This window comes from Anabrus simplex, chromosome 4 (genome assembly GCF_040414725.1).
Source record: "Anabrus simplex isolate iqAnaSimp1 chromosome 4, ASM4041472v1, whole genome shotgun sequence".
Classification (NCBI taxonomy): domain Eukaryota; kingdom Metazoa; phylum Arthropoda; class Insecta; order Orthoptera; family Tettigoniidae; genus Anabrus; species Anabrus simplex.
This window is the reverse complement of record NC_090268.1, coordinates 457605803-457677019: the sequence shown is the minus strand read 5'-3', so window position 1 is coordinate 457677019 and position 71217 is coordinate 457605803. Positions and strand designations below refer to the sequence as shown.

General features: G+C 47.4%; 6 non-coding genes across 6 annotated transcripts; all 6 read right to left on the bottom strand.

The window, feature by feature from the left end:
• Nucleotides 1-2005: 2005 nt before the first annotated feature.
• LOC137500680 (5S ribosomal RNA) lies at nucleotides 2006-2124 on the bottom strand. The gene has a single exon (XR_011018189.1). It is a non-coding gene; the product is annotated as a 5S ribosomal RNA (ribosomal RNA).
• Nucleotides 2125-13562: 11438 nt separating this feature from the next.
• On the bottom strand, nucleotides 13563-13681 carry LOC137500679 (5S ribosomal RNA). Its single transcript, XR_011018188.1, has one exon. It is a non-coding gene; the product is annotated as a 5S ribosomal RNA (ribosomal RNA).
• A 14234-nt stretch (nucleotides 13682-27915) lies between these two features.
• On the bottom strand, nucleotides 27916-28034 carry LOC137500677 (5S ribosomal RNA). Its single transcript, XR_011018186.1, has one exon. It is a non-coding gene; the product is annotated as a 5S ribosomal RNA (ribosomal RNA).
• A 14216-nt stretch (nucleotides 28035-42250) lies between these two features.
• Nucleotides 42251-42369, bottom strand: LOC137500676 (5S ribosomal RNA). The gene has a single exon (XR_011018185.1). It is a non-coding gene; the product is annotated as a 5S ribosomal RNA (ribosomal RNA).
• A 12363-nt stretch (nucleotides 42370-54732) lies between these two features.
• On the bottom strand, nucleotides 54733-54851 carry LOC137500675 (5S ribosomal RNA). The gene has a single exon (XR_011018184.1). It is a non-coding gene; the product is annotated as a 5S ribosomal RNA (ribosomal RNA).
• A 9309-nt stretch (nucleotides 54852-64160) lies between these two features.
• Nucleotides 64161-64279, bottom strand: LOC137500674 (5S ribosomal RNA). Its single transcript, XR_011018183.1, has one exon. It is a non-coding gene; the product is annotated as a 5S ribosomal RNA (ribosomal RNA).
• Between the last annotated feature and the right edge of the window lie 6938 nt (nucleotides 64280-71217).

The following is a 71217-nucleotide window of genomic DNA, read 5'->3' as shown; positions in this document are numbered from 1 at the left end:
CCTGCCCAAGCAGTATTCGAGCATCGGGCTGGGTGATGTGGTCGCCTTAGAAGTTTGTGCTAGACAATACCCCAAAGAAAGCAGTTGGTTTAAGACAGGCAATAAAGTTTTAAGTTTTACTCCTCTTCCCTCAAATATGAAGAGAGGTACACCATAATGAGGGGTACTAAGCCATTTAAATTCATGACAGAGACCTGATGATTCTTAGCCCTGCTGATCTAGGGTGACACTTGATATAACCAGGCCAGACCCAGTACCTGAATATTTTTAGGTTATCCAAGCCAAACCTGGGTTATATATTGCCCAAAATATGTAGCATCTACCCTGTAATTAGAAGATGCAGCTGTGACTTCACGACTGGTGATGATATAACGGTGCACAATTGAGCATGTTAGGTATTAGTAGATCCACGATCAGCCCTAGCCGTGTCTGATGCAGAAATCCTAACCTGACTTGGGAAGAACGGTAACTTATTTCTTTCTTTCTTTCTTTCTTTCTTTCTTTCTTTCTTTCTTTCTTTCTTTCTTTCTTTCCTTGAACGCTAGCCTGTAGTAGTAAGGCAAGAGGCAGTGATCAGGTGGTCAGCAAATGGACACATTATTGCTTGAGTTCGAAATTGTCCACTGCCTTAAGTAATAGTCGTATTAGTAGCAGTAATGGTGGTGGTGGTACTACTAGTAAGGTTATGTTCACTATTATCTTACGCCTTTCGTAGATGCCGAGGTGCCGGAAGTTTGTCCCGCAGGAGTTCTTTTTATGCGCCCATATCTACAGACCATCGAAATATCACGCGAGTGAGCCGGTGTCGAACCTGTCAAGTAGGGCTCAGAATGGTCTAATTTTAATTCTAGGACGGTAACAGTAACTATCCGGAGTTCCGATTCGTTCTACTCAATTTATCACTTGCCAAAAGATCGGTCAGCTGACGTACAAACAACAAAAACGAGTGCTTTCCTCCCTTCACCTAACCTAAAACGTCACGACTCTTTGAACTAACCCTTGTCGTCAAAAGGTTACCTTCTCAGTCTTATTTGAAGGGCGTCTCGTCTTTGATAGAAATGAAAGAGTTTTACAAGTTCCTAGGCTTCAAAACTACGTTACATCGCAACACACGCACTTCGAAGATAGCGGGCTGTGTGTAGGCCACTGTACTGCACTGGTGCCCTACCGTTCGTAAGGAAGCCCGGGAGAGACACGAGCGTACTACAAACTTGTAACTTATTGCCGAACCGTGTCGTAATTTGAATAGCTACTTACCTGGAAGAACATAAAAGGAAATTGTTCGACTCTTTGAGGGGCTGCTAAATGCCGCGGTCGGTTGCTAGGACATGGCTTTCATTGTAATCACGACAGTGTCGATGACGTTGCATGGAAACCACCTTCCTCGCGATTTTCAAGGTGGGCGGGGAGTTTGGAAGCCTCGTTCCGCCCTTTAATAATCTTAATATTGGGAGAAATAGGACGTAGAATGATGTTATGTGCCATAAGAGGCCTGCAGGATAAGCTACACTAACCTAAAAGAATAAGAACAGCAAGTTTAGACATAGGGACGTACGATAGGAGGTACGAAAGTTAAAATCCTGGCACGAGTAATTGGAAGCGGTGCTAGGCTCAGCAAGGGTCCCCTAGGTCGACACACACACACACACACACACACACACACACACACACACACACAGAGAGAGAGAGAGAGAGAGAGAGAGAGAGAGAGACACGAATAATAATAATAATAATAATAATAATAATAATAATAATAATAATAATAATAATAATAATAATAATAATGATGTCGCCGCCGCCAGGTTAGGCCGGTCACCTAGGAGGAAATGCAATACTACGCTAAGCTTCGTTCCTGTATAGCCACACGGGGTCGAAGAGCAGCAAAAGGTCTAGCTAGTTTCAGACGTAACAAAAAACGTGATTTAAGCAATTTCTGCTGGCCTGAGGCAAAAGTTGAAAGTAAGTTGTCGTACTGGGACTGGGAAACTTGGTAAAAAGGGAATTGAGCCAACGGCACGTGGTGTTCCCAAGCGGTCACCCATCCAAGTACTGACCACGCCCAATGTTGCTTAACTGCGGTGATCGGACGAGAACCGGTGTATTCAACATGGTATGGCCGTTGGCGAGAGAACGGAGCTTGAAACGTCCATACGAACCGCAAAGCGAGTTTCCTGGAGGTCTTTGTGGCGCGGGGGCGTTGGCAATGGTGCAGGGGTGTGCTCGGAGGTCGCCGTCGCGGAGCGGGCGCGGGTGGTTGTCGCGCTCCGCGGCGAAACGTAACCTAACTCGACTTAACCCCACTTCTCGTAACCTAACCCCAAAAAAACGCGCGCGCTGGCGCGCGCGCGCACACACACACGGGAAGTGTCTAGGGTTGTAATAATAATAATAATAATAATAATAATAATAATAATAATAATAATAATAATAATAATAATAATAATAATTACTGAAGGTGGTTGTGAAGGGGCCGGCGCTGTAGCGCAGGGGCAGCGTGCCTGCCTCGTAGCTGGGGGGCCCGGGTTCAATTCCCGGCCAGGCAAAGGAATTTTACCTCGTTCTAATGGCTGCTTTGAGGTCCACTCAGCCTGCTTGCTTAGGGGCTGTAGTGCCATGGGGGTTGGTCTGGTTTTCATTGTAAAGGACAAAGCAGGAGGATTTTTAGCAATAAGGTAATGCAGTAGTAGTAGTAGTAGTAGTAGTAGTTCTTCCCTCGTTAGCTTATGATTTGAATGTTTTGCACTGTCTTTCGATGTATATGAAGTAGGACAGATAGATAAAATCAGAGTGGAGTTGATAACAAGGCTAACAGATGCTGCTCTTTTTTTTAAAGGTGTGGTGGCCCTGAAAAGGGCCGTTTGTTAAGAATGCAGCAAGGCAGAAAACCTGGCACCTTACTTGGAGCTGGTGTATTTGGTAACTGCCTTGGTACCCTCACTGACGGCGTGCTTGGCCAGCTCACCGGGCAACAGGAGGCGGACGGCAGTCTGGATCTCCCGACTGGTGATGGTGGAGCGCTTGTTGTAGTGGGCCAGACGGGAAGCCTCAGCGGCGATGCGCTCGAAGATGTCGTTGACAAAGCTGTTCATGATGCTCATCGCCTTGCTGGAGATGCCAGTATCAGGATGTACCTGTTTAAGCACCTTGTAGATGTAGATGGCATAGCTTTCCTTCCTCTTGCGCTTCTTCTTCTTGTCTCCCTTGGAGATGTTCTTCTGGGCCTTGCCGGCTTTCTTGGCTGCCTTTCCGCTTGTCTTGGGTGGCATGGTTGTCTCGGATGTCTCCTAGAAAGTAAATTTTGCGGGCCCCTTGCAATTCTTTTTAAGACCGAGAGGGCTGCATGCGACTAGCCAATGAGCGCAAGCTTACTGCAGCCTTATTGGTTGGCTCGTAACGTTGAGCAACCTTGCAGGCTACAAAACTGGTGCGCAGAGTGATTCGGTATCATTTTCGAAGTAGAGCAGCAGAGCATCATGTCAGGACGAGGAAAGGGAGGAAAAGTTAAGGGCAAGTCCAAGAGTCGCTCCAGCCGTGCAGGCCTGCAGTTCCCTGTCGGCCGTATCCACCGTCTCCTCCGCAAGGGAAACTACGCTGAGCGAGTGGGTGCTGGGGCTCCTGTGTACCTGGCCGCAGTCATGGAATACCTGGCAGCTGAAGTTCTTGAGTTGGCGGGCAATGCAGCCCGTGACAACAAGAAGACCAGGATCATCCCTCGTCACTTACAGTTGGCCATCCGTAACGACGAGGAGTTGAACAAGTTGCTGTCCGGAGTGACCATTGCCCAGGGTGGTGTTCTGCCCAACATCCAGGCAGTGCTCCTGCCTAAGAAGACTGAGAAGAAGGCTTAAGTTCCTGTTCTCGGTCAGGGCGTTGGCTCACCGGAAAAATATAAATAAACGGCCCTTTTCAGGGCCACCAACACCTTAAGATAAGAGCTGTTTGTCTATCATGCTGGTATAGCTATCTTACAGAAGTATGGAAAAATCCTGAAGTGATAGAGCAGTTCAGACAACTCTCCTAATAATAATGATAATAATAACAATAATGAGACACTGCAAATATGAGGGCATCTGTAACATTAGCCAGGAGAGCACAAGAATAGCCTTACCTTTGAGGTTATTTATTTAAGGGGGAAATGAGTGAAGTAGCTCCAGGCCCCTCTTAATATTTAATTTTCAGAAGGGAAGGAAGAAGGAAGTACATTATAGATTTCATTTCATTAATGCTGTATAATTCTGTTCTTGACTGCTGGATACTACCGACCTATGCATGTAAGAACACACACTTAACTAGAGAGGAAAGGATACTTAAAGTAGTATATTTACAATACTTTGTGTATCAGATGTGCACGGCAAGGAAGATAATGTTTGTTTTCTCTTGTTAGCATTAAAATGTAGACATCATAACTGATAATGAGGGCTTTTTTTTCCGTGCAGGTTTCGGGGAGATGACTGTTTTGAGAGGGAGAATAGCGCAAGCTACGTTAGAGGAGTACTGTAAGTGGGACTCTGTGCTCTTTTGAGAGGTAAGTGGTGGCCCTGAAAAGGGCCGTTTTTTAAATACTGCATGCTCACAAACGGGAGCACGCTCGGAGGAGACTTAACCACCGAAACCGTACAGGGTGCGTCCCTGCCTCTTGAGAGCATAGACGACATCCATGGCGGTCACAGTCTTCCTCTTGGCGTGCTCGGTGTAGGTGACGGCATCCCGGATAACGTTCTCCAGGAATACCTTGAGCACGCCACGGGTCTCCTCGTAGATAAGTCCCGAAATACGCTTGACTCCACCTCTGCGAGCGAGACGTCTGATGGCAGGCTTAGTGATGCCCTGGATGTTGTCTCGGAGCACCTTCCTGTGACGCTTGGCGCCTCCTTTGCCGAGTCCCTTGCCTCCCTTGCCTCGTCCGGTCATGATAGATCAGTAGAGCTGCGAGTTCAGAGCTAGAATGCGGCTGGCACTCGCGACCCCTCGCTTTTGTTGAAAGTGCCTGGCCCCGGTGACGTCAGCACCGCCCGGCCAATGGGAGTGCAGCTGCTACCGAGGGTGGGGGAAGCGAAGCAATAAAACAGCCGGGCAGCAAGCCCCCGCACCATTCTTCCTGGGACGAGTCGACAGTGAGCACGTGATGGCCCGTACTAAGCAGACTGCACGTAAATCTACCGGAGGCAAGGCCCCGCGCAAGCAACTGGCCACCAAGGCTGCCCGTAAGAGCGCGCCTGCCACCGGAGGAGTGAAGAAGCCTCATCGTTACAGGCCCGGCACCGTGGCCCTGCGTGAGATCAGGCGCTACCAGAAGAGCACTGAGCTTCTGATCCGCAAGCTGCCCTTCCAGCGGCTGGTGAGAGAGATAGCTCAGGACTTCAAGACCGACCTGCGCTTCCAGAGCTCGGCTGTCATGGCCTTGCAGGAGGCCAGTGAGGCCTACCTGGTGGGTCTTTTTGAAGACACCAACTTGTGTGCCATCCACGCCAAGCGTGTCACCATCATGCCTAAGGACATCCAGCTCGCCCGCCGCATCCGTGGCGAACGTGCCTAAGTCCGGTGCTTGTCTTATGGCTGGAGCTTTACCAAACGGCCCTTTTCAGGGCCACCAAAATTTCCTAGAAGAGTAGTTATTGTCTCTCTGGTCTAGGATAGAAGGAAAACGAAAAGAAAAAAAAAAAGCTAGTGGTTCCTCTAGGTTCAAGGAAAAATCTAAGAGTAACAGAAAATAATAATAATAATAATAATAATAATAATAATAATAATAATAATAATAATCTTGAGTACTGAGTACAATAATTCATTAATTAATATCTAGGAGGTGATAGTTATAATAATAATAATAATAATAATAATAATAATAATAATAATAATAACAACAACAACAGCAACAGCAAAAGTGCAGTAAGTAAGGATAAAGAAAAATGTAGTCAAGTACAATAATAATGAAATTCGAAGAGTGAGTCGCCCCGCAATGAGACAAACTAGCCTGTTTAGGAGGCAGAGATAGGAGAGGCCAGGGTTCCAGCCTTGGACAGTGACTGACATAATATGCTCTCTTGGGGAATAAAATTGATGGCCCTGATAAGGGCCGTTTTTCCTCTGCTCTTACGAGAGCAAGAGGTGCGTGTAGAAGGAAGCAAGAACACGAAATGTCCTCACTTCCTTTTTGCTGGAGCCTTTTTAGGCGAGGCCTTGGGCTTAGCGGCCTTTTTAGGCTTAGGTGCCTTAGGCTTCTTAGTGGGCACCTTGGCGGCCTTCTTAGCCTTGGAAGGAGCCTTCTGCTTGGGTTTGGGAGCAGGAGCGGCCTTCTTCTTCTCAGCAGGCTTTTTGGAAATGGCTTTCTTGGCTGCAGCCTTGGCTCCACCAGCCTTCTTCGCCTTGGGGATGCGCTTCTCCTTGGGGGCAGCGGACCGCTTGACAGGGGCTGCGCTGGCCTTCTCCGGCTTGGCAGCCGAAGCGAGCTTGAAGGAACCTGAAGCTCCCTTCCCCTTGGTCTGGACCAGCTCTCCGGAAGCCACGGCAGATTTCAGGTACTTCTTGATGAAAGGGGCCAGCTTCTCAGAGTCCACCTTGTAGTTGGCAGAGATGTACTTCTTGATAGCCTGCAGAGAAGATCCACCTCGTTCCTTTAGGCTCTTGATGGCACTGCCCACCATCTCGGAGGTTTTCGGATGGGCAGGCTTGGTGCGAGGTTTCTTCGATGCAGAAGCCTTGCTCTTCTTGGGCGACGCCTGGGCCGGAGCCGAGGCGGGTGCAGATGCTGCCGATGCTGTTGCTGTGTCAGCCATGGTCACGATCAGAATGTGTTCGCGCTCTCTGAAGAGCAAGACCACGTGACCCCCCGAAGGGGGGTCGCGTGGTTGTGTTATGAATCATTTGTGGGACCGCCGACCTTTCTGGGTCCTTTGTCCCATGCCAACTGGTTGGTGAATTGCTTGTTTCAACTTGCTGTCCTCGTTCTTCCGTTGGTTCTTCTCTGCAGTCGACTATGCCATCTTGTGGCATTGTAATTTCAGCCCTATGTTCCAGTATTTCAGTAGGGTAGGGCAGGTTCGAATTGGGAATTTTATGTCAAATTTGGCTGTCGAAGGGTGGTAGGGCATCGGCTTTGGAGACGATTGAGGTGTGTAGGAGTTCGTAGGCGTGCGACTGGTTTGTATTTTAGGAGCATACAGTATTTACGGGGAAGTGGGTTTGAATTCGGGAGATGGTGGCTTCACGTTGCAGTGGTGAGGAGAGTTAGAAGACATTTAAGAAGCTCTATAGCAGGTTGGTTGAGTTGTGGTGGTAGGTTGTAGGCGGGAGATGGTGAGGTCTTTAGGCTGAGTAGTGAAGGTGGTTGTGGTTGGTTGGCAGGTTGCTGATGACGTAGATGCTTATGTGCGATATGCTGGGCCCTGAGTGCCTTTTTAAGGAAAGGACACCCAGGATAGGATGCGGCGTGGTTGCCCTTGCAGTTGGCGCATATGGCCTTCTTTTTTGGGACTGGGCAGGTGGAGTGATGATGGTGATCTCCGCACCTGTTACAACGGACCTCATTAGTACAGGTGGCAGCAGTGTGATGCAGTTGGAGGCAATTATAGCACATGACTATAGTAGAAGGCTTGGGGCGGGGTGAGATCCTCTTCCGAGCGGGGGTGGTAGAGTTTATGGTTGCAGGAGGGGGTGCCTCCGGTTCTATTGCATGCGTGGTTGGAGTATTTTCAGCGCTTTCCAGGTTAGGCTGTACATGTGTGGTAGCCGAAGAGTGGGAAGTTTCAGAGTCAGTCTGGACTTGTGTGGTAGCTGAAGGGTAAGTGATTGTTGGGTCGGTTTGAAGGCTGATGTCCACTAGAGATGGAGTTGGGTCAGTTTGCACTGCGCAGGCACAGAAACTAGGTTCCTCTTCCTGCAATTCTTCTTCTTCTTCTTCATTGTCTACTTCTTCGTTGTCTTCTTCTTCTGTTTTCGGGTCGTCGGATTTGTGGTCAGGATGAGAATCAAGTGGGTGCAGTACCAGAGGCTTGGGGACATCCTTTAGGGAGAGAAGTATGTCTAAGATGAGGGTGAGATGTTCTGGGAATGGTTTAATCAATAGTATTCCGCTGTCAGTCTCTTCTATTGTGACTATGTGGGTTTCAATGATATGCTTGATTTCGCCAAGGATTGTAGCGCGATTCTGGGGCACATATCCAGAGATGTAAAGGGGAATGATAATTATCTTGGTTTCAGGGGGAGTTCGACCTCCCCTCCTAAAGGAGAAAGAGTTTTCGTAAAAATAGCCTTCCTCATCAAACGTAGGGTCGTAGCTTGTCTGGGGCTCTGGTATGGGAGATAGAGCTGGGGACGGTAGCCTGTAAGAGGGCTGCGAGGCGGGGCTGCGGTTAGGGGTGGAACGGGCGCGGGACGTGTTGCTCCTAGTTTGGTAGTTTCTAGGAGGGTCTGGAACAGGGGTCCAGCTACTCGGTCCACCGGACTTGTTCCTGGATCGTGGCTTGTTAGGCATGGCGGGATTTTTCTTGGCTGGGATTTATTGGTTGAAGGCTGGGAAAGGTAAGGATGAAATACTGGAAAGGTCAAACGCAGTAGCGGACCAGGCTGGGTATTCAACTTGTTGCCTGTGTCGTGTCAGGCTAGTTTTTTGTACGTGGATTACGCCACAGGCAAGACACGCGCACAGGACACCAAGCTGTATAGACAAATAAGCTCTGTGGTCACTAAAGTGACCGTTGACTGCAGTTGTCTTCTTGGCTGGGGCGCAGCTAGCGAGCGCTAGCGGCGAGGCTGGCAACTAGGCAGGCTTCTCCTCGGCTGTACGGGGCTAGCGAGTGCTAGCGGCGATGAGTTCCTCTTGCTGGCTGTGGGCTTGATATCTGGGTAACCAGTACCTGGCCTCGGGGTTAGTCTCTCCGATGTGCTCTCTACCGTGGCTGCACGACGAAGGATGAGTGTTCGCGCTCTCCCCTGGTTATCTGAGTGTATCAGGCTACTCGGACCGCGCAGGAAACAGCAGTGGCTGGCTGTCGGGTGGGTTGCGCGGCGACAAGTTGGGGACGTGCTTCCTAGCTCCTTTCTCGTGCTCCCTGCGTCTTTAAGGGGTGGGTTACAATCAGGGTTCGGTTAGGAAGGGATAGTCAAAGGTTTGACGCTGCTCCTCAGGTGGCAGAAGTACTCGTCACCTTGCTTCGGGCGTCCTGATGGAGGTGCGTTCGATGGGCAGCATTTCACCAGCCGCCTCTCCATGCCGACGTTTAGGGGCGGCCGTCGTCGTCGCGACGCCCCCGGGAGTGACCCCCTCTTACCTGAAGGAAGCCCAATCCTTCCTCTAGCAATGGAGCTGAACGGCCATCCTCAGGCTCTAACCCCTTCCGAGTGAGAGCAAAGGCAAGTCAGCCTTTAGGTAGTTTTCCACAGAGTGAAGCAGACCTGCTGTAATCTGCCTCTTGTAGCTTTGCTTGAAAGGACCTACAGGATAAAGGACATAAGTTAGAAGCTAGCCTCCATGACTCGTTCGACTCCTGCTTTCCTGCAGGTAGCGCCAATCTCGTAAAGTCCTAGCCTTTAGGCCTCTATTTATAAGGCTCTCAACTCTGTACAGTCTCTCACATCCAGCAGCTTTCAGCCCCTGTCGGGGGTCGAAAGCTCAGGTTGGGAAAAGGGACAGCCTGCCCAAGGGAACCTCTAGATGTTTCTTAGGGCATAATTAAATTTCCAGTTCGCTACAGAGCCTGTACCGCCTCAGGAGAGGCTTCACCCCTCGCCTGCTGGATGGAGGCATTGTGAGTCGTATCTTACTGCCTCCAGTGGGCTGCGAAGGCAGGATTGAGAACACCGTGACGGAGGAAGGGGCAGTCAGTCCAGACTCTTCAAAGAACAGATTTCCTGTACCAGGAGATGATAAGTCTGTCAGTTTGATAGACCTGGCAACATCCCTTACCTTCGGTCAAATTTCTTTAGGATGAGAGACCCTTTGAGACAGCAACTCAGCAGATTTATTGGATGGATGGAAGGAAGGAAGGAAGGAAGGAAAGAAGGAAGGAAGGAAGGAAGGAAGGAAGGAAGGAAGGAAGGAAGGACCATGGTTTCCCAACAAACTTCTCTGCAAGACATTGCCACAACTTACAAGGAAAAAATGTAAAGGTTTGAGGTGCTGCAACACTCATACAGCTAACATCTCACTTAAATGGTCCTGAAAGAAAGAAAGAAAGAAAGAAAGAAAGAAAGAAAGAAAGAAAGAAAGAAAGAAAGGAAAATAATAATAATAATAATAATAATAATAATAATAATAATAATAATAATAATAATAATAATAATAATAATAATAATAATAAGAAGAAGAAGAAGAAGAAGAAGAAGAAGAAGAAGAAGAAGAAGAAGAAGTTGTGTTTAATGACCCTTCAATAGGAGTTTATTTTTTGAGAGAAGCTCTTGTTTTTACCTTGAATATGTATACTCTGAACGAGGTGAAGCAGAATTTGAAGCCAACTGATCGCGCCGAGACTCGATCTTGCTACCCACCTTCATCATACAGAGTAGCGTATGATGATGATGATGATGATGATGATGATGATGATGATGATGATGGTAGTAATAACTGTATCCAAAATTCAGGTAACATCAGTTTTTACTCGCAAAATGGTTTCATGATTTCTTTGGCTAAGAGAACCATGCGGTAACCCTAACCTCGAAAATGAATTGTCGCTCTCGATTTATAAGATGCCCTTTCTTTCTTCGGCCTAGTCGCTATCTAGTCGGCAGTCGTTTGAAATCGTGCAGGTTTCTGCATGGTTCGACGTGCGTATCCTACTAGCAGTTGAAGTCAGCGTGAAATTAAGTACAGTACAGTAACTATGTGTAAGATCTCCTTCACTTGGTGAGACAAGTTGTAGGGCCAAATAAAGGTACAGAGAGCAGAGAGAGCATAACATAACATAGAGCTAAATATGCACTGTACTTGGGTTGATGGTGTATTATACTGAACGCCCTCTTCCCCCCCCCCCCCTGCCATTACATCTTTACTGAATGATTCTGCACAACGTTCCCTGCTGTTAATATTAATCCCCTACTGGGTTTTAGCTTAACGGTATCACTCGGTAATCATCATCATCATGACAGCCTCTGTCCTTCATGCTAAAAATCAGCTGCAGAGAAAAGGACCCTTTGTGTTCTTGCCATTATTATTATTATTATTATTATTATTATTATTATTATTATTATTATTATTATCATTATCATTTACCTCAGCGAATGAAAGCCCATGTATGAACATTTTTTTGTACATAAGCAACGATCAGCTGTTTTACCGACACCTTGTAATCTAAGAAAGAAAGAAAGAAAGAAAGAAAGAAAGAAAGAAAGAAAGAAAGTAAGTATAGGGGTACCTAACCACTCCTGAAAACTACTTTCATTGAAGGTTGTACTAGGCCAAACTCTAGAGACCTCTTACTAAATGGTACCATACTACAGGGCAGGTGTAAAAAATAGTTAATGAAACCGTATAATGAAAGGTACAGACTTAAGAGCAAGTGGCGTACTGGCTTATTATCCCTCCCTTCCAGGACCCTTCTTGCAACCACTAACCACCACCTACACCCCTGCCCAAGCAGTATTCGAGCATCGGGCTGGGTGATGTGGTCGCCTTAGAAGTTTGTGCTAGACAATACCCCAAAGAAAGCAGTTGGTTTAAGACAGGCAATAAAGTTTTAAGTTTTACTCCTCTTCCCTCAAATATGAAGAGAGGTACACCATAATGAGGGGTACTAAGCCATTTAAATTCATGACAGAGACCTGATGATTCTTAGCCCTGCTGATCTAGGGTGACACTTGATATAACCAGGCCAGACCCAGTACCTGAATATTTTTAGGTTATCCAAGCCAAACCTGGGTTATATATTGCCCAAAATATGTAGCATCTACCCTGTAATTAGAAGATGCAGCTGTGACTTCACGACTGGTGATGATATAACGGTGCACAATTGAGCATGTTAGGTATTAGTAGATCCACGATCAGCCCTAGCCGTGTCTGATGCAGAAATCCTAACCTGACTTGGGAAGAACGGTAACTTATTTCTTTCTTTCTTTCTTTCTTTCTTTCTTTCTTTCTTTCTTTCTTTCTTTCTTTCCTTGAACGCTAGCCTGTAGTAGTAAGGCAAGAGGCAGTGATCAGGTGGTCAGCAAATGGACACATTATTGCTTGAGTTCGAAATTGTCCACTGCCTTAAGTAATAGTCGTATTAGTAGCAGTAATGGTGGTGGTGGTACTACTAGTAAGGTTATGTTCACTATTATCTTACGCCTTTCGTAGATGCCGAGGTGCCGGAAGTTTGTCCCGCAGGAGTTCTTTTTATGCGCCCATATCTACAGACCATCGAAATATCACGCGAGTGAGCCGGTGTCGAACCTGTCAAGTAGGGCTCAGAATGGTCTAATTTTAATTCTAGGACGGTAACAGTAACTATCCGGAGTTCCGATTCGTTCTACTCAATTTATCACTTGCCAAAAGATCGGTCAGCTGACGTACAAACAACAAAAACGAGTGCTTTCCTCCCTTCACCTAACCTAAAACGTCACGACTCTTTGAACTAACCCTTGTCGTCAAAAGGTTACCTTCTCAGTCTTATTTGAAGGGCGTCTCGTCTTTGATAGAAATGAAAGAGTTTTACAAGTTCCTAGGCTTCAAAACTACGTTACATCGCAACACACGCACTTCGAAGATAGCGGGCTGTGTGTAGGCCACTGTACTGCACTGGTGCCCTACCGTTCGTAAGGAAGCCCGGGAGAGACACGAGCGTACTACAAACTTGTAACTTATTGCCGAACCGTGTCGTAATTTGAATAGCTACTTACCTGGAAGAACATAAAAGGAAATTGTTCGACTCTTTGAGGGGCTGCTAAATGCCGCGGTCGGTTGCTAGGACATGGCTTTCATTGTAATCACGACAGTGTCGATGACGTTGCATGGAAACCACCTTCCTCGCGATTTTCAAGGTGGGCGGGGAGTTTGGAAGCCTCGTTCCGCCCTTTAATAATCTTAATATTGGGAGAAATAGGACGTAGAATGATGTTATGTGCCATAAGAGGCCTGCAGGATAAGCTACACTAACCTAAAAGAATAAGAACAGCAAGTTTAGACATAGGGACGTACGATAGGAGGTACGAAAGTTAAAATCCTGGCACGAGTAATTGGAAGCGGTGCTAGGCTCAGCAAGGGTCCCCTAGGTCGACACACACACACACACACACACACACACACACACACACACACACAGAGAGAGAGAGAGAGAGAGAGAGAGAGAGAGAGAGAGACACGAATAATAATAATAATAATAATAATAATAATAATAATAATAATAATAATAATAATAATAATAATAATAATGATGTCGCCGCCGCCAGGTTAGGCCGGTCACCTAGGAGGAAATGCAATACTACGCTAAGCTTCGTTCCTGTATAGCCACACGGGGTCGAAGAGCAGCAAAAGGTCTAGCTAGTTTCAGACGTAACAAAAAACGTGATTTAAGCAATTTCTGCTGGCCTGAGGCAAAAGTTGAAAGTAAGTTGTCGTACTGGGACTGGGAAACTTGGTAAAAAGGGAATTGAGCCAACGGCACGTGGTGTTCCCAAGCGGTCACCCATCCAAGTACTGACCACGCCCAATGTTGCTTAACTGCGGTGATCGGACGAGAACCGGTGTATTCAACATGGTATGGCCGTTGGCGAGAGAACGGAGCTTGAAACGTCCATACGAACCGCAAAGCGAGTTTCCTGGAGGTCTTTGTGGCGCGGGGGCGTTGGCAATGGTGCAGGGGTGTGCTCGGAGGTCGCCGTCGCGGAGCGGGCGCGGGTGGTTGTCGCGCTCCGCGGCGAAACGTAACCTAACTCGACTTAACCCCACTTCTCGTAACCTAACCCCAAAAAAACGCGCGCGCTGGCGCGCGCGCGCACACACACACGGGAAGTGTCTAGGGTTGTAATAATAATAATAATAATAATAATAATAATAATAATAATAATAATAATAATAATAATAATAATAATAATTACTGAAGGTGGTTGTGAAGGGGCCGGCGCTGTAGCGCAGGGGCAGCGTGCCTGCCTCGTAGCTGGGGGGCCCGGGTTCAATTCCCGGCCAGGCAAAGGAATTTTACCTCGTTCTAATGGCTGCTTTGAGGTCCACTCAGCCTGCTTGCTTAGGGGCTGTAGTGCCATGGGGGTTGGTCTGGTTTTCATTGTAAAGGACAAAGCAGGAGGATTTTTAGCAATAAGGTAATGCAGTAGTAGTAGTAGTAGTAGTAGTAGTTCTTCCCTCGTTAGCTTATGATTTGAATGTTTTGCACTGTCTTTCGATGTATATGAAGTAGGACAGATAGATAAAATCAGAGTGGAGTTGATAACAAGGCTAACAGATGCTGCTCTTTTTTTTAAAGGTGTGGTGGCCCTGAAAAGGGCCGTTTGTTAAGAATGCAGCAAGGCAGAAAACCTGGCACCTTACTTGGAGCTGGTGTATTTGGTAACTGCCTTGGTACCCTCACTGACGGCGTGCTTGGCCAGCTCACCGGGCAACAGGAGGCGGACGGCAGTCTGGATCTCCCGACTGGTGATGGTGGAGCGCTTGTTGTAGTGGGCCAGACGGGAAGCCTCAGCGGCGATGCGCTCGAAGATGTCGTTGACAAAGCTGTTCATGATGCTCATCGCCTTGCTGGAGATGCCAGTATCAGGATGTACCTGTTTAAGCACCTTGTAGATGTAGATGGCATAGCTTTCCTTCCTCTTGCGCTTCTTCTTCTTGTCTCCCTTGGAGATGTTCTTCTGGGCCTTGCCGGCTTTCTTGGCTGCCTTTCCGCTTGTCTTGGGTGGCATGGTTGTCTCGGATGTCTCCTAGAAAGTAAATTTTGCGGTTTTTTTTTTTTTTTTTTGTTGATGGCCAGTGGATGGGAGCCCCGGGGCGAAAATGATGCCCCCCTACTCATCTGTTTCCTAGGTTTGGCCAATGAGGCAGGAAGTCTCTGATCTCACTGCACTGGCGGGGGAAAAACCATCTGTCAGATAGGCCAGAGGTCTATCGTCAGAAAAGAAACCCCCAATTCGCTACTAATTTGTTTTCAAATAAAGGAGTCGGAGTGAAGTATTAAATATAAGAGCCCTTCTTAACAAACAGCCCCTACCAGGGAAAGAATTTTGAGATATTTAGTGAGAGGAATGTGTCAATTTGCAAAAGGCCGAAAGGGTTGGTAGGTTCGAAAAATTAAGGCAGGTCATAGAGGATCCAAGGGCCACGGTACTTCAGGCGAGTACTCGGCTTCTTGGTCCTCATGATCCGTTTTAGTAATAGAATACCAGGGTCCTCTGATAGGTTCGAGAGGATCCTAGCCCTGGTCATCCTCACTACTTTATTTATCTGAGATCTAAGTGTGGGGATACGAAGCTCAGCCCGTATCCTCTTGTTAGATTTCAGATAAGGTGCTCTGGTCATCATTCGTAGTGTCTTATTCTGAAAAGTTTGTAATTTTGACAGTGGAGTCTTTGCAATATAGCCCCAGGCCTCGCAGCCATACAGCAGGATGGGCCTGATACATGCTAGGTAAATATTTCTCTTGATGGTGGTAGAGATATACTTATTGCCTAGCAGAGGTCTCAGCGCTTTCATCCGTGCTGTGGCACGCTGTCTGGCCTGTTCTATATTGCATCTCCAGGACAAAGTTCTGTCCAGAATTAGGCCAAGGTATTTAATTTTGTTAGTCCAAGACACGGGGACTTTATTAATAGTGAGGCGATCAAGGCTAGGCCGGCGCCGGGTGAAAATAATTGCTTGTGTTTTCTCCGCATTTATTTTCACCTTGTTCCGGAGACACCACTCCCGGAAGGAATCGATCCATTGTTGCAGTCGTCGGACGGCATAGTCATTTCGTTTCATGCCGATGTAAATGGCTATGTCATCCGCATACTGCTGGATCTCAACTCCATCTAGTGTGGGAAGATCGTTCACATATAGACCGTAGAGTGTGGGGCTTAGCACTCCACCCTGTGGGACTCCAGCTCTAAGTACCCGAGGGGTGGATTGCTCCCCTTCACAGGAAATATAAAATTTCCTGTTAGTCAAATATGACTGGATAATTTTGACAAGGTAAGAAGGAACTTTATATAGTTCCAGAAGTTTCACTATGAGATTATCGTGCCAGACAGTGTCAAAAGCTTTCTCTACATCGAAAAATACTGCTGGCACGCTACGGCGCATATTGAACGACCTTGTGACATACTGTGTCAGGCGCAGCACCGCAAGGGGGGCACTGCGCCTGGACCTGAACCCAAACTGCTCAGGTCGCAGTATGTTGCGGGTGCTAAGGTATCCGTTAAGGCGTGAGAGAAGAAGTCTCTCGAATATCTTAGAGATATGTGATAACAGGGTTATCGGACGATAATTTTGTGGGAATAATTTATCCTTCCCTGGCTTCGGGAAGACTATCATTTTACCAGTCTTCCAGACGTCAGGGAAGTATCCCAGTTTGATACAGGCCGAAAATATGGTAGCTAGGAAGATTACTGCTCTATATGGCAGTGATTTGATTTCCTTATTAGAAACCCTGTCATCACCGGGAGACTTCTTCTCATTTAAATTTTTAATTACCCTGCGAACCTCGCGGGGCTGGAAGTCAGGTACGTTAAAGTCTGGTGTCCATTGTCTTTCGAAAGCCAAGGCTTTTCTGCGTATCTCACGGGTCCGTCGTTCGTCATCGTCATCGTCATCGTCAGCTAAGTTGTGAGTTACGCACTGGCTTTCAATGGTATCCGCAAAAGCCTCGGCTTTATCATAGGGGGAGAACACCAGGCCGTGCCGTCCATGGATGGCACGCCGGGGTTCCTGGGTTCGAGTCAGACCGCGAGTTACACGCCAAAAGTCGCGCTCTGACTCGTGCTCCGAAAGATGTCGGCAGAATTCCTCCCATCTTTCAATCTTACGTTCCAGCAAGCGATTGCGGACTTCGCGGGCTAGTTCCTGGTATTCCGCCCGGTCAGCTGGGTCCCGGAATCGTTGCCACCTCTTCCTGTATCTATTTTTAATTTGGATCAAATCCTTAAGGAGATCCGGAGTAGTGTCATTCTCAGAACTGGGAGAGTACTGAGAATGATTATTGTTATTATTGTTATTAAATTTAGCAGCTCGAATGATGTATTTCCGGGCGTTGCAGACCTTATTGTTAAGGTGCGCAATCGCGCGGTCAACATCATTCGTGCTAGTAATCGGAAATGTTTTCAGGTTTTTATTGACATGCCACGTGAATTTGTGGTAGTCAAGGTTTAGCTTAGAAGTAGGAAGAGACGGCTCGTCGAGCCTAACCCAGGTAAGATTAAAGATGATAGGCTTGTGGTCAGAATTTAATTCATCAGGGACTAGAAAATCAATAGCCCTGCTGTAATATTTGGTGACTGCGACATCTAGGACATCAGGCGGGCCACCATTATCCGGATAGAAGGTGGGCTCCGTGGGAGCATATACACTGATGTCGGTATCTACCATATGTTGCTGGAGTATTCTCCCCCTAGGATTTATAGTCCTGGAGTTCCAGTCGGTGTGCTTGGAATTCAAGTCGCCTCCGATGATAGAGGGCGTATGGCTAGGATTATTAAGCAAGATATCAAGCTCCGCTGTATGAAGCGGAGCACTGGGGGGGAGATAGGCCGCAAAAATACGATAATGATAATTACTGTGTCTAATCTCGATACCGAGAGACTCAATAGCTCCGAGAGGGAGGGGGTCTATGACGTGATGAGTAAGCTTGGACTTAATCAGCACGGCCACGCCCCCGCCCTCTCTGTCAATTCTATCTTTGCGGTATACCGCAAAGTTTTTAATTTTGAAGGGCATATGAGGTTTCAGCCATGTTTCCCCTAGCAGGAGGATATCGATGTTATGCTCAGAGATAAACGACTCGAGTTCGTATCTCTGAGCAGAAACACCCTTGCAATTCCACGCACAAATTCTGAGGTCCATTGTCAAACAGTGACTGCCTCATTAAGGTTCTGAAAAGTACTGAAAAGCAGCACTTAACAGGACTCCAATTTTGTCAATCACGGTTTCACAAGTCCTCAGTTTAGTTATGGTGTCTTTAATAATGGGCAGTAATTTTGAAAAATTAATCTGCCTCACGAGGTTCAAAATGTCACTCATGCCCGAAAAGTCGGAGATGGGTGACGCTTCCACTGAGGGGGCAGGGTTCGATTCAGGGGCGGGGGCGGCCTGGGCGCCTCCAGCAGCAGCTGCATAGGAAAAGTTGGGATCTACTGCACGGGAGGGGGGGAGAGCCTTTCGCTTCTCGGTTTTCAAGACCTCCCTGACGACCTTCTGTTCCATAATATTGCGGAACAGCTGGCATCCCCTCCAGGAGGCTGGGTGTTCACCCAGGCAGTTAGCACACTTAGCTGGTGCCTCCGGATTTAAGGGGCAGGCGGCAGCTGAGTGGTTTTCACCGCATTTCACACATCTCAGAGGCATTTTACAATAGTTAGCGGTGTGCCCCCACCTCTGACATCGGTGGCACTGAGAGGGGCCCTCACGGCCCCTGAAAGCTTCAATTTTCACAGAGCACCCGCATAAGTGCCTGACGGAGTAAATGGTCTCCGAGAATTTGTCCTTCGGGAGGGTGACGCTCATAACACTTAGAGGTACCACCTTCTTGGACGTGGCATCACGTCGTGTGTACTGGTACACGTCCTGAGGTTGGTATCCAAGTGCTATGAGTTCCTCTCGAACCCAGTCTACGTCCACTGTGGAAACAATATTTCGAATGATAACTTTTAGAAGCCTCTTACTCGCGAGCTGGTGAGTATAGAAGCTCTTTCCATTATCTTCGAAATACTGCTTCAGCAGTAGGTAATCATGCTCGTTTTCTGCATGAAACTTCAGGGCATCCCTGGTATTGATTACCCTGATGTTACCAGTGCAGCGCGATTTTAAGTATTTATAGTGGCGCTGATACTCCGACTTATCAGCTACCACTATGGGGGGAACAGAGACTTTTTTGGGGGCTGATACATCCATGGCCTCGCCCTGGCTTTCTTGCGAGGAGCTCTGCCCTGTCTCTATATTATTTGGGGTCGAACGCGCGACCCCATCAGGCCTAGGAGGCTGAGAGGGGGCAGAGCTGGTGGAGGGGAGGGGGTCAGCTGCGGGAGCTGGCGGTTTAGGCAGGAAGTCAGCTAATGTTAGATTACCGTCAGTAGGCAAGGAAGCCAGGACTCCATATTGGTTGGAAGTGGGGACAGGTTTAGGTTGTAGTGGCCTATTTGCTTGTTTATATCTAGCATATTGCCTACGGAATTTCTTGGCTTGTGGGTGATCACTGCGAAGGAGGAGAGCCAGCTGCGCCGGTATCTCTCCTGTTCTGGAATATTCCACAAGCTTCTCTTTGGTAATGGAGGAGGGCAGTAAATGAATAGCGGAAGCAGCCTTTGTAGCCGGCAAGCCAGAATTAGCACTACCAGAAGGAGATTTAGTAGCAGGCAGAGGAGGAAAGTCCTCTCCACCACCTCCCGGTGGCGGGGATTTAACCATCATGCACTACCAAGCACTGTAAGGTACACCAAGCAAGCAACAACAGCAAGCGATGTAGCACTTACCAGTATAATACAGAGAAGTAGCCAAAAGGATTGCTGTTATCCACTTTAGCGCTTCACTTGTATATACTTATGTATGCCTTGAATATATTAAAATGCACAAGCTCACTCCAAATCAACGTGCGGGAGAATACACAGTAAAGCGTCCGCTGTCACCAGAGGATTGTTCTCGAATAAATTTTGCGGGCCCCTTGCAATTCTTTTTAAGACCGAGAGGGCTGCATGCGACTAGCCAATGAGCGCAAGCTTACTGCAGCCTTATTGGTTGGCTCGTAACGTTGAGCAACCTTGCAGGCTACAAAACTGGTGCGCAGAGTGATTCGGTATCCCTGCACCAATTGAGGCGGTCCTGCGGTATCATTTTCGAAGTAGAGCAGCAGAGCATCATGTCAGGACGAGGAAAGGGAGGAAAAGTTAAGGGCAAGTCCAAGAGTCGCTCCAGCCGTGCAGGCCTGCAGTTCCCTGTCGGCCGTATCCACCGTCTCCTCCGCAAGGGAAACTACGCTGAGCGAGTGGGTGCTGGGGCTCCTGTGTACCTGGCCGCAGTCATGGAATACCTGGCAGCTGAAGTTCTTGAGTTGGCGGGCAATGCAGCCCGTGACAACAAGAAGACCAGGATCATCCCTCGTCACTTACAGTTGGCCATCCGTAACGACGAGGAGTTGAACAAGTTGCTGTCCGGAGTGACCATTGCCCAGGGTGGTGTTCTGCCCAACATCCAGGCAGTGCTCCTGCCTAAGAAGACTGAGAAGAAGGCTTAAGTTCCTGTTCTCGGTCAGGGCGTTGGCTCACCGGAAAAATATAAATAAACGGCCCTTTTCAGGGCCACCAACACCTTAAGATAAGAGCTGTTTGTCTATCATGCTGGTATAGCTATCTTACAGAAGTATGGAAAAATCCTGAAGTGATAGAGCAGTTCAGACAACTCTCCTAATAATAATGATAATAATAACAATAATGAGACACTGCAAATATGAGGGCATCTGTAACATTAGCCAGGAGAGCACAAGAATAGCCTTACCTTTGAGGTTATTTATTTAAGGGGGAAATGAGTGAAGTAGCTCCAGGCCCCTCTTAATATTTAATTTTCAGAAGGGAAGGAAGAAGGAAGTACATTATAGATTTCATTTCATTAATGCTGTATAATTCTGTTCTTGACTGCTGGATACTACCGACCTATGCATGTAAGAACACACACTTAACTAGAGAGGAAAGGATACTTAAAGTAGTATATTTACAATACTTTGTGTATCAGATGTGCACGGCAAGGAAGATAATGTTTGTTTTCTCTTGTTAGCATTAAAATGTAGACATCATAACTGATAATGAGGGCTTTTTTTTCCGTGCAGGTTTCGGGGAGATGACTGTTTTGAGAGGGAGAATAGCGCAAGCTACGTTAGAGGAGTACTGTAAGTGGGACTCTGTGCTCTTTTGAGAGGTAAGTGGTGGCCCTGAAAAGGGCCGTTTTTTAAATACTGCATGCTCACAAACGGGAGCACGCTCGGAGGAGACTTAACCACCGAAACCGTACAGGGTGCGTCCCTGCCTCTTGAGAGCATAGACGACATCCATGGCGGTCACAGTCTTCCTCTTGGCGTGCTCGGTGTAGGTGACGGCATCCCGGATAACGTTCTCCAGGAATACCTTGAGCACGCCACGGGTCTCCTCGTAGATAAGTCCCGAAATACGCTTGACTCCACCTCTGCGAGCGAGACGTCTGATGGCAGGCTTAGTGATGCCCTGGATGTTGTCTCGGAGCACCTTCCTGTGACGCTTGGCGCCTCCTTTGCCGAGTCCCTTGCCTCCCTTGCCTCGTCCGGTCATGATAGATCAGTAGAGCTGCGAGTTCAGAGCTAGAATGCGGCTGGCACTCGCGACCCCTCGCTTTTGTTGAAAGTGCCTGGCCCCGGTGACGTCAGCACCGCCCGGCCAATGGGAGTGCAGCTGCTACCGAGGGTGGGGGAAGCGAAGCAATAAAACAGCCGGGCAGCAAGCCCCCGCACCATTCTTCCTGGGACGAGTCGACAGTGAGCACGTGATGGCCCGTACTAAGCAGACTGCACGTAAATCTACCGGAGGCAAGGCCCCGCGCAAGCAACTGGCCACCAAGGCTGCCCGTAAGAGCGCGCCTGCCACCGGAGGAGTGAAGAAGCCTCATCGTTACAGGCCCGGCACCGTGGCCCTGCGTGAGATCAGGCGCTACCAGAAGAGCACTGAGCTTCTGATCCGCAAGCTGCCCTTCCAGCGGCTGGTGAGAGAGATAGCTCAGGACTTCAAGACCGACCTGCGCTTCCAGAGCTCGGCTGTCATGGCCTTGCAGGAGGCCAGTGAGGCCTACCTGGTGGGTCTTTTTGAAGACACCAACTTGTGTGCCATCCACGCCAAGCGTGTCACCATCATGCCTAAGGACATCCAGCTCGCCCGCCGCATCCGTGGCGAACGTGCCTAAGTCCGGTGCTTGTCTTATGGCTGGAGCTTTACCAAACGGCCCTTTTCAGGGCCACCAAAATTTCCTAGAAGAGTAGTTATTGTCTCTCTGGTCTAGGATAGAAGGAAAACGAAAAGAAAAAAAAAAAGCTAGTGGTTCCTCTAGGTTCAAGGAAAAATCTAAGAGTAACAGAAAATAATAATAATAATAATAATAATAATAATAATAATAATAATAATAATAATAATCTTGAGTACTGAGTACAATAATTCATTAATTAATATCTAGGAGGTGATAGTTATAATAATAATAATAATAATAATAATAATAATAATAATAATAATAACAACAACAACAGCAACAGCAAAAGTGCAGTAAGTAAGGATAAAGAAAAATGTAGTCAAGTACAATAATAATGAAATTCGAAGAGTGAGTCGCCCCGCAATGAGACAAACTAGCCTGTTTAGGAGGCAGAGATAGGAGAGGCCAGGGTTCCAGCCTTGGACAGTGACTGACATAATATGCTCTCTTGGGGAATAAAATTGATGGCCCTGATAAGGGCCGTTTTTCCTCTGCTCTTACGAGAGCAAGAGGTGCGTGTAGAAGGAAGCAAGAACACGAAATGTCCTCACTTCCTTTTTGCTGGAGCCTTTTTAGGCGAGGCCTTGGGCTTAGCGGCCTTTTTAGGCTTAGGTGCCTTAGGCTTCTTAGTGGGCACCTTGGCGGCCTTCTTAGCCTTGGAAGGAGCCTTCTGCTTGGGTTTGGGAGCAGGAGCGGCCTTCTTCTTCTCAGCAGGCTTTTTGGAAATGGCTTTCTTGGCTGCAGCCTTGGCTCCACCAGCCTTCTTCGCCTTGGGGATGCGCTTCTCCTTGGGGGCAGCGGACCGCTTGACAGGGGCTGCGCTGGCCTTCTCCGGCTTGGCAGCCGAAGCGAGCTTGAAGGAACCTGAAGCTCCCTTCCCCTTGGTCTGGACCAGCTCTCCGGAAGCCACGGCAGATTTCAGGTACTTCTTGATGAAAGGGGCCAGCTTCTCAGAGTCCACCTTGTAGTTGGCAGAGATGTACTTCTTGATAGCCTGCAGAGAAGATCCACCTCGTTCCTTTAGGCTCTTGATGGCACTGCCCACCATCTCGGAGGTTTTCGGATGGGCAGGCTTGGTGCGAGGTTTCTTCGATGCAGAAGCCTTGCTCTTCTTGGGCGACGCCTGGGCCGGAGCCGAGGCGGGTGCAGATGCTGCCGATGCTGTTGCTGTGTCAGCCATGGTCACGATCAGAATGTGTTCGCGCTCTCCCCTGGTTATCTGAGTGTATCAGGCTACTCGGACCGCGCAGGAAACAGCAGTGGCTGGCTGTCGGGTGGGTTGCGCGGCGACAAGTTGGGGACGTGCTTCCTAGCTCCTTTCTCGTGCTCCCTGCGTCTTTAAGGGGTGGGTTACAATCAGGGTTCGGTTAGGAAGGGATAGTCAAAGGTTTGACGCTGCTCCTCAGGTGGCAGAAGTACTCGTCACCTTGCTTCGGGCGTCCTGATGGAGGTGCGTTCGATGGGCAGCATTTCACCAGCCGCCTCTCCATGCCGACGTTTAGGGGCGGCCGTCGTCGTCGCGACGCCCCCGGGAGTGACCCCCTCTTACCTGAAGGAAGCCCAATCCTTCCTCTAGCAATGGAGCTGAACGGCCATCCTCAGGCTCTAACCCCTTCCGAGTGAGAGCAAAGGCAAGTCAGCCTTTAGGTAGTTTTCCACAGAGTGAAGCAGACCTGCTGTAATCTGCCTCTTGTAGCTTTGCTTGAAAGGACCTACAGGATAAAGGACATAAGTTAGAAGCTAGCCTCCATGACTCGTTCGACTCCTGCTTTCCTGCAGGTAGCGCCAATCTCGTAAAGTCCTAGCCTTTAGGCCTCTATTTATAAGGCTCTCAACTCTGTACAGTCTCTCACATCCAGCAGCTTTCAGCCCCTGTCGGGGGTCGAAAGCTCAGGTTGGGAAAAGGGACAGCCTGCCCAAGGGAACCTCTAGATGTTTCTTAGGGCATAATTAAATTTCCAGTTCGCTACAGAGCCTGTACCGCCTCAGGAGAGGCTTCACCCCTCGCCTGCTGGATGGAGGCATTGTGAGTCGTATCTTACTGCCTCCAGTGGGCTGCGAAGGCAGGATTGAGAACACCGTGACGGAGGAAGGGGCAGTCAGTCCAGACTCTTCAAAGAACAGATTTCCTGTACCAGGAGATGATAAGTCTGTCAGTTTGATAGACCTGGCAACATCCCTTACCTTCGGTCAAATTTCTTTAGGATGAGAGACCCTTTGAGACAGCAACTCAGCAGATTTATTGGATGGATGGAAGGAAGGAAGGAAGGAAGGAAAGAAGGAAGGAAGGAAGGAAGGAAGGAAGGAAGGAAGGAAGGAAGGACCATGGTTTCCCAACAAACTTCTCTGCAAGACATTGCCACAACTTACAAGGAAAAAATGTAAAGGTTTGAGGTGCTGCAACACTCATACAGCTAACATCTCACTTAAATGGTCCTGAAAGAAAGAAAGAAAGAAAGAAAGAAAGAAAGAAAGAAAGAAAGAAAGGAAAATAATAATAATAATAATAATAATAATAATAATAATAATAATAATAATAATAATAATAATAATAATAATAATAAGAAGAAGAAGAAGAAGAAGAAGAAGAAGAAGAAGAAGAAGAAGAAGAAGAAGAAGAAGTTGTGTTTAATGACCCTTCAATAGGAGTTTATTTTTTGAGAGAAGCTCTTGTTTTTACCTTGAATATGTATACTCTGAACGAGGTGAAGCAGAATTTGAAGCCAACTGATCGCGCCGAGACTCGATCTTGCTACCCACCTTCATCATACAGAGTAGCGTATGATGATGATGATGATGATGATGATGATGATGATGATGATGATGGTAGTAATAACTGTATCCAAAATTCAGGTAACATCAGTTTTTACTCGCAAAATGGTTTCATGATTTCTTTGGCTAAGAGAACCATGCGGTAACCCTAACCTCGAAAATGAATTGTCGCTCTCGATTTATAAGATGCCCTTTCTTTCTTCGGCCTAGTCGCTATCTAGTCGGCAGTCGTTTGAAATCGTGCAGGTTTCTGCATGGTTCGACGTGCGTATCCTACTAGCAGTTGAAGTCAGCGTGAAATTAAGTACAGTACAGTAACTATGTGTAAGATCTCCTTCACTTGGTGAGACAAGTTGTAGGGCCAAATAAAGGTACAGAGAGCAGAGAGAGCATAACATAACATAGAGCTAAATATGCACTGTACTTGGGTTGATGGTGTATTATACTGAACGCCCTCTTCCCCCCCCCCCCTGCCATTACATCTTTACTGAATGATTCTGCACAACGTTCCCTGCTGTTAATATTAATCCCCTACTGGGTTTTAGCTTAACGGTATCACTCGGTAATCATCATCATCATGACAGCCTCTGTCCTTCATGCTAAAAATCAGCTGCAGAGAAAAGGACCCTTTGTGTTCTTGCCATTATTATTATTATTATTATTATTATTATTATTATTATTATTATTATTATTATCATTATCATTTACCTCAGCGAATGAAAGCCCATGTATGAACATTTTTTTGTACATAAGCAACGATCAGCTGTTTTACCGACACCTTGTAATCTAAGAAAGAAAGAAAGAAAGAAAGAAAGAAAGAAAGAAAGAAAGTAAGTATAGGGGTACCTAACCACTCCTGAAAACTACTTTCATTGAAGGTTGTACTAGGCCAAACTCTAGAGACCTCTTACTAAATGGTACCATACTACAGGGCAGGTGTAAAAAATAGTTAATGAAACCGTATAATGAAAGGTACAGACTTAAGAGCAAGTGGCGTACTGGCTTATTATCCCTCCCTTCCAGGACCCTTCTTGCAACCACTAACCACCACCTACACCCCTGCCCAAGCAGTATTCGAGCATCGGGCTGGGTGATGTGGTCGCCTTAGAAGTTTGTGCTAGACAATACCCCAAAGAAAGCAGTTGGTTTAAGACAGGCAATAAAGTTTTAAGTTTTACTCCTCTTCCCTCAAATATGAAGAGAGGTACACCATAATGAGGGGTACTAAGCCATTTAAATTCATGACAGAGACCTGATGATTCTTAGCCCTGCTGATCTAGGGTGACACTTGATATAACCAGGCCAGACCCAGTACCTGAATATTTTTAGGTTATCCAAGCCAAACCTGGGTTATATATTGCCCAAAATATGTAGCATCTACCCTGTAATTAGAAGATGCAGCTGTGACTTCACGACTGGTGATGATATAACGGTGCACAATTGAGCATGTTAGGTATTAGTAGATCCACGATCAGCCCTAGCCGTGTCTGATGCAGAAATCCTAACCTGACTTGGGAAGAACGGTAACTTATTTCTTTCTTTCTTTCTTTCTTTCTTTCTTTCTTTCTTTCTTTCTTTCTTTCTTTCCTTGAACGCTAGCCTGTAGTAGTAAGGCAAGAGGCAGTGATCAGGTGGTCAGCAAATGGACACATTATTGCTTGAGTTCGAAATTGTCCACTGCCTTAAGTAATAGTCGTATTAGTAGCAGTAATGGTGGTGGTGGTACTACTAGTAAGGTTATGTTCACTATTATCTTACGCCTTTCGTAGATGCCGAGGTGCCGGAAGTTTGTCCCGCAGGAGTTCTTTTTATGCGCCCATATCTACAGACCATCGAAATATCACGCGAGTGAGCCGGTGTCGAACCTGTCAAGTAGGGCTCAGAATGGTCTAATTTTAATTCTAGGACGGTAACAGTAACTATCCGGAGTTCCGATTCGTTCTACTCAATTTATCACTTGCCAAAAGATCGGTCAGCTGACGTACAAACAACAAAAACGAGTGCTTTCCTCCCTTCACCTAACCTAAAACGTCACGACTCTTTGAACTAACCCTTGTCGTCAAAAGGTTACCTTCTCAGTCTTATTTGAAGGGCGTCTCGTCTTTGATAGAAATGAAAGAGTTTTACAAGTTCCTAGGCTTCAAAACTACGTTACATCGCAACACACGCACTTCGAAGATAGCGGGCTGTGTGTAGGCCACTGTACTGCACTGGTGCCCTACCGTTCGTAAGGAAGCCCGGGAGAGACACGAGCGTACTACAAACTTGTAACTTATTGCCGAACCGTGTCGTAATTTGAATAGCTACTTACCTGGAAGAACATAAAAGGAAATTGTTCGACTCTTTGAGGGGCTGCTAAATGCCGCGGTCGGTTGCTAGGACATGGCTTTCATTGTAATCACGACAGTGTCGATGACGTTGCATGGAAACCACCTTCCTCGCGATTTTCAAGGTGGGCGGGGAGTTTGGAAGCCTCGTTCCGCCCTTTAATAATCTTAATATTGGGAGAAATAGGACGTAGAATGATGTTATGTGCCATAAGAGGCCTGCAGGATAAGCTACACTAACCTAAAAGAATAAGAACAGCAAGTTTAGACATAGGGACGTACGATAGGAGGTACGAAAGTTAAAATCCTGGCACGAGTAATTGGAAGCGGTGCTAGGCTCAGCAAGGGTCCCCTAGGTCGACACACACACACACACACACACACACACACACACACACACACACAGAGAGAGAGAGAGAGAGAGAGAGAGAGAGAGAGACACGAATAATAATAATAATAATAATAATAATAATAATAATAATAATAATAATAATAATAATAATAATAATAATGATGTCGCCGCCGCCAGGTTAGGCCGGTCACCTAGGAGGAAATGCAATACTACGCTAAGCTTCGTTCCTGTATAGCCACACGGGGTCGAAGAGCAGCAAAAGGTCTAGCTAGTTTCAGACGTAACAAAAAACGTGATTTAAGCAATTTCTGCTGGCCTGAGGCAAAAGTTGAAAGTAAGTTGTCGTACTGGGACTGGGAAACTTGGTAAAAAGGGAATTGAGCCAACGGCACGTGGTGTTCCCAAGCGGTCACCCATCCAAGTACTGACCACGCCCAATGTTGCTTAACTGCGGTGATCGGACGAGAACCGGTGTATTCAACATGGTATGGCCGTTGGCGAGAGAACGGAGCTTGAAACGTCCATACGAACCGCAAAGCGAGTTTCCTGGAGGTCTTTGTGGCGCGGGGGCGTTGGCAATGGTGCAGGGGTGTGCTCGGAGGTCGCCGTCGCGGAGCGGGCGCGGGTGGTTGTCGCGCTCCGCGGCGAAACGTAACCTAACTCGACTTAACCCCACTTCTCGTAACCTAACCCCAAAAAAACGCGCGCGCTGGCGCGCGCGCGCACACACACACGGGAAGTGTCTAGGGTTGTAATAATAATAATAATAATAATAATAATAATAATAATAATAATAATAATAATAATAATAATAATTACTGAAGGTGGTTGTGAAGGGGCCGGCGCTGTAGCGCAGGGGCAGCGTGCCTGCCTCGTAGCTGGGGGGCCCGGGTTCAATTCCCGGCCAGGCAAAGGAATTTTACCTCGTTCTAATGGCTGCTTTGAGGTCCACTCAGCCTGCTTGCTTAGGGGCTGTAGTGCCATGGGGGTTGGTCTGGTTTTCATTGTAAAGGACAAAGCAGGAGGATTTTTAGCAATAAGGTAATGCAGTAGTAGTAGTAGTAGTAGTAGTAGTTCTTCCCTCGTTAGCTTATGATTTGAATGTTTTGCACTGTCTTTCGATGTATATGAAGTAGGACAGATAGATAAAATCAGAGTGGAGTTGATAACAAGGCTAACAGATGCTGCTCTTTTTTTTAAAGGTGTGGTGGCCCTGAAAAGGGCCGTTTGTTAAGAATGCAGCAAGGCAGAAAACCTGGCACCTTACTTGGAGCTGGTGTATTTGGTAACTGCCTTGGTACCCTCACTGACGGCGTGCTTGGCCAGCTCACCGGGCAACAGGAGGCGGACGGCAGTCTGGATCTCCCGACTGGTGATGGTGGAGCGCTTGTTGTAGTGGGCCAGACGGGAAGCCTCAGCGGCGATGCGCTCGAAGATGTCGTTGACAAAGCTGTTCATGATGCTCATCGCCTTGCTGGAGATGCCAGTATCAGGATGTACCTGTTTAAGCACCTTGTAGATGTAGATGGCATAGCTTTCCTTCCTCTTGCGCTTCTTCTTCTTGTCTCCCTTGGAGATGTTCTTCTGGGCCTTGCCGGCTTTCTTGGCTGCCTTTCCGCTTGTCTTGGGTGGCATGGTTGTCTCGGATGTCTCCTAGAAAGTAAATTTTGCGGTTTTTTTTTTTTTTTTTTTTTTTTTTTTTTTGTTGATGGCCAGTGGATGGGAGCCCCGGGGCGAAAATAATGCCCCCCTACTCATCTGTTTCCAAGGTTTGCCGATGAGGCAGGAAGTCTCTGTTCGCGCTACACTGGTGGGGGATAAAGCAATCTGTCAGATAGACCAAGGGCCTATCGTCAGAGAAGAAACCCCCTCATCGCTACTAGTTTGTGCTCAAGAGAGTAATTTACTAGGAAATTGGGTCCTTCTTAACAAACGGCACTTAACAGGGGAAAAATTTTGACGTAATTTAGTGGGTCATTGGTATTAATTTGCAAAAGGCCGAAAGGGTTGGCAGGTTCGAATTTTAAAACAGATCATAAGTGATCCAAGGGCCACGGTACTTCAGGCGAGTCCGCGGCTTCTTGGTCCTCATGATCCGTTTTAATAAAAGAATACCAGGGTCCTCTGATAGGTTCGAGAGGATCCTAGCCCTGGTCATCCTCACTATTTTATTTATCTGAGATCTAAGTGTGGGGATACGAAGCTCAGCCCGTATCCTCTTGTTAGATTTCAGATATGGTGCTCTGGTCATCATTCGTAGTGTCTTATTCTGAAAGGTTTGTAATTTGGAAAGCGGAGTCTTGGCAATATAGCCCCAGGCCTCGCAGCCATACAGCAGGATGGGCCTAATACATGCTAGGTAAATATTTCTCTTGATGGTGGTAGAGATATATTTATTGCCTAGCAGAGGTCTCAGTGCTTTCATCCGTGCCGTGGCACGCTGCCGGGCCTGTTCTATATTGTATCTCCAGGACAAAGTTCTGTCCAATATTAGGCCAAGGTATTTAATTTGGTTAGTCCAAGACACGGGGACGTTATTAATAGTGAGGCGATCAAGGTTAGGCCGGCGCCGGGTGAAAACAATTGCCTGTGTTTTGTCCGCATTTATTTTCACCTTGTTCCGGAGACACCACTCCCAGAAGGAATCGATCCATTGTTGCAGTCGTCGGACGGCATAGTCATTTCGTTTCATGCCGATGTAAATGGCTATGTCATCCGCATACTGCTGGATCTCTACTCCGTCTCGTGTGGGAAGATCGTTCACATATAGGCCGTAGAGAGTGGGGCTCAGCACTCCACCCTGTGGGACTCCAGCTCTGAGTGCCCGAGGGGTAGATTGCTCCCCTTCACAGGAAATATAAAATTTCCTGTTAGTCAAATATGACTGAATAATTTTGACTAGGTATGTAGGAACTTGATATAGTTCCAGAAGTTTCACTATTAAATTATCGTGCCAGACAGTGTCGAAAGCTTTCTCTACGTCGAAAAATACTGCTGGCACGCTACGGCGCATATTGAACGACCTTGTGACATACTGTGTCAGGCGCAGCGCCGCAAGGGGGGCACTGCGCCTGGACCTGAACCCAAACTGCTCAGGTCGCAGTATGTTGCGGGTGCTTAGGTATCCATTGAGGCGTGAGAGAAGAAGTCTCTCGAATATCTTAGAGATATGTGATAACAGGGTTATCGGACGATAATTTTGAGGGAATAATTTATCCTTCCCTGGCTTCGGGAAGACTATCATTTTTCCAGTCTTCCAGACGTCAGGGAAGTATCCCAGTTTTATGCAGGCCGAAAAAATGGTAGCTAAGAAAATTACTGCCCTGTATGGCAGTGACTTAATTTCTTTATTTGTAACCCTGTCATCACCGGGAGACTTCTTCTCGTTTAAATTTTTAATAGCCCTGCGAACCTCGCGAGGCTGGAAGTCAGGTACGTTAAAGTCAGGTGTCCATTGTCTTTCGAAAGCCAAGGCTTTTCTGCGTATCTCACGGGTCCGTCGTTCGTCATCGTCATCGTCATCGTCAGCTAAGTTGTGAGTTACGCACTGGCTTTCAATAGTATCCGCAAAAGCCTCAGCTTTATCATAAGGGGAGAACACCAGGCCGTGCCGGCCGTGGATGGCACGCCGGGGTTCCTGGGTTCGAGTCAGACCGCGAGTGACACGCCAAAAGTCGCGTTCTGACTCATGCTCTGAAAGATGTCGGCAGAACTCCTCCCATCTTTCAATCTTACGCTCCAGCAAGCGATTGCGGACTTCGCGGGCTAATTCCTGGTATTCCGCCCGGTCAGCGGGGTCCCGGAATCGTTGCCATCTCTTCCTGTATCTATTTTTAATTTGGATCAAATCCTTAAGGAGATCCGGTGTGGTATCATCCTCAGAACCAGGACAGTGCTGAGAACGATTATTATTATTATTATTATTATTAATTTTGGCTGCTCGAATGATGTATTTCCGTGCATTGCTGACCTTATTATTAAGGTGCGCAATCGCACGGTCCACATCATTCTCGCTGGTGACCGGAAAGGTTTTCAAATTTTTGTTGACATGCCACGTGAATTTGTGGTAGTCAAGATTTAATTTAGGTACAGGAAGTGACGGCTCTTCAAGCCTAACCCAGGTAAGATTGAAAATGATGGGTTTATGATCCGAATTTAATTCGTCAGGGACTAAGAAATCAATAGCCCTGTTGTAATACTTAGTGACTGCGACATCTAAGACATCAGGTAGGCCACCATTATCCGGATAGAAGGTGGGCTCCGTGGGGGCATATACACTGATGTCAGTATCAAGTGAATGTTGCTGGAGTATTCTCCCCCTAGGATTAATAGTCCTGGAGTTCCAGTCGGTGTGCTTGGAATTCAAGTCGCCTCCAATGATAGAGGGCGTATGGCTTTGATTATTAAGTAAAATATCTAGCTCAGCCGTGTGAAGCGGAGCTTTGGGGGGGAGATAGGCCGCAAAAATTCGATAATGATAGTTATCATGTCTAATCTCGATACCGAGAGACTCAATAGCTCCAAGAGGGAGAGGGTCGATGACGTGATGAGTAAGCTTAGACTTAATCAGCACAGCCACTCCCCCGCCCTCTCTGTCAGCTCTATCTTTGCGGTATACCGCAAAGTTCTTAATTTTGAAAGGCATATGGGGTTTCAGCCATGTTTCCCCTAGAAGGAGGATATCAATGTTGTGCTCAGAGATAAACGACTCGAGTTCGTATCTCTGAGCAGAAACACCCTTGCAATTCCAGGCACAAACCCTAAGGTCCATAGTCAAACAATGACAGCCTCTTTAGGGCTCTGAAAAGTACTGAAAAACAGCACTTAACAGGACTCCAATCTTGTCTATCATTGTTTCACATGACCTTAGTTTGGTCATCGTGTCTTTAATGATAGGTAGCAGTTTAGAAAAATTAATTTGCCTCACAAGGTTCAAAATGTCACTCATGCCCGAAAAGTCGGAGATGGGTGACGCTTCCTCTGAGGGGGCAGGGTTCGATGCAGGGGCGGGGGCCGCCTGGGCACCTCCAGCAGCAGCTGCGTACGAGAAGTTGGGATCAACTTCGCGGGAGGGGGGGAGGACCTTTCGCTTCTCGGTTTTCAAGACCTCCCTAACCATTTTCTGTTCCATAATGTTCCGGAACAGCTGGCATCCCCTCCAGGAGGCGGGGTGTTCGCCCTGGCAGTTGGCGCACTTAGCTGGTGCCTCCGGGTTTAGGGGGCAGGCAGCAGCTGCATGGTTTTCACCACACTTTACGCACCTCCTAGGCATTTTACAGTAATTAGCGGTGTGCCCCCACCGCTGGCATCGATAGCATTGAGATGGGCCTTCACGGCCCCTAAAAGCCTCAATTTTGACCGCACACCCACACAAATATTTGAGTGAGTAAATGGTCTCGGAGAATTTATCCTTCGGGAGTGTTACACTCATAACACTCAAGGGTATCACTTTCTTGGACGTAGCATCACGTCGCGTGTACTGATACACGTCCTGTGGTTGATATCCGAGTGCTATGAGTTCCTCTCGAACCCAGTCCACGTCTACTGTTGAAACAATATTCCGAATGATCACTTTGAGGAGCCTTTTACTCGCGAGCTGGTGCGTGTAAAAGCTCTTGTTGTTCTCCTCGAAATACTGTTTCAACAGTTGGTAATCCTGCTCATTTTCCGCGTGGAATTTCAGAGCATCCCTAGTATTGATGACTCTGATATTTCCAGTGCAGCGGGTCCTCAAGTAATTATAGTGGCGCTGATATTCTGATTTATCATGCACCACTATAGGGGGAACAGAGACTTTTTTCGGGGTCGAAACATCCATGGCCTCGCCCTGGTTTCCTTGAGAGGAGCTCTGCCCTGTCTCATTGTTATTTGGGGTCGAACCCGCGACCCTATCAGGCCTAGGAGGCTGAGAGGGGGCAGCGCTCGTAGAGGGTTGAGGTGCAGGAGCGGGGGCAGGGGGGAGGGGGACTAAATCAGCCGCAGACATATTGCCCTCAGTGGGCAAGGAAGCCAGCACACTAAACGAATTAGAGGTAGGAACAGGCTTGGGACGTAGTTCCCTTCTGGCCTGTTTCTCTCTAGCGTACATGTTTCTAATTTTCTTAGCCACAGAATGATTGCTGCGGAAGGCGGCAGCCAAGTGAGCCGGAAAGTCACCGGTTCTGGAATATTCCTCAAACTTCTCCCTTGTGAGAGAAGTGAGAAGATTAATGGTAGAGCCGGCTCTAGATGCCGACGTAGTGCGATTATCGCACCTAGCGCGCTTTATCGTGTCAGCAAGAGGAGGGAAATCATCTCCACCACCTCCCGGTGGCGGGGAGTTAGCCATCATGCAACTACGAAGTTACCAAGACAGGCACACCAGAGCAAGCAAACAACAGCAAGCGATAGCACTTACCAGTTATATAGCAGGGAATTTGCCAAAAGGATTGGTACTTAATCCACTTTAGCTATTCACTGTATATACTGTAAAGTATTAACGTTTGCACCACCAAGAAAGAGCTCACACCAGTCACACAGCGGGAGAAAGCAGTACGTAGCGTCCGTACAAGTTGCCAGATTGTTCTCGAATGTTAAATTTTGCGGGCCCCTTGCAATTCTTTTTAAGACCGAGAGGGCTGCATGCGACTAGCCAATGAGCGCAAGCTTACTGCAGCCTTATTGGTTGGCTCGTAACGTTGAGCAACCTTGCAGGCTACAAAACTGGTGCGCAGAGTGATTCGGTATCATTTTCGAAGTAGAGCAGCAGAGCATCATGTCAGGACGAGGAAAGGGAGGAAAAGTTAAGGGCAAGTCCAAGAGTCGCTCCAGCCGTGCAGGCCTGCAGTTCCCTGTCGGCCGTATCCACCGTCTCCTCCGCAAGGGAAACTACGCTGAGCGAGTGGGTGCTGGGGCTCCTGTGTACCTGGCCGCAGTCATGGAATACCTGGCAGCTGAAGTTCTTGAGTTGGCGGGCAATGCAGCCCGTGACAACAAGAAGACCAGGATCATCCCTCGTCACTTACAGTTGGCCATCCGTAACGACGAGGAGTTGAACAAGTTGCTGTCCGGAGTGACCATTGCCCAGGGTGGTGTTCTGCCCAACATCCAGGCAGTGCTCCTGCCTAAGAAGACTGAGAAGAAGGCTTAAGTTCCTGTTCTCGGTCAGGGCGTTGGCTCACCGGAAAAATATAAATAAACGGCCCTTTTCAGGGCCACCAACACCTTAAGATAAGAGCTGTTTGTCTATCATGCTGGTATAGCTATCTTACAGAAGTATGGAAAAATCCTGAAGTGATAGAGCAGTTCAGACAACTCTCCTAATAATAATGATAATAATAACAATAATGAGACACTGCAAATATGAGGGCATCTGTAACATTAGCCAGGAGAGCACAAGAATAGCCTTACCTTTGAGGTTATTTATTTAAGGGGGAAATGAGTGAAGTAGCTCCAGGCCCCTCTTAATATTTAATTTTCAGAAGGGAAGGAAGAAGGAAGTACATTATAGATTTCATTTCATTAATGCTGTATAATTCTGTTCTTGACTGCTGGATACTACCGACCTATGCATGTAAGAACACACACTTAACTAGAGAGGAAAGGATACTTAAAGTAGTATATTTACAATACTTTGTGTATCAGATGTGCACGGCAAGGAAGATAATGTTTGTTTTCTCTTGTTAGCATTAAAATGTAGACATCATAACTGATAATGAGGGCTTTTTTTTCCGTGCAGGTTTCGGGGAGATGACTGTTTTGAGAGGGAGAATAGCGCAAGCTACGTTAGAGGAGTACTGTAAGTGGGACTCTGTGCTCTTTTGAGAGGTAAGTGGTGGCCCTGAAAAGGGCCGTTTTTTAAATACTGCATGCTCACAAACGGGAGCACGCTCGGAGGAGACTTAACCACCGAAACCGTACAGGGTGCGTCCCTGCCTCTTGAGAGCATAGACGACATCCATGGCGGTCACAGTCTTCCTCTTGGCGTGCTCGGTGTAGGTGACGGCATCCCGGATAACGTTCTCCAGGAATACCTTGAGCACGCCACGGGTCTCCTCGTAGATAAGTCCCGAAATACGCTTGACTCCACCTCTGCGAGCGAGACGTCTGATGGCAGGCTTAGTGATGCCCTGGATGTTGTCTCGGAGCACCTTCCTGTGACGCTTGGCGCCTCCTTTGCCGAGTCCCTTGCCTCCCTTGCCTCGTCCGGTCATGATAGATCAGTAGAGCTGCGAGTTCAGAGCTAGAATGCGGCTGGCACTCGCGACCCCTCGCTTTTGTTGAAAGTGCCTGGCCCCGGTGACGTCAGCACCGCCCGGCCAATGGGAGTGCAGCTGCTACCGAGGGTGGGGGAAGCGAAGCAATAAAACAGCCGGGCAGCAAGCCCCCGCACCATTCTTCCTGGGACGAGTCGACAGTGAGCACGTGATGGCCCGTACTAAGCAGACTGCACGTAAATCTACCGGAGGCAAGGCCCCGCGCAAGCAACTGGCCACCAAGGCTGCCCGTAAGAGCGCGCCTGCCACCGGAGGAGTGAAGAAGCCTCATCGTTACAGGCCCGGCACCGTGGCCCTGCGTGAGATCAGGCGCTACCAGAAGAGCACTGAGCTTCTGATCCGCAAGCTGCCCTTCCAGCGGCTGGTGAGAGAGATAGCTCAGGACTTCAAGACCGACCTGCGCTTCCAGAGCTCGGCTGTCATGGCCTTGCAGGAGGCCAGTGAGGCCTACCTGGTGGGTCTTTTTGAAGACACCAACTTGTGTGCCATCCACGCCAAGCGTGTCACCATCATGCCTAAGGACATCCAGCTCGCCCGCCGCATCCGTGGCGAACGTGCCTAAGTCCGGTGCTTGTCTTATGGCTGGAGCTTTACCAAACGGCCCTTTTCAGGGCCACCAAAATTTCCTAGAAGAGTAGTTATTGTCTCTCTGGTCTAGGATAGAAGGAAAACGAAAAGAAAAAAAAAAAGCTAGTGGTTCCTCTAGGTTCAAGGAAAAATCTAAGAGTAACAGAAAATAATAATAATAATAATAATAATAATAATAATAATAATAATAATAATAATCTTGAGTACTGAGTACAATAATTCATTAATTAATATCTAGGAGGTGATAGTTATAATAATAATAATAATAATAATAATAATAATAATAATAATAATAATAACAACAACAACAGCAACAGCAAAAGTGCAGTAAGTAAGGATAAAGAAAAATGTAGTCAAGTACAATAATAATGAAATTCGAAGAGTGAGTCGCCCCGCAATGAGACAAACTAGCCTGTTTAGGAGGCAGAGATAGGAGAGGCCAGGGTTCCAGCCTTGGACAGTGACTGACATAATATGCTCTCTTGGGGAATAAAATTGATGGCCCTGATAAGGGCCGTTTTTCCTCTGCTCTTACGAGAGCAAGAGGTGCGTGTAGAAGGAAGCAAGAACACGAAATGTCCTCACTTCCTTTTTGCTGGAGCCTTTTTAGGCGAGGCCTTGGGCTTAGCGGCCTTTTTAGGCTTAGGTGCCTTAGGCTTCTTAGTGGGCACCTTGGCGGCCTTCTTAGCCTTGGAAGGAGCCTTCTGCTTGGGTTTGGGAGCAGGAGCGGCCTTCTTCTTCTCAGCAGGCTTTTTGGAAATGGCTTTCTTGGCTGCAGCCTTGGCTCCACCAGCCTTCTTCGCCTTGGGGATGCGCTTCTCCTTGGGGGCAGCGGACCGCTTGACAGGGGCTGCGCTGGCCTTCTCCGGCTTGGCAGCCGAAGCGAGCTTGAAGGAACCTGAAGCTCCCTTCCCCTTGGTCTGGACCAGCTCTCCGGAAGCCACGGCAGATTTCAGGTACTTCTTGATGAAAGGGGCCAGCTTCTCAGAGTCCACCTTGTAGTTGGCAGAGATGTACTTCTTGATAGCCTGCAGAGAAGATCCACCTCGTTCCTTTAGGCTCTTGATGGCACTGCCCACCATCTCGGAGGTTTTCGGATGGGCAGGCTTGGTGCGAGGTTTCTTCGATGCAGAAGCCTTGCTCTTCTTGGGCGACGCCTGGGCCGGAGCCGAGGCGGGTGCAGATGCTGCCGATGCTGTTGCTGTGTCAGCCATGGTCACGATCAGAATGTGTTCGCGCTCTCCCCTGGTTATCTGAGTGTATCAGGCTACTCGGACCGCGCAGGAAACAGCAGTGGCTGGCTGTCGGGTGGGTTGCGCGGCGACAAGTTGGGGACGTGCTTCCTAGCTCCTTTCTCGTGCTCCCTGCGTCTTTAAGGGGTGGGTTACAATCAGGGTTCGGTTAGGAAGGGATAGTCAAAGGTTTGACGCTGCTCCTCAGGTGGCAGAAGTACTCGTCACCTTGCTTCGGGCGTCCTGATGGAGGTGCGTTCGATGGGCAGCATTTCACCAGCCGCCTCTCCATGCCGACGTTTAGGGGCGGCCGTCGTCGTCGCGACGCCCCCGGGAGTGACCCCCTCTTACCTGAAGGAAGCCCAATCCTTCCTCTAGCAATGGAGCTGAACGGCCATCCTCAGGCTCTAACCCCTTCCGAGTGAGAGCAAAGGCAAGTCAGCCTTTAGGTAGTTTTCCACAGAGTGAAGCAGACCTGCTGTAATCTGCCTCTTGTAGCTTTGCTTGAAAGGACCTACAGGATAAAGGACATAAGTTAGAAGCTAGCCTCCATGACTCGTTCGACTCCTGCTTTCCTGCAGGTAGCGCCAATCTCGTAAAGTCCTAGCCTTTAGGCCTCTATTTATAAGGCTCTCAACTCTGTACAGTCTCTCACATCCAGCAGCTTTCAGCCCCTGTCGGGGGTCGAAAGCTCAGGTTGGGAAAAGGGACAGCCTGCCCAAGGGAACCTCTAGATGTTTCTTAGGGCATAATTAAATTTCCAGTTCGCTACAGAGCCTGTACCGCCTCAGGAGAGGCTTCACCCCTCGCCTGCTGGATGGAGGCATTGTGAGTCGTATCTTACTGCCTCCAGTGGGCTGCGAAGGCAGGATTGAGAACACCGTGACGGAGGAAGGGGCAGTCAGTCCAGACTCTTCAAAGAACAGATTTCCTGTACCAGGAGATGATAAGTCTGTCAGTTTGATAGACCTGGCAACATCCCTTACCTTCGGTCAAATTTCTTTAGGATGAGAGACCCTTTGAGACAGCAACTCAGCAGATTTATTGGATGGATGGAAGGAAGGAAGGAAGGAAGGAAAGAAGGAAGGAAGGAAGGAAGGAAGGAAGGAAGGAAGGAAGGAAGGACCATGGTTTCCCAACAAACTTCTCTGCAAGACATTGCCACAACTTACAAGGAAAAAATGTAAAGGTTTGAGGTGCTGCAACACTCATACAGCTAACATCTCACTTAAATGGTCCTGAAAGAAAGAAAGAAAGAAAGAAAGAAAGAAAGAAAGAAAGAAAGAAAGAAAGGAATAATAATAATAATAATAATAATAATAATAATAATAATAATAATAATAATAATAATAATAATAATAATAATAAGAAGAAGAAGAAGAAGAAGAAGAAGAAGAAGAAGAAGAAGAAGAAGAAGAAGTTGTGTTTAATGACCCTTCAATAGGAGTTTATTTTTTGAGAGAAGCTCTTGTTTTTACCTTGAATATGTATACTCTGAACGAGGTGAAGCAGAATTTGAAGCCAACTGATCGCGCCGAGACTCGATCTTGCTACCCACCTTCATCATACAGAGTAGCGTATGATGATGATGATGATGATGATGATGATGATGATGATGATGATGGTAGTAATAACTGTATCCAAAATTCAGGTAACATCAGTTTTTACTCGCAAAATGGTTTCATGATTTCTTTGGCTAAGAGAACCATGCGGTAACCCTAACCTCGAAAATGAATTGTCGCTCTCGATTTATAAGATGCCCTTTCTTTCTTCGGCCTAGTCGCTATCTAGTCGGCAGTCGTTTGAAATCGTGCAGGTTTCTGCATGGTTCGACTCGACGTGCGTATCCTACTAGCAGTTGAAGTCAGCGTGAAATTAAGTACAGTACAGTAACTATGTGTAAGATCTCCTTCACTTGGTGAGACAAGTTGTAGGGCCAAATAAAGGTACAGAGAGCAGAGAGAGCATAACATAACATAGAGCTAAATATGCACTGTACTTGGGTTGATGGTGTATTATACTGAACGCCCTCTTCCCCCCCCCCCCTGCCATTACATCTTTACTGAATGATTCTGCACAACGTTCCCTGCTGTTAATATTAATCCCCTACTGGGTTTTAGCTTAACGGTATCACTCGGTAATCATCATCATCATGACAGCCTCTGTCCTTCATGCTAAAAATCAGCTGCAGAGAAAAGGACCCTTTGTGTTCTTGCCATTATTATTATTATTATTATTATTATTATTATTATTATTATTATTATTATTATCATTATCATTTACCTCAGCGAATGAAAGCCCATGTATGAACATTTTTTTGTACATAAGCAACGATCAGCTGTTTTACCGACACCTTGTAATCTAAGAAAGAAAGAAAGAAAGAAAGAAAGAAAGAAAGAAAGAAAGTAAGTATAGGGGTACCTAACCACTCCTGAAAACTACTTTCATTGAAGGTTGTACTAGGCCAAACTCTAGAGACCTCTTACTAAATGGTACCATACTACAGGGCAGGTGTAAAAAATAGTTAATGAAACCGTATAATGAAAGGTACAGACTTAAGAGCAAGTGGCGTACTGGCTTATTATCCCTCCCTTCCAGGACCCTTCTTGCAACCACTAACCACCACCTACACCCCTGCCCAAGCAGTATTCGAGCATCGGGCTGGGTGATGTGGTCGCCTTAGAAGTTTGTGCTAGACAATACCCCAAAGAAAGCAGTTGGTTTAAGACAGGCAATAAAGTTTTAAGTTTTACTCCTCTTCCCTCAAATATGAAGAGAGGTACACCATAATGAGGGGTACTAAGCCATTTAAATTCATGACAGAGACCTGATGATTCTTAGCCCTGCTGATCTAGGGTGACACTTGATATAACCAGGCCAGACCCAGTACCTGAATATTTTTAGGTTATCCAAGCCAAACCTGGGTTATATATTGCCCAAAATATGTAGCATCTACCCTGTAATTAGAAGATGCAGCTGTGACTTCACGACTGGTGATGATATAACGGTGCACAATTGAGCATGTTAGGTATTAGTAGATCCACGATCAGCCCTAGCCGTGTCTGATGCAGAAATCCTAACCTGACTTGGGAAGAACGGTAACTTATTTCTTTCTTTCTTTCTTTCTTTCTTTCTTTCTTTCTTTCTTTCTTTCTTTCTTTCTTTCCTTGAACGCTAGCCTGTAGTAGTAAGGCAAGAGGCAGTGATCAGGTGGTCAGCAAATGGACACATTATTGCTTGAGTTCGAAATTGTCCACTGCCTTAAGTAATAGTCGTATTAGTAGCAGTAATGGTGGTGGTGGTACTACTAGTAAGGTTATGTTCACTATTATCTTACGCCTTTCGTAGATGCCGAGGTGCCGGAAGTTTGTCCCGCAGGAGTTCTTTTTATGCGCCCATATCTACAGACCATCGAAATATCACGCGAGTGAGCCGGTGTCGAACCTGTCAAGTAGGGCTCAGAATGGTCTAATTTTAATTCTAGGACGGTAACAGTAACTATCCGGAGTTCCGATTCGTTCTACTCAATTTATCACTTGCCAAAAGATCGGTCAGCTGACGTACAAACAACAAAAACGAGTGCTTTCCTCCCTTCACCTAACCTAAAACGTCACGACTCTTTGAACTAACCCTTGTCGTCAAAAGGTTACCTTCTCAGTCTTATTTGAAGGGCGTCTCGTCTTTGATAGAAATGAAAGAGTTTTACAAGTTCCTAGGCTTCAAAACTACGTTACATCGCAACACACGCACTTCGAAGATAGCGGGCTGTGTGTAGGCCACTGTACTGCACTGGTGCCCTACCGTTCGTAAGGAAGCCCGGGAGAGACACGAGCGTACTACAAACTTGTAACTTATTGCCGAACCGTGTCGTAATTTGAATAGCTACTTACCTGGAAGAACATAAAAGGAAATTGTTCGACTCTTTGAGGGGCTGCTAAATGCCGCGGTCGGTTGCTAGGACATGGCTTTCATTGTAATCACGACAGTGTCGATGACGTTGCATGGAAACCACCTTCCTCGCGATTTTCAAGGTGGGCGGGGAGTTTGGAAGCCTCGTTCCGCCCTTTAATAATCTTAATATTGGGAGAAATAGGACGTAGAATGATGTTATGTGCCATAAGAGGCCTGCAGGATAAGCTACACTAACCTAAAAGAATAAGAACAGCAAGTTTAGACATAGGGACGTACGATAGGAGGTACGAAAGTTAAAATCCTGGCACGAGTAATTGGAAGCGGTGCTAGGCTCAGCAAGGGTCCCCTAGGTCGACACACACACACACACACACACACACACACACACACACACACACAGAGAGAGAGAGAGAGAGAGAGAGAGAGAGAGAGAGACACGAATAATAATAATAATAATAATAATAATAATAATAATAATAATAATAATAATAATAATAATAATAATAATGATGTCGCCGCCGCCAGGTTAGGCCGGTCACCTAGGAGGAAATGCAATACTACGCTAAGCTTCGTTCCTGTATAGCCACACGGGGTCGAAGAGCAGCAAAAGGTCTAGCTAGTTTCAGACGTAACAAAAAACGTGATTTAAGCAATTTCTGCTGGCCTGAGGCAAAAGTTGAAAGTAAGTTGTCGTACTGGGACTGGGAAACTTGGTAAAAAGGGAATTGAGCCAACGGCACGTGGTGTTCCCAAGCGGTCACCCATCCAAGTACTGACCACGCCCAATGTTGCTTAACTGCGGTGATCGGACGAGAACCGGTGTATTCAACATGGTATGGCCGTTGGCGAGAGAACGGAGCTTGAAACGTCCATACGAACCGCAAAGCGAGTTTCCTGGAGGTCTTTGTGGCGCGGGGGCGTTGGCAATGGTGCAGGGGTGTGCTCGGAGGTCGCCGTCGCGGAGCGGGCGCGGGTGGTTGTCGCGCTCCGCGGCGAAACGTAACCTAACTCGACTTAACCCCACTTCTCGTAACCTAACCCCAAAAAAACGCGCGCGCTGGCGCGCGCGCGCACACACACACGGGAAGTGTCTAGGGTTGTAATAATAATAATAATAATAATAATAATAATAATAATAATAATAATAATAATAATAATAATTAATGAAGGTGGTTGTGAAGGGGCCGGCGCTGTAGCGCAGGGGCAGCGTGCCTGCCTCGTAGCTGGGGGGCCCGGGTTCAATTCCCGGCCAGGCAAAGGAATTTTACCTCGTTCTAATGGCTGCTTTGAGGTCCACTCAGCCTGCTTGCTTAGGGGCTGTAGTGCCATGGGGGTTGGTCTGGTTTTCATTGTAAAGGACAAAGCAGGAGGATTTTTAGCAATAAGGTAATGCAGTAGTAGTAGTAGTAGTAGTAGTAGTTCTTCCCTCGTTAGCTTATGATTTGAATGTTTTGCACTGTCTTTCGATGTATATGAAGTAGGACAGATAGATAAAATCAGAGTGGAGTTGATAACAAGGCTAACAGATGCTGCTCTTTTTTTTAAAGGTGTGGTGGCCCTGAAAAGGGCCGTTTGTTAAGAATGCAGCAAGGCAGAAAACCTGGCACCTTACTTGGAGCTGGTGTATTTGGTAACTGCCTTGGTACCCTCACTGACGGCGTGCTTGGCCAGCTCACCGGGCAACAGGAGGCGGACGGCAGTCTGGATCTCCCGACTGGTGATGGTGGAGCGCTTGTTGTAGTGGGCCAGACGGGAAGCCTCAGCGGCGATGCGCTCGAAGATGTCGTTGACAAAGCTGTTCATGATGCTCATCGCCTTGCTGGAGATGCCAGTATCAGGATGTACCTGTTTAAGCACCTTGTAGATGTAGATGGCATAGCTTTCCTTCCTCTTGCGCTTCTTCTTCTTGTCTCCCTTGGAGATGTTCTTCTGGGCCTTGCCGGCTTTCTTGGCTGCCTTTCCGCTTGTCTTGGGTGGCATGGTTGTCTCGGATGTCTCCTAGAAAGTAAATTTTGCTTTTTTTTTTTTTTTTTTTTTTGTTGATGGCCAGTGGGTGGGAGCCCCGGGGCGAAAATGATGCCCCCCTACTCATCTGTTTCCTAGGTTTGGCCAATGAGGCAGGAAGTCTCTGATCTCACTGCACTGGCGGGGGAAAAACCATCTGTCAGATAGGCCAGAGGTCTATCGTCAGAAAAGAAACCCCCAATTCGCTACTAATTTGTTTTCAAATAAAGGAGTCGGAGTGAAGTATTAAATATAAAAGCCCTTCTTAACAAACAGCCCCTACCAGGGAAAGAATTTTGAGATATTTAGTGAGAGGAATGTGTCAATTTGCAAAAGGCCGAAAGGGTTGGTAGGTTCGAAAAATTAAGGCAGGTCATAGAGGATCCAAGGGCCACGGTACTTCAGGCGAGTACTCGGCTTCTTGGTCCTCATGATCCGTTTTAGTAATAGAATACCAGGGTCCTCTGATAGGTTCGAGAGGATCCTAGCCCTGGTCATCCTCACTACTTTATTTATCTGAGATCTAAGTGTGGGGATACGAAGCTCAGCCCGTATCCTCTTGTTAGATTTCAGATAAGGTGCTCTGGTCATCATTCGTAGTGTCTTATTCTGAAAAGTTTGTAATTTTGACAGTGGAGTCTTTGCAATATAGCCCCAGGCCTCGCAGCCATACAGCAGGATGGGCCTGATACATGCTAGGTAAATATTTCTCTTGATGGTGGTAGAGATATACTTATTGCCTAGCAGAGGTCTCAGCGCTTTCATCCGTGCTGTGGCACGCTGTCTGGCCTGTTCTATATTGCATCTCCAGGACAAAGTTCTGTCCAGAATTAGGCCAAGGTATTTAATTTTGTTAGTCCAAGACACGGGGACTTTATTAATAGTGAGGCGATCAAGGCTAGGCCGGCGCCGGGTGAAAATAATTGCTTGTGTTTTCTCCGCATTTATTTTCACCTTGTTCCGGAGACACCACTCCCGGAAGGAATCGATCCATTGTTGCAGTCGTCGGACGGCATAGTCATTTCGTTTCATGCCGATGTAAATGGCTATGTCATCCGCATACTGCTGGATCTCAACTCCATCTAGTGTGGGAAGATCGTTCACATATAGGCCGTAGAGTGTGGGGCTTAGCACTCCACCCTGTGGGACTCCAGCTCTAAGTACCCGAGGGGTGGATTGCTCCCCTTCACAGGAAATATAAAATTTCCTGTTAGTCAAATATGACTGGATAATTTTGACAAGGTAAGAAGGAACTTTATATAGTTCCAGAAGTTTCACTATGAGATTATCGTGCCAGACAGTGTCAAAAGCTTTCTCTACATCGAAAAATACTGCTGGCACGCTACGGCGCATATTGAACGACCTTGTGACATACTGTGTCAGGCGCAGCACCGCAAGGGGGGCACTGCGCCTGGACCTGAACCCAAACTGCTCAGGTCGCAGTATGTTGCGGGTGCTAAGGTATCCGTTAAGGCGTGAGAGAAGAAGTCTCTCGAATATCTTAGAGATATGTGATAACAGGGTTATCGGACGATAATTTTGTGGGAATAATTTATCCTTCCCTGGCTTCGGGAAGACTATCATTTTACCAGTCTTCCAGACGTCAGGGAAGTATCCCAGTTTGATACAGGCCGAAAATATGGTAGCTAGGAAGATTACTGCTCTATATGGCAGTGATTTGATTTCCTTATTAGAAACCCTGTCATCACCGGGAGACTTCTTCTCATTTAAATTTTTAATTACCCTGCGAACCTCGCGGGGCTGGAAGTCAGGTACGTTAAAGTCTGGTGTCCATTGTCTTTCGAAAGCCAAGGCTTTTCTGCGTATCTCACGGGTCCGTCGTTCGTCATCGTCATCGTCATCGTCAGCTAAGTTGTGAGTTACGCACTGGCTTTCAATGGTATCCGCAAAAGCCTCGGCTTTATCATAGGGGGAGAACACCAGGCCGTGCCGTCCATGGATGGCACGCCGGGGTTCCTGGGTTCGAGTCAGACCGCGAGTTACACGCCAAAAGTCGCGCTCTGACTCGTGCTCCGAAAGATGTCGGCAGAATTCCTCCCATCTTTCAATCTTACGTTCCAGCAAGCGATTGCGGACTTCGCGGGCTAGTTCCTGGTATTCCGCCCTGTCAGCTGGGTCCCGGAATCGTTGCCACCTCTTCCTATATCTATTTTTAATTTGGATCAAATCCTTAAGGAGATCCGGAGTAGTGTCATTCTCAGAACTGGGAGAGTACTGAGAATGATTATTATTATTATTGTTATTAAATTTAGCAGCTCGAATGATGTATTTCCGGGCGTTGCAGACCTTATTGTTAAGGTGCGCAATCGCGCGGTCAACATCATTCGTGCTAGTAATCGGAAATGTTTTCAGGTTTTTATTGACATGCCACGTGAATTTGTGGTAGTCAAGGTTTAGCTTAGAAGTAGGAAGAGACGGCTCGTCGAGCCTAACCCAGGTAAGATTAAAGATGATAGGCTTGTGGTCAGAATTTAATTCATCAGGGACTAGAAAATCAATAGCCCTGCTGTAATATTTGGTGACTGCGACATCTAGGACATCAGGCGGGCCACCATTATCCGGATAGAAGGTGGGCTCCGTGGGAGCATATACACTGATGTCGGTATCTACCATATGTTGCTGGAGTATTCTCCCCCTAGGATTTATAGTCCTGGAGTTCCAGTCGGTGTGCTTGGAATTCAAGTCGCCTCCGATGATAGAGGGCGTATGGCTAGGATTATTAAGCAAGATATCAAGCTCCGCTGTATGAAGCGGAGCACTGGGGGGGAGATAGGCCGCAAAAATACGATAATGATAATTACTGTGTCTAATCTCGATACCGAGAGACTCAATAGCTCCGAGAGGGAGGGGGTCTATGACGTGATGAGTAAGCTTGGACTTAATCAGCACGGCCACGCCCCCGCCCTCTCTGTCAATTCTATCTTTGCGGTATACCGCAAAGTTTTTAATTTTGAAGGGCATATGAGGTTTCAGCCATGTTTCCCCTAGCAGGAGGATATCGATGTTATGCTCAGAGATAAACGACTCGAGTTCGTATCTCTGAGCATAAATTTTGCGGGCCCCTTGCAATTCTTTTTAAGACCGAGAGGGCTGCATGCGACTAGCCAATGAGCGCAAGCTTACTGCAGCCTTATTGGTTGGCTCGTAACGTTGAGCAACCTTGCAGGCTACAAAACTGGTGCGCAGAGTGATTCGGTATCATTTTCGAAGTAGAGCAGCAGAGCATCATGTCAGGACGAGGAAAGGGAGGAAAAGTTAAGGGCAAGTCCAAGAGTCGCTCCAGCCGTGCAGGCCTGCAGTTCCCTGTCGGCCGTATCCACCGTCTCCTCCGCAAGGGAAACTACGCTGAGCGAGTGGGTGCTGGGGCTCCTGTGTACCTGGCCGCAGTCATGGAATACCTGGCAGCTGAAGTTCTTGAGTTGGCGGGCAATGCAGCCCGTGACAACAAGAAGACCAGGATCATCCCTCGTCACTTACAGTTGGCCATCCGTAACGACGAGGAGTTGAACAAGTTGCTGTCCGGAGTGACCATTGCCCAGGGTGGTGTTCTGCCCAACATCCAGGCAGTGCTCCTGCCTAAGAAGACTGAGAAGAAGGCTTAAGTTCCTGTTCTCGGTCAGGGCGTTGGCTCACCGGAAAAATATAAATAAACGGCCCTTTTCAGGGCCACCAACACCTTAAGATAAGAGCTGTTTGTCTATCATGCTGGTATAGCTATCTTACAGAAGTATGGAAAAATCCTGAAGTGATAGAGCAGTTCAGACAACTCTCCTAATAATAATGATAATAATAACAATAATGAGACACTGCAAATATGAGGGCATCTGTAACATTAGCCAGGAGAGCACAAGAATAGCCTTACCTTTGAGGTTATTTATTTAAGGGGGAAATGAGTGAAGTAGCTCCAGGCCCCTCTTAATATTTAATTTTCAGAAGGGAAGGAAGAAGGAAGTACATTATAGATTTCATTTCATTAATGCTGTATAATTCTGTTCTTGACTGCTGGATACTACCGACCTATGCATGTAAGAACACACACTTAACTAGAGAGGAAAGGATACTTAAAGTAGTATATTTACAATACTTTGTGTATCAGATGTGCACGGCAAGGAAGATAATGTTTGTTTTCTCTTGTTAGCATTAAAATGTAGACATCATAACTGATAATGAGGGCTTTTTTTTCCGTGCAGGTTTCGGGGAGATGACTGTTTTGAGAGGGAGAATAGCGCAAGCTACGTTAGAGGAGTACTGTAAGTGGGACTCTGTGCTCTTTTGAGAGGTAAGTGGTGGCCCTGAAAAGGGCCGTTTTTTAAATACTGCATGCTCACAAACGGGAGCACGCTCGGAGGAGACTTAACCACCGAAACCGTACAGGGTGCGTCCCTGCCTCTTGAGAGCATAGACGACATCCATGGCGGTCACAGTCTTCCTCTTGGCGTGCTCGGTGTAGGTGACGGCATCCCGGATAACGTTCTCCAGGAATACCTTGAGCACGCCACGGGTCTCCTCGTAGATAAGTCCCGAAATACGCTTGACTCCACCTCTGCGAGCGAGACGTCTGATGGCAGGCTTAGTGATGCCCTGGATGTTGTCTCGGAGCACCTTCCTGTGACGCTTGGCGCCTCCTTTGCCGAGTCCCTTGCCTCCCTTGCCTCGTCCGGTCATGATAGATCAGTAGAGCTGCGAGTTCAGAGCTAGAATGCGGCTGGCACTCGCGACCCCTCGCTTTTGTTGAAAGTGCCTGGCCCCGGTGACGTCAGCACCGCCCGGCCAATGGGAGTGCAGCTGCTACCGAGGGTGGGGGAAGCGAAGCAATAAAACAGCCGGGCAGCAAGCCCCCGCACCATTCTTCCTGGGACGAGTCGACAGTGAGCACGTGATGGCCCGTACTAAGCAGACTGCACGTAAATCTACCGGAGGCAAGGCCCCGCGCAAGCAACTGGCCACCAAGGCTGCCCGTAAGAGCGCGCCTGCCACCGGAGGAGTGAAGAAGCCTCATCGTTACAGGCCCGGCACCGTGGCCCTGCGTGAGATCAGGCGCTACCAGAAGAGCACTGAGCTTCTGATCCGCAAGCTGCCCTTCCAGCGGCTGGTGAGAGAGATAGCTCAGGACTTCAAGACCGACCTGCGCTTCCAGAGCTCGGCTGTCATGGCCTTGCAGGAGGCCAGTGAGGCCTACCTGGTGGGTCTTTTTGAAGACACCAACTTGTGTGCCATCCACGCCAAGCGTGTCACCATCATGCCTAAGGACATCCAGCTCGCCCGCCGCATCCGTGGCGAACGTGCCTAAGTCCGGTGCTTGTCTTATGGCTGGAGCTTTACCAAACGGCCCTTTTCAGGGCCACCAAAATTTCCTAGAAGAGTAGTTATTGTCTCTCTGGTCTAGGATAGAAGGAAAACGAAAAGAAAAAAAAAAAGCTAGTGGTTCCTCTAGGTTCAAGGAAAAATCTAAGAGTAACAGAAAATAATAATAATAATAATAATAATAATAATAATAATAATAATAATAATAATCTTGAGTACTGAGTACAATAATTCATTAATTAATATCTAGGAGGTGATAGTTATAATAATAATAATAATAATAATAATAATAATAATAATAATAATAATAACAACAACAACAGCAACAGCAAAAGTGCAGTAAGTAAGGATAAAGAAAAATGTAGTCAAGTACAATAATAATGAAATTCGAAGAGTGAGTCGCCCCGCAATGAGACAAACTAGCCTGTTTAGGAGGCAGAGATAGGAGAGGCCAGGGTTCCAGCCTTGGACAGTGACTGACATAATATGCTCTCTTGGGGAATAAAATTGATGGCCCTGATAAGGGCCGTTTTTCCTCTGCTCTTACGAGAGCAAGAGGTGCGTGTAGAAGGAAGCAAGAACACGAAATGTCCTCACTTCCTTTTTGCTGGAGCCTTTTTAGGCGAGGCCTTGGGCTTAGCGGCCTTTTTAGGCTTAGGTGCCTTAGGCTTCTTAGTGGGCACCTTGGCGGCCTTCTTAGCCTTGGAAGGAGCCTTCTGCTTGGGTTTGGGAGCAGGAGCGGCCTTCTTCTTCTCAGCAGGCTTTTTGGAAATGGCTTTCTTGGCTGCAGCCTTGGCTCCACCAGCCTTCTTCGCCTTGGGGATGCGCTTCTCCTTGGGGGCAGCGGACCGCTTGACAGGGGCTGCGCTGGCCTTCTCCGGCTTGGCAGCCGAAGCGAGCTTGAAGGAACCTGAAGCTCCCTTCCCCTTGGTCTGGACCAGCTCTCCGGAAGCCACGGCAGATTTCAGGTACTTCTTGATGAAAGGGGCCAGCTTCTCAGAGTCCACCTTGTAGTTGGCAGAGATGTACTTCTTGATAGCCTGCAGAGAAGATCCACCTCGTTCCTTTAGGCTCTTGATGGCACTGCCCACCATCTCGGAGGTTTTCGGATGGGCAGGCTTGGTGCGAGGTTTCTTCGATGCAGAAGCCTTGCTCTTCTTGGGCGACGCCTGGGCCGGAGCCGAGGCGGGTGCAGATGCTGCCGATGCTGTTGCTGTGTCAGCCATGGTCACGATCAGAATGTGTTCGCGCTCTCCCCTGGTTATCTGAGTGTATCAGGCTACTCGGACCGCGCAGGAAACAGCAGTGGCTGGCTGTCGGGTGGGTTGCGCGGCGACAAGTTGGGGACGTGCTTCCTAGCTCCTTTCTCGTGCTCCCTGCGTCTTTAAGGGGTGGGTTACAATCAGGGTTCGGTTAGGAAGGGATAGTCAAAGGTTTGACGCTGCTCCTCAGGTGGCAGAAGTACTCGTCACCTTGCTTCGGGCGTCCTGATGGAGGTGCGTTCGATGGGCAGCATTTCACCAGCCGCCTCTCCATGCCGACGTTTAGGGGCGGCCGTCGTCGTCGCGACGCCCCCGGGAGTGACCCCCTCTTACCTGAAGGAAGCCCAATCCTTCCTCTAGCAATGGAGCTGAACGGCCATCCTCAGGCTCTAACCCCTTCCGAGTGAGAGCAAAGGCAAGTCAGCCTTTAGGTAGTTTTCCACAGAGTGAAGCAGACCTGCTGTAATCTGCCTCTTGTAGCTTTGCTTGAAAGGACCTACAGGATAAAGGACATAAGTTAGAAGCTAGCCTCCATGACTCGTTCGACTCCTGCTTTCCTGCAGGTAGCGCCAATCTCGTAAAGTCCTAGCCTTTAGGCCTCTATTTATAAGGCTCTCAACTCTGTACAGTCTCTCACATCCAGCAGCTTTCAGCCCCTGTCGGGGGTCGAAAGCTCAGGTTGGGAAAAGGGACAGCCTGCCCAAGGGAACCTCTAGATGTTTCTTAGGGCATAATTAAATTTCCAGTTCGCTACAGAGCCTGTACCGCCTCAGGAGAGGCTTCACCCCTCGCCTGCTGGATGGAGGCATTGTGAGTCGTATCTTACTGCCTCCAGTGGGCTGCGAAGGCAGGATTGAGAACACCGTGACGGAGGAAGGGGCAGTCAGTCCAGACTCTTCAAAGAACAGATTTCCTGTACCAGGAGATGATAAGTCTGTCAGTTTGATAGACCTGGCAACATCCCTTACCTTCGGTCAAATTTCTTTAGGATGAGAGACCCTTTGAGACAGCAACTCAGCAGATTTATTGGATGGATGGAAGGAAGGAAGGAAGGAAGGAAAGAAGGAAGGAAGGAAGGAAGGAAGGAAGGAAGGAAGGAAGGAAGGACCATGGTTTCCCAACAAACTTCTCTGCAAGACATTGCCACAACTTACAAGGAAAAAATGTAAAGGTTTGAGGTGCTGCAACACTCATACAGCTAACATCTCACTTAAATGGTCCTGAAAGAAAGAAAGAAAGAAAGAAAGAAAGAAAGAAAGAAAGAAAGAAAGAAAGGAAAATAATAATAATAATAATAATAATAATAATAATAATAATAATAATAATAATAATAATAATAATAATAATAATAAGAAGAAGAAGAAGAAGAAGAAGAAGAAGAAGAAGAAGAAGAAGAAGAAGAAGTTGTGTTTAATGACCCTTCAATAGGAGTTTATTTTTTGAGAGAAGCTCTTGTTTTTACCTTGAATATGTATACTCTGAACGAGGTGAAGCAGAATTTGAAGCCAACTGATCGCGCCGAGACTCGATCTTGCTACCCACCTTCATCATACAGAGTAGCGTATGATGATGATGATGATGATGATGATGATGATGATGATGATGATGGTAGTAATAACTGTATCCAAAATTCAGGTAACATCAGTTTTTACTCGCAAAATGGTTTCATGATTTCTTTGGCTAAGAGAACCATGCGGTAACCCTAACCTCGAAAATGAATTGTCGCTCTCGATTTATAAGATGCCCTTTCTTTCTTCGGCCTAGTCGCTATCTAGTCGGCAGTCGTTTGAAATCGTGCAGGTTTCTGCATGGTTCGACGTGCGTATCCTACTAGCAGTTGAAGTCAGCGTGAAATTAAGTACAGTACAGTAACTATGTGTAAGATCTCCTTCACTTGGTGAGACAAGTTGTAGGGCCAAATAAAGGTACAGAGAGCAGAGAGAGCATAACATAACATAGAGCTAAATATGCACTGTACTTGGGTTGATGGTGTATTATACTGAACGCCCTCTTCCCCCCCCCCCCTGCCATTACATCTTTACTGAATGATTCTGCACAACGTTCCCTGCTGTTAATATTAATCCCCTACTGGGTTTTAGCTTAACGGTATCACTCGGTAATCATCATCATCATGACAGCCTCTGTCCTTCATGCTAAAAATCAGCTGCAGAGAAAAGGACCCTTTGTGTTCTTGCCATTATTATTATTATTATTATTATTATTATTATTATTATTATTATTATTATTATCATTATCATTTACCTCAGCGAATGAAAGCCCATGTATGAACATTTTTTTGTACATAAGCAACGATCAGCTGTTTTACCGACACCTTGTAATCTAAGAAAGAAAGAAAGAAAGAAAGAAAGAAAGAAAGAAAGAAAGTAAGTATAGGGGTACCTAACCACTCCTGAAAACTACTTTCATTGAAGGTTGTACTAGGCCAAACTCTAGAGACCTCTTACTAAATGGTACCATACTACAGGGCAGGTGTAAAAAATAGTTAATGAAACCGTATAATGAAAGGTACAGACTTAAGAGCAAGTGGCGTACTGGCTTATTATCCCTCCCTTCCAGGACCCTTCTTGCAACCACTAACCACCACCTACACCCCTGCCCAAGCAGTATTCGAGCATCGGGCTGGGTGATGTGGTCGCCTTAGAAGTTTGTGCTAGACAATACCCCAAAGAAAGCAGTTGGTTTAAGACAGGCAATAAAGTTTTAAGTTTTACTCCTCTTCCCTCAAATATGAAGAGAGGTACACCATAATGAGGGGTACTAAGCCATTTAAATTCATGACAGAGACCTGATGATTCTTAGCCCTGCTGATCTAGGGTGACACTTGATATAACCAGGCCAGACCCAGTACCTGAATATTTTTAGGTTATCCAAGCCAAACCTGGGTTATATATTGCCCAAAATATGTAGCATCTACCCTGTAATTAGAAGATGCAGCTGTGACTTCACGACTGGTGATGATATAACGGTGCACAATTGAGCATGTTAGGTATTAGTAGATCCACGATCAGCCCTAGCCGTGTCTGATGCAGAAATCCTAACCTGACTTGGGAAGAACGGTAACTTATTTCTTTCTTTCTTTCTTTCTTTCTTTCTTTCTTTCTTTCTTTCTTTCTTTCTTTCTTTCCTTGAACGCTAGCCTGTAGTAGTAAGGCAAGAGGCAGTGATCAGGTGGTCAGCAAATGGACACATTATTGCTTGAGTTCGAAATTGTCCACTGCCTTAAGTAATAGTCGTATTAGTAGCAGTAATGGTGGTGGTGGTACTACTAGTAAGGTTATGTTCACTATTATCTTACGCCTTTCGTAGATGCCGAGGTGCCGGAAGTTTGTCCCGCAGGAGTTCTTTTTATGCGCCCATATCTACAGACCATCGAAATATCACGCGAGTGAGCCGGTGTCGAACCTGTCAAGTAGGGCTCAGAATGGTCTAATTTTAATTCTAGGACGGTAACAGTAACTATCCGGAGTTCCGATTCGTTCTACTCAATTTATCACTTGCCAAAAGATCGGTCAGCTGACGTACAAACAACAAAAACGAGTGCTTTCCTCCCTTCACCTAACCTAAAACGTCACGACTCTTTGAACTAACCCTTGTCGTCAAAAGGTTACCTTCTCAGTCTTATTTGAAGGGCGTCTCGTCTTTGATAGAAATGAAAGAGTTTTACAAGTTCCTAGGCTTCAAAACTACGTTACATCGCAACACACGCACTTCGAAGATAGCGGGCTGTGTGTAGGCCACTGTACTGCACTGGTGCCCTACCGTTCGTAAGGAAGCCCGGGAGAGACACGAGCGTACTACAAACTTGTAACTTATTGCCGAACCGTGTCGTAATTTGAATAGCTACTTACCTGGAAGAACATAAAAGGAAATTGTTCGACTCTTTGAGGGGCTGCTAAATGCCGCGGTCGGTTGCTAGGACATGGCTTTCATTGTAATCACGACAGTGTCGATGACGTTGCATGGAAACCACCTTCCTCGCGATTTTCAAGGTGGGCGGGGAGTTTGGAAGCCTCGTTCCGCCCTTTAATAATCTTAATATTGGGAGAAATAGGACGTAGAATGATGTTATGTGCCATAAGAGGCCTGCAGGATAAGCTACACTAACCTAAAAGAATAAGAACAGCAAGTTTAGACATAGGGACGTACGATAGGAGGTACGAAAGTTAAAATCCTGGCACGAGTAATTGGAAGCGGTGCTAGGCTCAGCAAGGGTCCCCTAGGTCGACACACACACACACACACACACACACACACACACACACACACACAGAGAGAGAGAGAGAGAGAGAGAGAGAGAGAGAGAGACACGAATAATAATAATAATAATAATAATAATAATAATAATAATAATAATAATAATAATAATAATAATAATAATGATGTCGCCGCCGCCAGGTTAGGCCGGTCACCTAGGAGGAAATGCAATACTACGCTAAGCTTCGTTCCTGTATAGCCACACGGGGTCGAAGAGCAGCAAAAGGTCTAGCTAGTTTCAGACGTAACAAAAAACGTGATTTAAGCAATTTCTGCTGGCCTGAGGCAAAAGTTGAAAGTAAGTTGTCGTACTGGGACTGGGAAACTTGGTAAAAAGGGAATTGAGCCAACGGCACGTGGTGTTCCCAAGCGGTCACCCATCCAAGTACTGACCACGCCCAATGTTGCTTAACTGCGGTGATCGGACGAGAACCGGTGTATTCAACATGGTATGGCCGTTGGCGAGAGAACGGAGCTTGAAACGTCCATACGAACCGCAAAGCGAGTTTCCTGGAGGTCTTTGTGGCGCGGGGGCGTTGGCAATGGTGCAGGGGTGTGCTCGGAGGTCGCCGTCGCGGAGCGGGCGCGGGTGGTTGTCGCGCTCCGCGGCGAAACGTAACCTAACTCGACTTAACCCCACTTCTCGTAACCTAACCCCAAAAAAACGCGCGCGCTGGCGCGCGCGCGCACACACACACGGGAAGTGTCTAGGGTTGTAATAATAATAATAATAATAATAATAATAATAATAATAATAATAATAATAATAATAATAATAATAATAATTACTGAAGGTGGTTGTGAAGGGGCCGGCGCTGTAGCGCAGGGGCAGCGTGCCTGCCTCGTAGCTGGGGGGCCCGGGTTCAATTCCCGGCCAGGCAAAGGAATTTTACCTCGTTCTAATGGCTGCTTTGAGGTCCACTCAGCCTGCTTGCTTAGGGGCTGTAGTGCCATGGGGGTTGGTCTGGTTTTCATTGTAAAGGACAAAGCAGGAGGATTTTTAGCAATAAGGTAATGCAGTAGTAGTAGTAGTAGTAGTAGTAGTTCTTCCCTCGTTAGCTTATGATTTGAATGTTTTGCACTGTCTTTCGATGTATATGAAGTAGGACAGATAGATAAAATCAGAGTGGAGTTGATAACAAGGCTAACAGATGCTGCTCTTTTTTTTAAAGGTGTGGTGGCCCTGAAAAGGGCCGTTTGTTAAGAATGCAGCAAGGCAGAAAACCTGGCACCTTACTTGGAGCTGGTGTATTTGGTAACTGCCTTGGTACCCTCACTGACGGCGTGCTTGGCCAGCTCACCGGGCAACAGGAGGCGGACGGCAGTCTGGATCTCCCGACTGGTGATGGTGGAGCGCTTGTTGTAGTGGGCCAGACGGGAAGCCTCAGCGGCGATGCGCTCGAAGATGTCGTTGACAAAGCTGTTCATGATGCTCATCGCCTTGCTGGAGATGCCAGTATCAGGATGTACCTGTTTAAGCACCTTGTAGATGTAGATGGCATAGCTTTCCTTCCTCTTGCGCTTCTTCTTCTTGTCTCCCTTGGAGATGTTCTTCTGGGCCTTGCCGGCTTTCTTGGCTGCCTTTCCGCTTGTCTTGGGTGGCATGGTTGTCTCGGATGTCTCCTAGAAAGTAAATTTTGCGGGCCCCTTGCAATTCTTTTTAAGACCGAGAGGGCTGCATGCGACTAGCCAATGAGCGCAAGCTTACTGCAGCCTTATTGGTTGGCTCGTAACGTTGAGCAACCTTGCAGGCTACAAAACTGGTGCGCAGAGTGATTCGGTATCATTTTCGAAGTAGAGCAGCAGAGCATCATGTCAGGACGAGGAAAGGGAGGAAAAGTTAAGGGCAAGTCCAAGAGTCGCTCCAGCCGTGCAGGCCTGCAGTTCCCTGTCGGCCGTATCCACCGTCTCCTCCGCAAGGGAAACTACGCTGAGCGAGTGGGTGCTGGGGCTCCTGTGTACCTGGCCGCAGTCATGGAATACCTGGCAGCTGAAGTTCTTGAGTTGGCGGGCAATGCAGCCCGTGACAACAAGAAGACCAGGATCATCCCTCGTCACTTACAGTTGGCCATCCGTAACGACGAGGAGTTGAACAAGTTGCTGTCCGGAGTGACCATTGCCCAGGGTGGTGTTCTGCCCAACATCCAGGCAGTGCTCCTGCCTAAGAAGACTGAGAAGAAGGCTTAAGTTCCTGTTCTCGGTCAGGGCGTTGGCTCACCGGAAAAATATAAATAAACGGCCCTTTTCAGGGCCACCAACACCTTAAGATAAGAGCTGTTTGTCTATCATGCTGGTATAGCTATCTTACAGAAGTATGGAAAAATCCTGAAGTGATAGAGCAGTTCAGACAACTCTCCTAATAATAATGATAATAATAACAATAATGAGACACTGCAAATATGAGGGCATCTGTAACATTAGCCAGGAGAGCACAAGAATAGCCTTACCTTTGAGGTTATTTATTTAAGGGGGAAATGAGTGAAGTAGCTCCAGGCCCCTCTTAATATTTAATTTTCAGAAGGGAAGGAAGAAGGAAGTACATTATAGATTTCATTTCATTAATGCTGTATAATTCTGTTCTTGACTGCTGGATACTACCGACCTATGCATGTAAGAACACACACTTAACTAGAGAGGAAAGGATACTTAAAGTAGTATATTTACAATACTTTGTGTATCAGATGTGCACGGCAAGGAAGATAATGTTTGTTTTCTCTTGTTAGCATTAAAATGTAGACATCATAACTGATAATGAGGGCTTTTTTTTCCGTGCAGGTTTCGGGGAGATGACTGTTTTGAGAGGGAGAATAGCGCAAGCTACGTTAGAGGAGTACTGTAAGTGGGACTCTGTGCTCTTTTGAGAGGTAAGTGGTGGCCCTGAAAAGGGCCGTTTTTTAAATACTGCATGCTCACAAACGGGAGCACGCTCGGAGGAGACTTAACCACCGAAACCGTACAGGGTGCGTCCCTGCCTCTTGAGAGCATAGACGACATCCATGGCGGTCACAGTCTTCCTCTTGGCGTGCTCGGTGTAGGTGACGGCATCCCGGATAACGTTCTCCAGGAATACCTTGAGCACGCCACGGGTCTCCTCGTAGATAAGTCCCGAAATACGCTTGACTCCACCTCTGCGAGCGAGACGTCTGATGGCAGGCTTAGTGATGCCCTGGATGTTGTCTCGGAGCACCTTCCTGTGACGCTTGGCGCCTCCTTTGCCGAGTCCCTTGCCTCCCTTGCCTCGTCCGGTCATGATAGATCAGTAGAGCTGCGAGTTCAGAGCTAGAATGCGGCTGGCACTCGCGACCCCTCGCTTTTGTTGAAAGTGCCTGGCCCCGGTGACGTCAGCACCGCCCGGCCAATGGGAGTGCAGCTGCTACCGAGGGTGGGGGAAGCGAAGCAATAAAACAGCCGGGCAGCAAGCCCCCGCACCATTCTTCCTGGGACGAGTCGACAGTGAGCACGTGATGGCCCGTACTAAGCAGACTGCACGTAAATCTACCGGAGGCAAGGCCCCGCGCAAGCAACTGGCCACCAAGGCTGCCCGTAAGAGCGCGCCTGCCACCGGAGGAGTGAAGAAGCCTCATCGTTACAGGCCCGGCACCGTGGCCCTGCGTGAGATCAGGCGCTACCAGAAGAGCACTGAGCTTCTGATCCGCAAGCTGCCCTTCCAGCGGCTGGTGAGAGAGATAGCTCAGGACTTCAAGACCGACCTGCGCTTCCAGAGCTCGGCTGTCATGGCCTTGCAGGAGGCCAGTGAGGCCTACCTGGTGGGTCTTTTTGAAGACACCAACTTGTGTGCCATCCACGCCAAGCGTGTCACCATCATGCCTAAGGACATCCAGCTCGCCCGCCGCATCCGTGGCGAACGTGCCTAAGTCCGGTGCTTGTCTTATGGCTGGAGCTTTACCAAACGGCCCTTTTCAGGGCCACCAAAATTTCCTAGAAGAGTAGTTATTGTCTCTCTGGTCTAGGATAGAAGGAAAACGAAAAGAAAAAAAAAAAGCTAGTGGTTCCTCTAGGTTCAAGGAAAAATCTAAGAGTAACAGAAAATAATAATAATAATAATAATAATAATAATAATAATAATAATAATAATAATAATCTTGAGTACTGAGTACAATAATTCATTAATTAATATCTAGGAGGTGATAGTTATAATAATAATAATAATAATAATAATAATAATAATAATAATAATAATAATAACAACAACAACAGCAACAGCAAAAGTGCAGTAAGTAAGGATAAAGAAAAATGTAGTCAAGTACAATAATAATGAAATTCGAAGAGTGAGTCGCCCCGCAATGAGACAAACTAGCCTGTTTAGGAGGCAGAGATAGGAGAGGCCAGGGTTCCAGCCTTGGACAGTGACTGACATAATATGCTCTCTTGGGGAATAAAATTGATGGCCCTGATAAGGGCCGTTTTTCCTCTGCTCTTACGAGAGCAAGAGGTGCGTGTAGAAGGAAGCAAGAACACGAAATGTCCTCACTTCCTTTTTGCTGGAGCCTTTTTAGGCGAGGCCTTGGGCTTAGCGGCCTTTTTAGGCTTAGGTGCCTTAGGCTTCTTAGTGGGCACCTTGGCGGCCTTCTTAGCCTTGGAAGGAGCCTTCTGCTTGGGTTTGGGAGCAGGAGCGGCCTTCTTCTTCTCAGCAGGCTTTTTGGAAATGGCTTTCTTGGCTGCAGCCTTGGCTCCACCAGCCTTCTTCGCCTTGGGGATGCGCTTCTCCTTGGGGGCAGCGGACCGCTTGACAGGGGCTGCGCTGGCCTTCTCCGGCTTGGCAGCCGAAGCGAGCTTGAAGGAACCTGAAGCTCCCTTCCCCTTGGTCTGGACCAGCTCTCCGGAAGCCACGGCAGATTTCAGGTACTTCTTGATGAAAGCGGCCAGCTTCTCAGAGTCCACCTTGTAGTTGGCAGAGATGTACTTCTTGATAGCCTGCAGAGAAGATCCACCTCGTTCCTTTAGGCTCTTGATGGCACTGCCCACCATCTCGGAGGTTTTCGGATGGGCAGGCTTGGTGCGAGGTTTCTTCGATGCAGAAGCCTTGCTCTTCTTGGGCGACGCCTGGGCCGGAGCCGAGGCGGGTGCAGATGCTGCCGATGCTGTTGCTGTGTCAGCCATGGTCACGATCAGAATGTGTTCGCGCTCTCCCCTGGTTATCTGAGTGTATCAGGCTACTCGGACCGCGCAGGAAACAGCAGTGGCTGGCTGTCGGGTGGGTTGCGCGGCGACAAGTTGGGGACGTGCTTCCTAGCTCCTTTCTCGTGCTCCCTGCGTCTTTAAGGGGTGGGTTACAATCAGGGTTCGGTTAGGAAGGGATAGTCAAAGGTTTGACGCTGCTCCTCAGGTGGCAGAAGTACTCGTCACCTTGCTTCGGGCGTCCTGATGGAGGTGCGTTCGATGGGCAGCATTTCACCAGCCGCCTCTCCATGCCGACGTTTAGGGGCGGCCGTCGTCGTCGCGACGCCCCCGGGAGTGACCCCCTCTTACCTGAAGGAAGCCCAATCCTTCCTCTAGCAATGGAGCTGAACGGCCATCCTCAGGCTCTAACCCCTTCCGAGTGAGAGCAAAGGCAAGTCAGCCTTTAGGTAGTTTTCCACAGAGTGAAGCAGACCTGCTGTAATCTGCCTCTTGTAGCTTTGCTTGAAAGGACCTACAGGATAAAGGACATAAGTTAGAAGCTAGCCTCCATGACTCGTTCGACTCCTGCTTTCCTGCAGGTAGCGCCAATCTCGTAAAGTCCTAGCCTTTAGGCCTCTATTTATAAGGCTCTCAACTCTGTACAGTCTCTCACATCCAGCAGCTTTCAGCCCCTGTCGGGGGTCGAAAGCTCAGGTTGGGAAAAGGGACAGCCTGCCCAAGGGAACCTCTAGATGTTTCTTAGGGCATAATTAAATTTCCAGTTCGCTACAGAGCCTGTACCGCCTCAGGAGAGGCTTCACCCCTCGCCTGCTGGATGGAGGCATTGTGAGTCGTATCTTACTGCCTCCAGTGGGCTGCGAAGGCAGGATTGAGAACACCGTGACGGAGGAAGGGGCAGTCAGTCCAGACTCTTCAAAGAACAGATTTCCTGTACCAGGAGATGATAAGTCTGTCAGTTTGATAGACCTGGCAACATCCCTTACCTTCGGTCAAATTTCTTTAGGATGAGAGACCCTTTGAGACAGCAACTCAGCAGATTTATTGGATGGATGGAAGGAAGGAAGGAAGGAAGGAAAGAAGGAAGGAAGGAAGGAAGGAAGGAAGGAAGGAAGGAAGGAAGGACCATGGTTTCCCAACAAACTTCTCTGCAAGACATTGCCACAACTTACAAGGAAAAAATGTAAAGGTTTGAGGTGCTGCAACACTCATACAGCTAACATCTCACTTAAATGGTCCTGAAAGAAAGAAAGAAAGAAAGAAAGAAAGAAAGAAAGAAAGAAAGAAAGAAAGGAAAATAATAATAATAATAATAATAATAATAATAATAATAATAATAATAATAATAATAATAATAATAATAATAATAATAATAAGAAGAAGAAGAAGAAGAAGAAGAAGAAGAAGAAGAAGAAGTTGTGTTTAATGACCCTTCAATAGGAGTTTATTTTTTGAGAGAAGCTCTTGTTTTTACCTTGAATATGTATACTCTGAACGAGGTGAAGCAGAATTTGAAGCCAACTGATCGCGCCGAGACTCGATCTTGCTACCCACCTTCATCATACAGAGTAGCGTATGATGATGATGATGATGATGATGATGATGATGATGATGATGATGGTAGTAATAACTGTATCCAAAATTCAGGTAACATCAGTTTTTACTCGCAAAATGGTTTCATGATTTCTTTGGCTAAGAGAACCATGCGGTAACCCTAACCTCGAAAATGAATTGTCGCTCTCGATTTATAAGATGCCCTTTCTTTCTTCGGCCTAGTCGCTATCTAGTCGGCAGTCGTTTGAAATCGTGCAGGTTTCTGCATGGTTCGACGTGCGTATCCTACTAGCAGTTGAAGTCAGCGTGAAATTAAGTACAGTACAGTAACTATGTGTAAGATCTCCTTCACTTGGTGAGACAAGTTGTAGGGCCAAATAAAGGTACAGAGAGCAGAGAGAGCATAACATAACATAGAGCTAAATATGCACTGTACTTGGGTTGATGGTGTATTATACTGAACGCCCTCTTCCCCCCCCCCCTGCCATTACATCTTTACTGAATGATTCTGCACAACGTTCCCTGCTGTTAATATTAATCCCCTACTGGGTTTTAGCTTAACGGTATCACTCGGTAATCATCATCATCATGACAGCCTCTGTCCTTCATGCTAAAAATCAGCTGCAGAGAAAAGGACCCTTTGTGTTCTTGCCATTATTATTATTATTATTATTATTATTATTATTATTATTATTATTATTATTATTATCATTATCATTTACCTCAGCGAATGAAAGCCCATGTATGAACATTTTTTTGTACATAAGCAACGATCAGCTGTTTTACCGACACCTTGTAATCTAAGAAAGAAAGAAAGAAAGAAAGAAAGAAAGAAAGAAAGAAAGTAAGTATAGGGGTACCTAACCACTCCTGAAAACTACTTTCATTGAAGGTTGTACTAGGCCAAACTCTAGAGACCTCTTACTAAATGGTACCATACTACAGGGCAGGTGTAAAAAATAGTTAATGAAACCGTATAATGAAAGGTACAGACTTAAGAGCAAGTGGCGTACTGGCTTATTATCCCTCCCTTCCAGGACCCTTCTTGCAACCACTAACCACCACCTACACCCCTGCCCAAGCAGTATTCGAGCATCGGGCTGGGTGATGTGGTCGCCTTAGAAGTTTGTGCTAGACAATACCCCAAAGAAAGCAGTTGGTTTAAGACAGGCAATAAAGTTTTAAGTTTTACTCCTCTTCCCTCAAATATGAAGAGAGGTACACCATAATGAGGGGTACTAAGCCATTTAAATTCATGACAGAGACCTGATGATTCTTAGCCCTGCTGATCTAGGGTGACACTTGATATAACCAGGCCAGACCCAGTACCTGAATATTTTTAGGTTATCCAAGCCAAACCTGGGTTATATATTGCCCAAAATATGTAGCATCTACCCTGTAATTAGAAGATGCAGCTGTGACTTCACGACTGGTGATGATATAACGGTGCACAATTGAGCATGTTAGGTATTAGTAGATCCACGATCAGCCCTAGCCGTGTCTGATGCAGAAATCCTAACCTGACTTGGGAAGAACGGTAACTTATTTCTTTCTTTCTTTCTTTCTTTCTTTCTTTCTTTCTTTCTTTCTTTCTTTCTTTCTTTCCTTGAACGCTAGCCTGTAGTAGTAAGGCAAGAGGCAGTGATCAGGTGGTCAGCAAATGGACACATTATTGCTTGAGTTCGAAATTGTCCACTGCCTTAAGTAATAGTCGTATTAGTAGCAGTAATGGTGGTGGTGGTACTACTAGTAAGGTTATGTTCACTATTATCTTACGCCTTTCGTAGATGCCGAGGTGCCGGAAGTTTGTCCCGCAGGAGTTCTTTTTATGCGCCCATATCTACAGACCATCGAAATATCACGCGAGTGAGCCGGTGTCGAACCTGTCAAGTAGGGCTCAGAATGGTCTAATTTTAATTCTAGGACGGTAACAGTAACTATCCGGAGTTCCGATTCGTTCTACTCAATTTATCACTTGCCAAAAGATCGGTCAGCTGACGTACAAACAACAAAAACGAGTGCTTTCCTCCCTTCACCTAACCTAAAACGTCACGACTCTTTGAACTAACCCTTGTCGTCAAAAGGTTACCTTCTCAGTCTTATTTGAAGGGCGTCTCGTCTTTGATAGAAATGAAAGAGTTTTACAAGTTCCTAGGCTTCAAAACTACGTTACATCGCAACACACGCACTTCGAAGATAGCGGGCTGTGTGTAGGCCACTGTACTGCACTGGTGCCCTACCGTTCGTAAGGAAGCCCGGGAGAGACACGAGCGTACTACAAACTTGTAACTTATTGCCGAACCGTGTCGTAATTTGAATAGCTACTTACCTGGAAGAACATAAAAGGAAATTGTTCGACTCTTTGAGGGGCTGCTAAATGCCGCGGTCGGTTGCTAGGACATGGCTTTCATTGTAATCACGACAGTGTCGATGACGTTGCATGGAAACCACCTTCCTCGCGATTTTCAAGGTGGGCGGGGAGTTTGGAAGCCTCGTTCCGCCCTTTAATAATCTTAATATTGGGAGAAATAGGACGTAGAATGATGTTATGTGCCATAAGAGGCCTGCAGGATAAGCTACACTAACCTAAAAGAATAAGAACAGCAAGTTTAGACATAGGGACGTACGATAGGAGGTACGAAAGTTAAAATCCTGGCACGAGTAATTGGAAGCGGTGCTAGGCTCAGCAAGGGTCCCCTAGGTCGACACACACACACACACACACACACACACACACACACACACACACAGAGAGAGAGAGAGAGAGAGAGAGAGAGAGAGAGAGACACGAATAATAATAATAATAATAATAATAATAATAATAATAATAATAATAATAATAATAATAATAATAATAATGATGTCGCCGCCGCCAGGTTAGGCCGGTCACCTAGGAGGAAATGCAATACTACGCTAAGCTTCGTTCCTGTATAGCCACACGGGGTCGAAGAGCAGCAAAAGGTCTAGCTAGTTTCAGACGTAACAAAAAACGTGATTTAAGCAATTTCTGCTGGCCTGAGGCAAAAGTTGAAAGTAAGTTGTCGTACTGGGACTGGGAAACTTGGTAAAAAGGGAATTGAGCCAACGGCACGTGGTGTTCCCAAGCGGTCACCCATCCAAGTACTGACCACGCCCAATGTTGCTTAACTGCGGTGATCGGACGAGAACCGGTGTATTCAACATGGTATGGCCGTTGGCGAGAGAACGGAGCTTGAAACGTCCATACGAACCGCAAAGCGAGTTTCCTGGAGGTCTTTGTGGCGCGGGGGCGTTGGCAATGGTGCAGGGGTGTGCTCGGAGGTCGCCGTCGCGGAGCGGGCGCGGGTGGTTGTCGCGCTCCGCGGCGAAACGTAACCTAACTCGACTTAACCCCACTTCTCGTAACCTAACCCCAAAAAAACGCGCGCGCTGGCGCGCGCGCGCACACACACACGGGAAGTGTCTAGGGTTGTAATAATAATAATAATAATAATAATAATAATAATAATAATAATAATAATAATAATAATAATAATAATTACTGAAGGTGGTTGTGAAGGGGCCGGCGCTGTAGCGCAGGGGCAGCGTGCCTGCCTCGTAGCTGGGGGGCCCGGGTTCAATTCCCGGCCAGGCAAAGGAATTTTACCTCGTTCTAATGGCTGCTTTGAGGTCCACTCAGCCTGCTTGCTTAGGGGCTGTAGTGCCATGGGGGTTGGTCTGGTTTTCATTGTAAAGGACAAAGCAGGAGGATTTTTAGCAATAAGGTAATGCAGTAGTAGTAGTAGTAGTAGTAGTAGTTCTTCCCTCGTTAGCTTATGATTTGAATGTTTTGCACTGTCTTTCGATGTATATGAAGTAGGACAGATAGATAAAATCAGAGTGGAGTTGATAACAAGGCTAACAGATGCTGCTCTTTTTTTTAAAGGTGTGGTGGCCCTGAAAAGGGCCGTTTGTTAAGAATGCAGCAAGGCAGAAAACCTGGCACCTTACTTGGAGCTGGTGTATTTGGTAACTGCCTTGGTACCCTCACTGACGGCGTGCTTGGCCAGCTCACCGGGCAACAGGAGGCGGACGGCAGTCTGGATCTCCCGACTGGTGATGGTGGAGCGCTTGTTGTAGTGGGCCAGACGGGAAGCCTCAGCGGCGATGCGCTCGAAGATGTCGTTGACAAAGCTGTTCATGATGCTCATCGCCTTGCTGGAGATGCCAGTATCAGGATGTACCTGTTTAAGCACCTTGTAGATGTAGATGGCATAGCTTTCCTTCCTCTTGCGCTTCTTCTTCTTGTCTCCCTTGGAGATGTTCTTCTGGGCCTTGCCGGCTTTCTTGGCTGCCTTTCCGCTTGTCTTGGGTGGCATGGTTGTCTCGGATGTCTCCTAGAAAGTAAATTTTGCGGGTTTTTTTTTTTTTTTTTTTTTTTTCTAGTGAGATCAAGTATATGGGAGCCCCAGGGCGAAAAAATATGCCCTCTTACTCATCTGTTTCCGTGGTTACCTGATGAGTCAGAAAAAGTCGCGAGTTACCTACACTGGCGGGGGAAAAATCACTCTTTCCCACCGGAGAAGGTGGGGCAGAATTGAAACCCCCTCATCGCTGGGCCATAACATGATGTCAACTAGGAAGTGGGTCAGTCTTATTGAAACAGAATTTAGTACCTTTTAGTGATTACCTGAACAACGTTGTGAAAAATTTGGAAAAGGCCGAAACTAGAATTTGGTATACAGGAGCCAAGGGCCGCGGTGGCGGTAACGTGTTGTTGGCTTCTTGGTCCTGATGACCCGTTTGAGCAAGAGAAGACCCTCATCATTCGATTGAGTCAGGGTGATCCGAGATCTTGTCATCCTAACCTGTTTGAAGATCTGCTGCTGGACAGTGGGGATTTGGAGATTCTGACGAATCCTCAAATTTGATGTGTACCATGGTGAACCGGTCATGCGCCGCAGTACCTTGTTCTGGAACACCTGGAGTCGCCGAATGTGCGTCTTGGCCATGTAGCACCAGGCCTCACAGCCATATAGGAAGATAGGTCGAACGCACGCAAGGTACAAGGACCTCTTGATACGATCGCCGAGATGCCGATTCAGCAGCAGAGGGCGCAATGCTACTGTTCTGGCGTTGGCTCGCTGTAATGCCTGGTCCACATTCCATCTCCAGGTTAGTGCTTTGTCCAGGGTCATACCAAGGTACTTGACACGGCTCAACCATGGCAGCTCGGTGCGCCGGATTTTAAGATGACAAAACCTCGGACGCCGCTTCGAAAAGAGGATTGCCTGGGTTTTGTCCGGGTTAATTTTGACCTTGTTCTTGGTACACCAGGATAAAAATTGATTAATCCAGGCTTGCATTTTCGCTGTGGCATCACAATATCTTCGCTGAGCGGTATAAACTGCAATGTCATCAGCGTATTGCTGAATTTCTACTCCCGCTACCTTGGGGAGATCGTTCACATATAGGGCGTACAAGGTAGGCGATAGTGCCCCTCCCTGAGGCACTCCTGCCAATAAGCGCCGAGGGGTGGAGTTCTCACCATCGCAGGTGACAAAAAACTGTCGATCCCGAAGATAGGACTGAATAATTTTGAGTAGGTAGAGAGGGACTTTGTATAATTCCCCCAGTTTCACAAGTAGATTATCGTGCCAGACGGTATCAAAAGCTTTGTCGACATCGAAAAAGACCGCTGGCACGCTACGCCGTAATGTGAACGATCTCGTAGCATATTGGACCAGGCGCAATACCGCCAATGGAGCTGAGCGTTTGGCCCGGAAACCAAACTGCTCCGGTCTCAATATCCTACTGGTTACAAGGTATGAATTGAGGCGTTTGAGAATAAGTCTCTCGAAAATTTTGGACAAGTGGGAGAGAAGGCTGATAGGGCGGTAATTCTGTGGAAAGAGCCTGTCTTTCCCCGGCTTGGGAATCAGACAAATCTTTGCCGTCTTCCAGGCCGTTGGGTAATAACCCAGGGAAAGGCAGGCCGTGAAGAGGGCAGCTAGAAATACCACAGCCCTGTATGGGAGGGACTTGATTTCTTTAACAGTGACCCTATCAGCCCCGGGAGACTTATTCTCACTAAGTCCTTTGATACACCGGCGGACCTCCGCTGGTGTGATGTCAGTCACAGTGTCTCGTGGCGTCCTACTTTGCCTGAGAGCTGAAGCTTTTCGTTCAATCTGTCGGTCGGTACGGTCGTCATCGTGGCGGGTGTAGTGTACTACACACTGACTCTCAATGGAGTCAGCGAAAGCTTCAGCTTTCTCCAGAGGGGAGAAAACGAGACCCCGGCGGCCGTGAAGTGCTCGACGGGGTTCTCGTGTTCGAGTCAGACTGCGAGTAACCCTCCAAAACTCACGGTCTGAGTCGTTTTCAGTGAGAGTGCGACAGAGTTCTTCCCATTTTTCAATCTTGTGTTCCAGCAGCCGTTGGCGGACGACACGGGCAAGTTCCTGGTATTCTGCCTTGTCATCTGGGTCGCGATAGAGTTGCCATCTCTTCCGATAGAGATTTTTGATCTTGATCAAATCCTTGAGGAGATCGGGTAGGCCCTCCTCAACTTGTGGACCGCGGGCCGAACGAGAATTTCGGGCAACAGCCTGGATGTGTTTCCGTGCATTGAGAATCTTACCAGTAAGATGCTCGACTGCCCGGTCAACATCATCCCGGGTGCGGATGTCAAAAGGTTTAAAATTTCGATCCACATGTTTCCTGAACTTGTGGTAGTCCAAGTTGATGGGAGGGATCGAACGAGTTGGCCCCTCCAAGCGCTCCCAGACAAGATTGAAAACAATGGGATTGTGGTCAGAATTCAATTCATGTGGAACAACAAAATCAATTGTTCTGTTATAATATTTTGATACGGTCACATCAATGACGTCAGGTAACCCATTAGCCGGGTATATTGTGGGCTCCGTGGGAGCACACACCTTGACGTCACTGTCTCTCATGTAAGCACTTAAGATTCTCCCCCGAGGATTGGCTACCAACCATTTTGCGGGCCCCTTGCAATTCTTTTTAAGACCGAGAGGGCTGCATGCGACTAGCCAATGAGCGCAAGCTTACTGCAGCCTTATTGGTTGGCTCGTAACGTTGAGCAACCTTGCAGGCTACAAAACTGGTGCGCAGAGTGATTCGGTATCATTTTCGAAGTAGAGCAGCAGAGCATCATGTCAGGACGAGGAAAGGGAGGAAAAGTTAAGGGCAAGTCCAAGAGTCGCTCCAGCCGTGCAGGCCTGCAGTTCCCTGTCGGCCGTATCCACCGTCTCCTCCGCAAGGGAAACTACGCTGAGCGAGTGGGTGCTGGGGCTCCTGTGTACCTGGCCGCAGTCATGGAATACCTGGCAGCTGAAGTTCTTGAGTTGGCGGGCAATGCAGCCCGTGACAACAAGAAGACCAGGATCATCCCTCGTCACTTACAGTTGGCCATCCGTAACGACGAGGAGTTGAACAAGTTGCTGTCCGGAGTGACCATTGCCCAGGGTGGTGTTCTGCCCAACATCCAGGCAGTGCTCCTGCCTAAGAAGACTGAGAAGAAGGCTTAAGTTCCTGTTCTCGGTCAGGGCGTTGGCTCACCGGAAAAATATAAATAAACGGCCCTTTTCAGGGCCACCAACACCTTAAGATAAGAGCTGTTTGTCTATCATGCTGGTATAGCTATCTTACAGAAGTATGGAAAAATCCTGAAGTGATAGAGCAGTTCAGACAACTCTCCTAATAATAATGATAATAATAACAATAATGAGACACTGCAAATATGAGGGCATCTGTAACATTAGCCAGGAGAGCACAAGAATAGCCTTACCTTTGAGGTTATTTATTTAAGGGGGAAATGAGTGAAGTAGCTCCAGGCCCCTCTTAATATTTAATTTTCAGAAGGGAAGGAAGAAGGAAGTACATTATAGATTTCATTTCATTAATGCTGTATAATTCTGTTCTTGACTGCTGGATACTACCGACCTATGCATGTAAGAACACACACTTAACTAGAGAGGAAAGGATACTTAAAGTAGTATATTTACAATACTTTGTGTATCAGATGTGCACGGCAAGGAAGATAATGTTTGTTTTCTCTTGTTAGCATTAAAATGTAGACATCATAACTGATAATGAGGGCTTTTTTTTCCGTGCAGGTTTCGGGGAGATGACTGTTTTGAGAGGGAGAATAGCGCAAGCTACGTTAGAGGAGTACTGTAAGTGGGACTCTGTGCTCTTTTGAGAGGTAAGTGGTGGCCCTGAAAAGGGCCGTTTTTTAAATACTGCATGCTCACAAACGGGAGCACGCTCGGAGGAGACTTAACCACCGAAACCGTACAGGGTGCGTCCCTGCCTCTTGAGAGCATAGACGACATCCATGGCGGTCACAGTCTTCCTCTTGGCGTGCTCGGTGTAGGTGACGGCATCCCGGATAACGTTCTCCAGGAATACCTTGAGCACGCCACGGGTCTCCTCGTAGATAAGTCCCGAAATACGCTTGACTCCACCTCTGCGAGCGAGACGTCTGATGGCAGGCTTAGTGATGCCCTGGATGTTGTCTCGGAGCACCTTCCTGTGACGCTTGGCGCCTCCTTTGCCGAGTCCCTTGCCTCCCTTGCCTCGTCCGGTCATGATAGATCAGTAGAGCTGCGAGTTCAGAGCTAGAATGCGGCTGGCACTCGCGACCCCTCGCTTTTGTTGAAAGTGCCTGGCCCCGGTGACGTCAGCACCGCCCGGCCAATGGGAGTGCAGCTGCTACCGAGGGTGGGGGAAGCGAAGCAATAAAACAGCCGGGCAGCAAGCCCCCGCACCATTCTTCCTGGGACGAGTCGACAGTGAGCACGTGATGGCCCGTACTAAGCAGACTGCACGTAAATCTACCGGAGGCAAGGCCCCGCGCAAGCAACTGGCCACCAAGGCTGCCCGTAAGAGCGCGCCTGCCACCGGAGGAGTGAAGAAGCCTCATCGTTACAGGCCCGGCACCGTGGCCCTGCGTGAGATCAGGCGCTACCAGAAGAGCACTGAGCTTCTGATCCGCAAGCTGCCCTTCCAGCGGCTGGTGAGAGAGATAGCTCAGGACTTCAAGACCGACCTGCGCTTCCAGAGCTCGGCTGTCATGGCCTTGCAGGAGGCCAGTGAGGCCTACCTGGTGGGTCTTTTTGAAGACACCAACTTGTGTGCCATCCACGCCAAGCGTGTCACCATCATGCCTAAGGACATCCAGCTCGCCCGCCGCATCCGTGGCGAACGTGCCTAAGTCCGGTGCTTGTCTTATGGCTGGAGCTTTACCAAACGGCCCTTTTCAGGGCCACCAAAATTTCCTAGAAGAGTAGTTATTGTCTCTCTGGTCTAGGATAGAAGGAAAACGAAAAGAAAAAAAAAAAGCTAGTGGTTCCTCTAGGTTCAAGGAAAAATCTAAGAGTAACAGAAAATAATAATAATAATAATAATAATAATAATAATAATAATAATAATAATAATCTTGAGTACTGAGTACAATAATTCATTAATTAATATCTAGGAGGTGATAGTTATAATAATAATAATAATAATAATAATAATAATAATAATAATAATAACAACAACAACAACAGCAACAGCAAAAGTGCAGTAAGTAAGGATAAAGAAAAATGTAGTCAAGTACAATAATAATGAAATTCGAAGAGTGAGTCGCCCCGCAATGAGACAAACTAGCCTGTTTAGGAGGCAGAGATAGGAGAGGCCAGGGTTCCAGCCTTGGACAGTGACTGACATAATATGCTCTCTTGGGGAATAAAATTGATGGCCCTGATAAGGGCCGTTTTTCCTCTGCTCTTACGAGAGCAAGAGGTGCGTGTAGAAGGAAGCAAGAACACGAAATGTCCTCACTTCCTTTTTGCTGGAGCCTTTTTAGGCGAGGCCTTGGGCTTAGCGGCCTTTTTAGGCTTAGGTGCCTTAGGCTTCTTAGTGGGCACCTTGGCGGCCTTCTTAGCCTTGGAAGGAGCCTTCTGCTTGGGTTTGGGAGCAGGAGCGGCCTTCTTCTTCTCAGCAGGCTTTTTGGAAATGGCTTTCTTGGCTGCAGCCTTGGCTCCACCAGCCTTCTTCGCCTTGGGGATGCGCTTCTCCTTGGGGGCAGCGGACCGCTTGACAGGGGCTGCGCTGGCCTTCTCCGGCTTGGCAGCCGAAGCGAGCTTGAAGGAACCTGAAGCTCC